At 43.3% G+C, this 60,948-nt stretch overlaps 1 protein-coding gene across 1 annotated transcript; it reads left to right on the top strand.

Moving 5' to 3' along the window:
• Window positions 1–784: 784 nt before the first annotated feature.
• On the top strand, window positions 785–43,244 carry RAB22A (RAB22A, member RAS oncogene family). Its single transcript, XM_073607576.1, has 7 exons — window positions 785–952; window positions 23,198–23,277; window positions 25,290–25,371; window positions 27,189–27,260; window positions 30,171–30,277; window positions 33,286–33,395; window positions 34,649–43,244. Exons 1-7 carry the CDS (start codon window positions 917–919, stop codon window positions 34,741–34,743), a joined length of 582 nt encoding a protein of 193 aa, XP_073463677.1. The 5' UTR covers window positions 785–916; the 3' UTR covers window positions 34,744–43,244.
• The last annotated feature ends 17,704 nt before the right edge of the window (window positions 43,245–60,948 follow it).

The raw sequence follows: 60,948 nt of genomic DNA, 5'->3' as shown, positions 1-60,948 counted from the left end.
AAAAGTATTGTAAAAAATAATAAAATTGTAAAAAATAATAATAATAAAAAATAATAATAAATTATTGTAAAAAAAAAAAGTATTGTAAAAAATAATAAAATTGTAAAATAATAATAATAATAATAATAATAATAAATCATTGTAAAAAAAAGTATTGTAAAAAATAATAAAATTGTAAAAAATAATAATAATTAAAAAAAATAATAATAATTAAAAAAAATAATAATAATAAATCACTGTAAAAAAGTATTGTAAAAAATAATAAAACTGTAAAAATAATAATAATAATAAAAACATAATAATGAATTATTGTAAAAAAAAGTATTGTAAAAAAATAATAAAATTGTAAAAAAATAAAATAAAATAATAATAATAATAATTATTGTAAAAAACGTATTGTAAAAAATAATAAAATTGTAAATATATATATGCACGCCTATGGGCCTATAGCTTTGAGAGAGCTATCCTGGCTGGATAGAAAGCTATGGCCATGCTGGGACTAGTAGTCCTCCCCACATACAGAAACAGCAGAAACAGAGCAACAGCTGGGCTGGGGCTGCTGAGGACAATATGGGCGTGTTGAGGGGGCGGAGGCTAGTCACAAGGAGGAATGTGGGGGGCGGGCCTTAGACAGTGGGAAGAGGGGGCGGGCACACAGTGGCAAAGACACTGTGGGGGGGGCGGGCCGGATGGGGACGCAGGCAATAGGGCGGGGTATGGAGGTGGGGTAAAGGGCGTGTCCGCCAAGAGAAGACGGCCGCAGTGAGTGGTAAGAAAGCGTGTCTGGAGGGAAAGGGGGAGGGAAAGGGGGAAGGGGCGGCATGGGGAGGCGTGTTCAGCTGCTGCAGGGCCCCGGGAAGGCCGAGGTGCTGAAGGCCGGAGATCCGTCGCTGGTCCCGGGCTGGTGTGATCTGACATGGCCCTGAGAGAGCTGAAAGTCTGCCTGCTGGGGGTGAGTGAGCGGAGATCCGAATATCGTGCACTGAGCCCATAGGGGGCTCCTACATGGGGTTATGTAATGTCTGTGACATCATAGCGCTCCTCTGTGTACAATAACACTGACACCTCTGGGTGTGTATATATATATATATATAGATCTATGTGTGTGTTATATCAGATCTGTGTCTGTATAGAACTATAGATCTTATATATATATATCTGTGTGTCTATCTATCTATCTATCTATCTATCTATCTATCTATCTATCTATCATCTATCTCTCTCTATCTATGTATAGAATGTGTGTGTCATAGTAGTAAGAATACAGTAATAATAGGTTGATTTCCAATGTAGATCAGTGATTGGCTGATCTCTCTGCTGTTGTCACCATGTTGCCCAGGAAAGGACTTTTATTTCCTATCACAATCTTCTCTGGAGGAAAGTATCACCATAGAGTCCTAGAATCCAGCTGGTAGGGGGTCCCCTGTCTGGGGATGGAATGTACCCCTCCCTGGGGGGGGCTCCTGACCTCTCCCAGGGTCACATCCCATCAGTAGAATCATACATCTAAAACGGGCCATACACTGTGCAATCTAATTGTACAATCTCCTTTTAGATCTCTTGCCAAAAAGCTAGCCACATACTATACAATCAGATGGTACAATTTTCTTTTAGACTTACCAAAATGATGAGGATAAACCGGAACAATCTCATTTAATTTGTGTCTAGTCAGGTAGGTCCTTGTACTACATTATACAAGAACTTACCTGATTGGATGTAAATGAAATGGATGGTTGAGTTCTGTGTGTATACATACATAGATAGATAGATATAGACACTCACCAGACACTTTATTAGGTTCCCCTTGCTTGTACCAGGTTGGACCTCTTTTTGCCTTCATTCTTGGTGGCATAGATTCAACAAGGTGTTGGAAACATTCCTCAGAGATTTTGGTCCATATTGACTTGATTACATCATGCAGTTGCTGCAGATTTGTTGGCTGCACATCCATGATGCGAATCTCCCGTTACCACCACATCCCAAAGGTCCTCTATTGGATTGAGATCTGGTGAGTGTGGAGACCATTGGAGTACAGTGACCTCATTGTCCAGTGGTGAGATGATCGGAGCTTTGTGACATGGTGCATTATCCTGCTGGAAGGAACCATCAGAAGATGTGTACACTGTAGTCATAAAGGGATGGACATGGTCAGCAACAATACTCAGGTAGACCATGGAGTTTAAACGATGGTCAATTGGTACTAAGGGGCTCAAAGTGTGCCAAGAAAATATCTCCCACACCATTACACCACCAGCCTGAACCATTGATACAAGGCAGGATGGATCCATGCTTTCATGTTATTTACACCAAATTCTGACCCCACCATCTGAATGTCACAGCTGAAATCGAGACTCGTCAGACCAGGCAACGTTTTTCCAATCTTCTATTGTCCGGTTTTGGTGATTCTGTGCCAATTGTAGTCTCAGTTTCCTATTCTTAGATGATAGGAGTGGCACCCGGTGTGGTCTTCTGCTGCTGTAGCCCTTCAAGGTTCCATGTGTTGTGCATTCAGAGATGGTATTCTCCATACCTTGGATGTAACGAGTGGTTATTGGAGTTACTGTTGTCTTTATATCATCTGCCCATTCTCCTCTCACACCAACAGGGCATTTTCCTCCACACAACTGCCGCTCACTGGATATTTTCTCTTTTTCAGACCATTCTTTGTAAACCGGAGAGATGGTTGTGTGTGAAAATCTCAGTAGATCAGCAGTTTTTGAAATCCTCAGACCAGCCCGTCTGGCACCAACAACCAAGCCACGTTCAGGCTCGGTTCCCACTTGTGCGATGCCAGACATTACGTGTGATTCGCACCGCATTACTGTGCAGATCACATGCGATGTCTGTGCGATGCGTTTTCAGCCATACAAACCGTATGGCCAAAATCGCATCACATTCCCACCAAAATGGTGCAGGACCCCCTTTTTTTTTTTTTTTTTGGTCTGCACTGGAATCGGATCACATGGGTGTTCACACCTACGCGATCCGATTCCTGCACCATTTCACAGTTCGCGCCGCGATCTACGAACCGATCTGAGGGTGTCGTTAACTTTACATCAACACCCGCAGCAGTTCGCAGACCTCAGTGTGAACCGCTGTGCGATGTGGGAACCCACACTGGATTCGCAGGGTTCCTGCATCGCACTAATGTGAACTGAGCCTCAAAGTCCCGTAAATCTCTTTTCTTCCCCATTCTGACGCTCGGTTTGAACTTCAGTAAGTCGTCTTCGCCACGTCTTCACCGCTGCCATGTGATTGGCTGATTAGCAATTTGTGTTACCAAGCAATTGAACTAATAAAGTGGCCGGGGAGTGTATATACAGTAAAACCTTGGAGTGAGAGAGTTTTGCAAGACAAACAAAATTGTTTTATCAATTTTGACTTGATATACAAGCGATGTCTTGATATAAGAGTAGCGTCATGTCACAACTGAGTATAAAAGAGAAGAGAGGCGCCTCTAAGTGTAGCAATATGGTTGCATTTAATGAAGGTACATTTATCAACTCACCTCAACCATGTGAGTGCTAAATTGTGTAAACATCCCTTGTAATAGAAAAAAAGCATGACAGGACCTCTTAAATATGAGATCTGGGGTCAAAAAAGACCTCAGATCTCGTATTTGCACTAAAATGCAATTTAAAAAAAAATGTTTTTTGAAAAAATGAGGTGAGCACCAACCCAAATTCATGGTACTCACCTTTTTTTTTGTATGCTGCCGATTTTCTCCCTCTTTTCGATAGGACATGTGGCGTTCCTACAAGTGACAGGATCTGCGCTCATACGTCCTCCAGGGTGCCATGGACAGGTCACCACCCTCATGCTCTAGGTACGTGAGGGTGAGAGGAAGGGGGTCAGGTCCGTTGATGGTTGGACATGCGTCCTACTGTCATGCCCTTCTTTTCCTTCCCCTTCTTTTTGCTTAGCCCTTCCAGGTCAGACCGCCAGTTCGTGGTACAGGACAACAGAGACATTGCCAGGCTGCAAAGTCAGCCTTCCTCGCCCAGGTCCAGACGTGACTCCCCGTCTAGTACCCACCAACAGAGGAGATGTTCCCATTCCTTCTCCAGACAACCACTTTCACCGCCATGACAGTGTGATCACAGAGCTCGCTGGGGATGTGGGACAGGAGTCCTGGAGGGAAAATCCCTATGCGACATATGCTATTCCCAGGCGGTTGGGGAAAAAGAGACTGAAAACCAAAACTTGGAGTCTTTAGTCAAGCGTGTGGTGCAGCAATCCCTAAAGGAGTGGGGTATGACCAACACGCGGAGCCAACACACCACTCCATGGCTGACGAGGCCCAAGAGGATCCAGGCCTATCCCAGCCTTATGATGCATCCCCCGGATCTTCAGACAGCGAAGTAGAAGGGGACAAATTTGTTGGAGGCTTCGATTTCACCCTAGTCTCACCACTAATCAAAGCGGTCAAAGAGGCCCTCAAGTAGGAAGATTGATCAGCTCCTCCAGCTAAACAAAGGAAATTCCTTAAGCACCTGAACAAAGAGAGCTCCAATTTCTGGCTCCTTTCAGAGTTGAAGGATGTCATTGATGAGGAATGGAGCAGAGTAGACAAGAAAACTTCTTTGTCAAACAAAACTTCCAGATTATACCCCTTCAAGGCAGAGGAAGTGAAGCATCTGGAAAACGCTCCCCTGATAGACGCAGCATTGATGCGATTAGGAAAACATGCCACTCTTCCCTTAGAGGACCCAATGGTGGGAGATAGCCTGCTTATGCCCAGAAGAGATGTCTGCACAATATTGGCTGGCATGGTCTGGAACCCTCAGGAAATTCCTCCATGGCAGCAGTTTATGTTTATTTGCTTTGTCTGTCAGTCTGCTTTTTTTTTTCCTCTCTTTTTTTTCCCCCTCTGGGATGCTCGTGGCTCCTGGAACGCTTTAGCGTTTCAGGATGCCGTCCCTCTCTTCCGGGTAGGGGCCGTGACGAGCTTCTGTGCATGCGCAAATCCTCGGATGAAACCGAGGCTTGGTTTGCACAGGCGCAGCTCGTGGGGGACCCGGCGGCCACGCAGGCGCCTTATGGCAGATTGCTGCGGTCGCAGGCGCGAGCGGGCAATGGCGGTGACGTCACAACGTTGCAGGATTTAAACCCTGTCAGCCTCTGTCACCTCGCCTTTAAGGACGGGCTTGAAAGGAGGATAGATCAAGACCTCAAAAGGATATAGGGGATAGCCGGTATGGCTTGTAAACATGCTTTGGCCCTCGCGGCCACGTCCAAGGCGATGGAAGCTTGGATAGAAAATGTGGACTCCGTGCTCAAGGGTGTTTCAGAAAAGCTGGCCAGGGGCTCGGCAGTCCAGGAATTGAAGCTGGCAGTGGCTTTCCTGGGGGAAGCTTCTATCGACCTGATCCGCCTGTTGGCCCGGACTATGCTATCCTCAGTCACGGCTAAGCGGGCCTTATGGTTACACCTTTGGCTCGCTGATCCAGCATCTAAGCAAGCCTGGTGTAGGATCCCCTTTGATTGGCCCTCTTTGTTTGGTAACAGGCTGGATAGTGCCATAGCCTGGGCCACGGGTGGGAAGTTGGGCATCCTACCCCAGGGTAGGCATCTGTTCGGGCAGAAGAGGCCTCAGCGGAGAAGACGCATTCAAGGGAAGCACGCTCCAATAGGCCCGGCCGGGATTTCAGAAGAAATTGGAGCAGAGGCCAGTCCTCCTTCCAAAAACCCGCTAAAAGCCAGGTGTTCAGAGGACACGAGCCAGGTAAGTCATTTTGAGATTGGGCGCACCCAGGCGGGTCGGGAGGGGGCATGTCTGCTTCTCTTCCGGCATGTCTGAGTGGCCTTAATCTCGGACTACTGGACCATCAAGACGGTCTCTACAGGCTGCAGGTGGTCCTTCACAAGTACCCCTGCCCCCAGATTTATATTTACCCTGCTTCCACGGTCAGAAGACAAGAAGAAGGTGTTACTGTCCTACGTGGATTCGCTGATAGCAAAGGGAGCCGTGGTGCCTGTCCCAAAGGACGAAGAGTTCCAAAGGATATATTCCCCTCTCTTCCTAGTGCTGAAGAAAAAAGGTTCATGGTGCCCCATGATGGATCTAACCTATTTAAACAAATTTATAAAATACGAAAGATTCAAAATGGAGACCCTGTCCACCATTCACCAAGCCGTGCAGCCAGAAGATTGTCTAGTCTCAATTGACCTAAAGGATGCCTATTTCCATGTGCCTGCTGCCATAACAACGGTATTCCACTGCAAAGAGCCTCCGTATAATGATGGCGCGCTAAGTGGTTAAATCAAGTCGATTTAAATTACGATTTAAATCATGATTTAAATCACTAGTGAAAAAGCAGCGGCTAAAAAAAGCATAGATGTGAATGTGTCCCATAGGAACCCACGTTAAATGGACTGTAGTGCGTTTCCTCAAAAAGCACCAAAAAACGCATAGGTGTGAACCAGGCCTTAAAGGAGATTGTACAATTGGATTGTAACATGAATTTCGAATTCATGTTTGACCACTGTGGTTGAACAGAAGTAGTCTACCGATCGACTTCTGTACAACCGCCCTTTGGGATTTTAGTCGCTCGATCTGCACTGCAGTCTATGGATTGCCTTGGAGTTCGGTGTATTCTGATGGAATTCACATGGTGGAGAAGCTGTCAGAATACAAAGACACAGCGGGGAGGATTCCCCATTCACATCAAGTGTGTGGATGAGGAAATCAGGTCAGGTTTTTTTTTTGGGCAACCCCCTGGTTGAGCAAACAAATGGACACCTCTATGGGCAGCTTTACTCTGTATATATAGGTTACCGGGCAACCACTGACACCATCCCTGAGTATTGTATAACAACGTCATTGTGTACGGAACTCATTGTGTTACCTGGTAATGGGGAGACAATAGAGAGGAATGTAGAGGAGTTCATTGCTTTCATGTGATCCTCTAGATTTAAAGCAGTGCTCTCCAAACTGCGGCCCCATGCTTGCTTTTATCCGGCCCTTGGGGCACTATTTTCATTCAATAATACCAACAATGGGGCATAATTCCCCCCCCACTGACACCAACAATGGGGCATAATTCCCCCCCACTGACACCAATGATGGGGCACAATTCCTCCCACTGACACCAATGATGGGACACTATTCCTCCCACTGACACCAACTATGGGCCACAATTTCTCCCACTGATACCAATGATGGGGCACTATTCCTCAGAGAAAAAAAAAACAACAAAAAAAACACAATAAGTGTAGCGCTAATAAAAATGAGAAAACGTCCAGTATGGAAAACGTTAAAACCACAGTTCCAAGTATAAATGTTGTGGAGGAATCATCAATATATACATGGATGAAAAAATCTTCAGAAAAACACTTCAAACAAAGATGTATATCATCTGAGATGAAAACAGACACACCACCACCATCTATGAAGAGGCTTACCGGATGGAGTGGACCCAAAGGGGCGTACGCCGGATTGGGTCGGATAGGCTTAGGTGGTGAGTGGCTGGGGATGGCCCGGGAAGGCGATGGTGGTGGATGGACCCACGCGTTGCTGTGTCACTCAAGGCGATGCGGGAACCCAGAGAAATGTGTGGACCAGACCGCACATTTTTGTCTCACTTGGTCCCAGTTTCTAGGAGGTGCTGGTGACATCACAGTGCCTCAATTCTGCCTTTTAGAATAACTGGAAACTCAGGTTAGGGGCACCTTCCAGGACAGCTACTTGAGAGATGATAGCTGTCCTGGAAGGTGCCCCTAACCTGAGTTTCTATGTTCTATGTTACAGCCGTGTTTAGGGTGTAGCATGACACATGGGTGCATTCCTCAAACTGCCCCCTAACCCAGGAGGTACCTGAATCATGGGGTTCCCCTGCCTGGAGCACCCTGTGGGTTTTTGAATTTTGTGTGACTCTACATTGGTGCCATTCATTCAAGGAAATGGGAATGGGAAGACTACGAGTCCCAAGTGCCACTGTCACAGAAGGACCTGTAGGTCAAAGAGCCCTTTCACACTGGGTGTCAGCCGCGTTAGCGGTAAAGTGCCGCTAGTAGCTGGACAGGTTCTGTAGAGAGGGGAGGGGCAAGAGGAGCTGGACCAGCACAGACAGTAATTAGACACTCCTAGAAGAGGAGAGGGCTGTGCAAGGAGCAAGGGGGCTGTGCTAGGGACTTCACTGTCCCTGGAGTGGTCAAGGGTGGCTCCATAGGTCCCCGCTAGGGAAAGGAGTCACCTGGATACCATAGCCAGTAGCTGGGGAGCATCTGATTCGGACAGAAAAGAAAACGTTACAACTTCCGGGATCAGAATATCTTCATTTAACAGCATTTGAAAGGGTTACAAAAAGTTTTCCTTTAATATCACTCTCATGCCCCGTACACACGGTCGGATTTTCCGACGGAAAATGTTCTGTAGGAGCTCGCTGTCGGAAATTCCGACCGTGTGTAGGCTCCATCACACATTTTCCATCGGAATTTCCGTCACACAAAATTTGAAATCTGGATCTCGAATTTTCCGACAACAAAATCCGTTGTCGTAAATTCCGATCGTGTGTACACAATTCCGATGCACAAAGTTCCACGCATGCTCGGAATCAAGCAGAAGAGCCGCACTGGCTATTGAACTTCCTTTTTCTCGGATCATCGTACGTGTTGTACATCACCGCATTCTTGGCGATCGGAATTTCCGACAAGATTTGTGTGACCGTGTGTGTGCAAGACAAGTTTGAGCCAACATCCGTCTGAAAAAATTCATGGATTTTGTTGTCGAAAAATCCGTCCGTGGTACGGGGCATTGGTAATACCCTTTTAGGCTCCATTCACACTTCGCAATTTGGTTTCCAAATCACGTGGCAATCGGTGTGAAACGCGCAACACGCTTTTTGGTTCCATTCATTCTAAATGGCTCCCCAAACCTGTTGCGAATTTGCTACGATTGTCACATGACTGAATTGCGCTTGCCATTGCGGCAAACTGCGACTTTGAAAAATCGCATGAAGCTTGTCGCCCAGTAAAGAAGCAGGAGCTTTTTTGGGGCAACAAACGTGCATAGGGAAGCCCATTGAAGTGAATGAGCTGCCCTATGTGGGACACTTGGAATCACGTGAAAATCGCCTAGACAAATTGCAAGCGGGAATGTGAGTTTCCGATACGCGAAGCATGAACGGGGCCCTATTGGCTAACATAATGGAAGGTGATTCTTGGCTAACTTAAAGTGTTATTAAACCCACAACAGTAAAATCAGTCTGTAGATGCAGTAAAGCAGGGGTAGGCAACCTCAGCCCTCCAGCTGTGGTGAAACTACAAATCTCATCATGCCTCTGCCTCTAGGAGTCATGCCTGTGATTGTCAGGGTCTTCCAAAGGCTCATGGGACTTGTAGTTTCAAAACAGCTGGATGGCCGAGGTTGCCTACCCCTGCAGTAAAGCATGGTTGTCATACTCACTGTGGAACCTAAGGGGTTAATCCTCGCAAGGATGTTTGATCCTGTCTTCTCTGATCCTCCTCTTGTTCCACTGTCCCCAATCCATCTGCTGTCCCCCCCCCCCCCCCAAAAAAAAAAAAAAAAAAACTCCCCAGCAATACACACCTCACTGAGCATGTGCAGCTTGTCCCCTAGTCTCTGTTCTATACAGAGGCTAGGGGACAAGCTGCACATGCTCAGTGTGGTGCGTATTGCTAGGGAGTTTATTTTTTGGGAGACTGCATGTGATCAACACAGGGCCAATCAGTGCTGCCCAGACAGAGGGTCAGGGGTCCTGCAGCCTCATATGACAGTCAGAGGAGAATGAAAACTCCTCCTACAAGCTTTAACCAGACACAGATAGAAGTTACAAGACTGCTATATACTGCTGATGAGAAAAGGTATTTAGCAGTTTATATTTACTAAAATAATTGCATTTCCATGTTCTGTGTACTGTGGGGGACCAGATATAGTGAATGCAGGGTCCTGGGTTTAGTAACACTTTAAGCTTTTGTGATACCTTAGGTCTCTTTAATAAATTGTTAGTCCATAATGGGCATCGCTTAAACCTTGAACTTTATACATTAAAGAGGAACTGCAGTCTGCTCACATAATTTGTAATAAAAACATCTTTGCCATTCTGAAGCTTCCCTCCAACCACTTTGCATATTATTTTATATATACTGTGATTCTGTACTTGTCAAATATGCTGCAGAAATCTCCCTCCACTGAGTCTGGCTGCAGCCATTTTAACTGTGGGCAGCTGAAGCTGCTGCCTGTTCACTTCCTGGATTTACACAGACACACAGAGGCACACCTTCTGCTCTTATTGGCCCTCTTGTGACTCATCCCCCCTCCTTTCCTGGCAATCTCTCTTGAGAGAGAGAGCTGTCACGTGGGGAAAGCGCTGATGTAACATTTTTTCCCTAGGTTTCCTTTTGTTCCTGTAGGGTGTATGTGGAGTGAATAGAGGGGATGTATAGGTGACTGTGTGCGTTCTCCAAGGATGCAGTAGAATTCCATACAGAGCGGAGTTATAAACCAGGGCTATATAAAGCGGAAGCTTAGTCCCCAACCTAAGCTACCTTAAAGGACAAGGGCGATTGGACTATTGCGGTACAAGTGAACTCAATATAAATATGAACAATTGTATAGAGAATTATATAAAAAGTTTATAAATACATATTTAGTACAAAGCAAATAACCAAGGACAGATTAAAAGCATGGTAACAATCCATGAGTATCACCAAGATTATGGTCCCCAATAGGGGAAGATTACAATGGGATAGCTGATCGTATATGTGAGTAGCGCCCGCATATGAAAACGATGTTCAAACCACACATGTGAGGTATCGCCGCAATCGTGAGAGCGAGAGCAATAATTCTAGCCCTAGACCTCCTCTGTAACTCGACCTGTAACCTGTAGACATTTTTAAACATCGCCTATGGAGATTTTAAAGGGTGAAAGTTTGTGGCCATTCCACCAGCGGCCGCAATTTTAAAGCGTGAAATGTTGGATCAATTTTCTCAGCGTAACATTATCTTTCACAATATATAAAAAAATGGGCTAACTTTACTGTTGTCTTATTTTTTTAATTAAAAAAAGTGTATTTAAAAAAAAAAAAAAGTGTACTTGTAAGACCGCTGTGCAAATAGGGCGTGACAGTATTGCAACGACCGCCATTTTATTCTCTAGGGTGTTAGAAAAAAAAAAAAAAAAAAAATATATATATATATATATATATATATATATATATATATATATATATATATATATATATATAATGTTTGGGGGTTCTAAGTAATTTTCTAGCAAAAAAAAAAAATAATTTTAACTTGTAAACGAGTGTAAAAAAGAGGCTCGGGCCTTAAGTGGTTAATGCATCCAATGCATTAAGGTGAACAATATTCTATGCTGCAGCTCCGCCCAGACCCCCCCCCCCCTTTATTACCTGATCTGGTCTAGCTCTCGCTGCTGTCTCCCTCCTCATTGGGCAGATTGATAGCAGCAGGAGCCATTGGCTCCCGCTGCTGTCAATCAAAAGCTGTGAGACGGGAGTGGGGGAGACAGGACTGAGCCACCCGCTCTGTGTCAATAGACGCAGACAGAGCGGCTCGGGAGTGGGCCCCCATGGAAAGTGGCTTTCTGTGGGGGCATGCGCCGAAGAGGAGGGGCCTGGAGCGCCGGCGATGGACCACAGAAGAAGATCAACAATGCTTTTGCACAAAGCAGGTAAGTATAGACATGTTTGTTATTTTAATTTAAAAAAAAAATGAAGGTTTATTAATACTTTAACCCTTCCATTTCTTCCCTTTTTTTCTTTTTTTTTTTTTTAACAAAAAGTTCTGTGTAAGACTTAAATAAGAGTGTTGGCTTTACCAGCATTTTTCAACCTTTTCTTTAAAAATTTTTTTATTTAGTGGTATGTGACAATGAAGAGATAACCTCACAGAATATGTGGTCCAAACAATGTAGCATACAAATGATCAGCATCTAATTGCATCTTACTAAAGATAGGATCACTCAGGGTAATTGGCAGGGAGTAAAACTGTAGGTGTGCAGGGTACCCAGGTACCTAGGAGCTGTAGTACTAGGGATCTGCGTAGGCGGGTTGTATAATCACTCGCACTTCAATTTTTTTCAACCTTTTCATCACAGGAACTCTTGAAACAACTTTCCGGTCTCAGAGAACCCCTGCTAAAAATTACTATATCTACAAAATTAGTGTGATGGTCAGTGGGAAGAATGTTCCTTACACATGTGGACAATGGGAAGAATTACCCCCTTACAGATATCTAAAAAGATCAATGGTGTCAGTGGTAACATATCTGAGAGGCAGAAATTGCTCAAGGAACACCTGGCAACCACTGGAGGAACCCAAGGGTTCCTTGGAACCCTGGTTGGGAAACACTGGGCTTTAAATTGGAAGTAAACCATAGAAAACAAGTGATAGGTAGGCCTATTATAACAAAAGAGTTAATGAATGTCACTTCTGTCAATACTTTTCTGTTCCTGGCAGTGTTTGTGTACACTAAGCCATGCATGCGCAGCTCAGTATATAGTCTCAGTGTGATCCTGGATGATGGAACTCCTGTGCACATGCTCAGTGCTAGCATTCAACCACAGTGGAGGAAAGGGAGAGTTACAACTGGCTGGTAGTGGGTGCACCAGTCTGTACGGTAATACAGACTGGCACATCCCCAGCCATCCAGGGTATTATCATGGCGAGTTGCTGTGAGTTGGATAAAACCTTGTAGCTGATAAGATGTGGCCTGTGGGACGTAGTTTGGAGACCCCTGCCCCAGAGAAATTCTTGAAATAATTTCCAGGTCTCAGGGAGCCTGTGCAAAAATGAATTCATTGGTGCTCAGTGGGGAAAAATGGCCTCTAAATTGGTGGCTAGAGGAAGGATGTCACATGGTGGTCAGAATTCTACCCTTACAAACAGCTAAAAAGATGATTGGGTTCATACAGTTAGCTCTGCCAAATGGCAATGGTCCTGGAACCATTCAGGCACCATCAGATGGGTGCTGTCAGAAACCATGAATCAGACTGAGACAGAAGTAAAGTTGAATCACACTTGTTTAATAATAATAATTAAAAGGTAAACATAGTCAAAACATAGCCAGATTTCAGGAACCGGATAGTCAGACAAGCCAAAACATCAGGGAGCTAGAGATGAGCGTAGTAGAATAGCAAGCAGGATCTGGAGCCAGAAGGAATGTCAGCCAAGCAAGTCTTTAACAGGAACACAGGAGAGCGTCTCTAGAGATGTGACCATGGCGAAGGCAGAGATCATCTGGACTGGATGGCTTAAGTAGGCAGGACTGATGAGCAGGATATCATCAACAGGTGAGTCGCTGTGGAGAGAAAGGAACTGGCAATTAGCCGACAGCTGAGTGGCCTGCTTTGAGAAGGAAGGGCTGAGCCCAGCCCTGACAGGTGCTGAATTAGCCACAGCTCAAGGAACCCCTAACAACCTCTGGAAGGACCCTGGTTGAGAATGGTTGATCTAGATCAGTGGTGTCCAAACTGCAGCCTGATGGCCAGATGTGAACCTTTGCTTGCCTTTATCTGGCCCTTGGGGGAATTGTCCTCCCAGTGATACGGGACACTATTCTGCTAACTGACACCAACAATGGGGCACTATTCCTCCTAATGATCCCAACACTATTCCTCCCCCTAATACCAAATGTGGTGATGTTTAGTCCCACTGATGCCAGGAAAATTTCAACTCCGGCTGGCCACAGTCTGGCCCCCCTAAGGTCTGAAGGACAATAACTGGCCCTTTAGAACGTGTGGAGACCCCTGGTCTAGTTGCTTATAGAATAGAACGTCTATAATGGTAAAGAGAGAGAAAAAAATCCTGCAAGGTTTTCTGGCTACCATGAACTCTTCTCCGGTGGATGGTCTTATTACTTGTTGCCTGGAGTTTCTCTTTACTACTTTGTGCCTAGGCAGCACTTGTTAAAATTAACTATTATGCATTCTAAATATATCTGTGGGTGTTCCCGTGAATCAGATGGCAGGAGCATGTGAATGTATTGCCTTGTGACCTTCTCTTCTATGTAACATTACGAAAGCTAATGTGTGTAGGCAGGAGTGCAATACAAACAGATGTACATTTTATTAAGTGCAGAGCAAATATCCTCTGTTATCACATTCCTAGAGAGCGTTCGGGTGGAAATGTGTAGAACTGAGATATTCCTTATCTACAGCAGCTTGGAGCGTTAATGCGGAACTCCGGTCTTTAGGGTTTCCATGAGGTTGGTGGAACCTCTGTTGGGTATTAATGGCTTTCTGGGTTCCCGTTTGGAAGATCGGGTGGAAATGTGTAGAACTGAGATATTCCTTATCTACAGCAGCTTGGATCGTTAATGCGGAACTCTGGTCTTTAGGGTTTCCATGAGGTTGGTGGAACCTCTGTTGGGTATTAATGGCCTTCTGGGTTCCCGTTTGGAAGATTGGCTTCCTGGATCAGTGAATACGGTTTCTGGGATGGGGATCGAGGAGGGAGTCTTCCCAACAAGGATGCAGACAGCAATAAAACCTTGTCCTAAATAAAGGAAACCTGTTTGGTTTGCCTTCTGCTTCAAATGAAAGAGGACCCGTTCTTTGTCTCTAACTACGCTGCTTACATTTACTTTCTGTTTACTCTGCTGCTCCATTTGGCTGTTCTGTTGATTTGTGCCCTCTGTAATAAAAAGAGCCTGAGTAAATAATAGATTAGGAAGTGTGTATAGAAGAAAGAGGAGAGAAAAAAAAAAGAGAGATATAAGGAAAAGGAAAGTATGGGGAAGGTAGAGGTGAAGGAGGGGGCTTTCCCTCGGTAGTATGGAAGGTATAGCATTATAGACCAAGATCCCACAGCTGTATAAAAGAGTGTAGCGCTATTATATCAAGTGAACAAATAAGTGTATTATTACATGCACAAGATATAAGAAAAAAAGACGTCTTTTCTCATGAGGCACAAAGTATAGTCTCTGGTAGTCTTCAAGTATCCCTTATGTGCAGTAATTATTCATAGTCCAAAATTTTGAATAAAAACGGTCCCGTTCACCACGTGATTAACCAATATGGAAAAGTTAATGTGATGGACCCTCCACACAGAAGAAATGCAGGCTTACCATAGGGGTTGGACTCATAAGAACATACGCTCAATGAGTCAGATGGGCTTGTATTACCAACCGGTAATGAAGGAGGACCTTTCAAGTGAATGGCAATAGAACTCCAAAGGCATCCAAAACTTTGGGGGAACCTCTTCCAATGGGTGGTTGCCCGTCTCAGGAAAATGGCCCATATAAAATAAAAAGGGGCCACATAGCATAATTCCGTATATAAAACAAATTTATTGAATAAAAGTAAAACACTTACATTTTTGTAGGAAAAAAGCGCTTAATGTAAAATTATGGCAGGCAGTGGAGTCTCCCGACACATTTCGTCTCACTAGACTTCGTCTGGGGTGCTCATCCACTGCTGCCATGCTCCCTAATAAAGATACTGTGACCCCCCTGATGAGAATTCAGCTTGTACTGATCACCATCGTGCACTTCTGGGTTCAGCCAAAATGGCGGACCCGCGTGCGTTCCAAGCCTCGCTATTGTATGTTAATTATGCGTTCCAGCACCCTAGGTTTTATTTAGTAGATATCCCTATATGTACTGTTTTGTTATATCGTGTGTACTGTTTATTTAGAACACCCCCTCGTTCAGAAAGATATAAAGAAAGGAACTATCTATCTCTGATTACGGCAAGTTCCGGGATAAGAAAACCTGTTTGGTTTGCGTTCTGCTTCAAATGAAAGAGAACCCGCTCTTTGTCTCTAACCACGCTGCTTACATTTACTTTCTGTTTATTCTGCTGCTCCATTTGGCTGTTCTGTTGATTTGTGCCCTCTGTTGAAAAGTGCCTGCTTAAATAATAGATTAGGAAGTGTGTATAGAAGAAAGAGAAAAAAAAAAAAGTATGAGGAAAAAGAAAGTATGGGGAAGGTAGAGGTGAAGGAGGGGGCTTTCCCTCGGTAGTATGGAAGGTATAGTATTATAGACCAAGATCCCACAGCTAGTAGAGCCTTTTCACTGGGCTTTTTTTAACTTGGCGCCGGTGTTCTGTCGATATGTGCCAGCTGTCGGAAAGTGCATGCGCAGAATGGAAGCGCATTCCAGCTGATTTGCCGATCAGCTGGAGTGACGTCACCATAGCGCATGCGCACACCGTAGGAGGTTTTTTTTCAACGGTGGGCACATGTTGACAGAACACCGGTGCCAAGTTAAAAAAATCCCAGTGAAAAGGCTCTACTAGCTGTGGGATCTTTGTCTATAATACCATACCTTCCATACTTCCAAGGGAAAGCCCCCTCCTTCACCTCTACCTTCCCCATACTTTCTTTTTCCTCATACCTCTCTTTTTTTGTTTTCTCTCCTCTTTCTTCTATACACACTTCCTAATCTATTATTTACCCAACGCATACTTGCACATTATGTAAAACCTACCTCAGAACGAAGCCCTCCAGCGAGAGAGCTGACACCTTCCCCCAGTCTTTAGGAAAGAAAAAGATCCTGGACGGCCGCACACCATAGAAGGCATCTTTATTGATATGAAGAAATAAAATCCAAATGCAGTCAACTCATGTACTGGGAGGAACAGGAAAGATAGCTAACATGTTTCACGCCCCATCACGGGGCTTATTCATAGCTATGAATAAGCCCCATGATGGGGCGTGAAACATGTTAGCTATCCTTCCTGTTCCTCCCTGTATATGAGGTGACTGCATTTGGGTTTTATTTCTTCATATCAATAAAGATGCCTTCTATGGTTTGCGGCCGTCCAGGATCTTTTTCTTTCCTCAAGCTTGTGCAGAGCCAGCACCTGTGAGTTCCATTAGGACGGGTGTCTTGATACGGATTAGAGAGATTGGAGCGGCAATCTTTTGCTTATGATCTTCCCCCCAGTCTTTCTTCTGGGTTTCGTGGCCTCCGGCTACATAAGTGGCGGGGGGGTGCGATGATGTCACTCCTGCTTGAGAGTCTGACAGCTGCTGCAGCTGGGCAGTACCTCTGTTTTAGGTCAGTATACGCCCCGGGACAAATTCCCCTGAGTGCAGACTACTTGCATTCTGGGCATTCGTCCCAGGGTGCATACTGCCCTAAACATGTACTTCCCAGCCCTGTCCAGCTGTAGCAGCTGTCAGACTCTCATAGAGCTTGACAGGCTGCTGGCCTTGAGGCTGAATGGTGCTCCTGTGCCTCCTCGCTGCAGCTAAACAACGGAGCCTCGTGCATCAGGGCTAAACACCCAGTGTGTACAGGGTCTTCAAATTCACTCTAACTGTGAATCAATAGGACACAGGTATTATCAATTATTATTATTGTTCTCCATAAGGAAAGTTCAAAACACGTCTTATGGCCCGTACACGCGATCCGAAAATCGGACGACAGATTGTCCGACTTTTTTCGCTTAATAGTCGCAAGTAGTAATTGAATAGGTTACTAAGGTTGAGAAAATTCTCCTACGACAGAAAAAAAAAGCCGGAAGTGATGTCATGTGTTGAAATGTATTTGTATTATATTTTCGGACGACAACTGTACTGACTAAACGAAAATCGTACGATCTGGTATCGTACGAAGGAAAATATTCGTGCTTGTCCGATCGAATAATATCGGATGAATTGTTGCGATCGGCTCTCGAAAGCTCTGTACTAAGGATCCAATTATCGTACGATCGCGTCGTGTTTTTTGTCCGGATCGCGTGTACGGGCCAAAGTATTATTTTACCGAGTAGTTGATGCTTGGAACAGGCTTCCAGGAGAATCGATGGACTACTGAGGCCTCATGCACATTGGATGTTTTTGGACGTTTTTACAGCTGCTGTACATTTTTTTTTCTACAGTCAATAAACTCCCCATCATGTTATCCTATGTGTCCATGCACACATAGGCTGTTATCAACTGTTTTTGGCTGGGGCGTTTTTTGGCTGTAAAAAAAAAATCCCCAAAAACTAGTGGGTTCTGAGAGGAGTTTTTCAGGTGAAAAAAGCTCTAGCGCCGATAAACGCTCAAAAACGCTCCTCACCAGCGTTTTTTAACGTTTTTGATCCCATTGAAAAAAAAAAAAAAAACGCTAAAAAACACTATTGCAAAGGCTCTGAAAGATGTTAAAAAACTCACTGCAAAGCTACTGGCGTTTTTATAATGTTATTATAACGTGCAGTGTGCATGAGGTCTTTTTCTGCTGTCACTTTTCTATGTTTCTGTTTCTATCTTCAATAATAATGTCCCTGAACTCCCCACCTAGATCACATGGTCTCTGACCACCAATCATTACACCACTGAAGATCACATGGTCTCTGACCACCAATCATTACACCACTGAAGATCACATGGTCTCTGACCACCAATCATTACACCACTGAAGATCACATGGTCTCTGACCACCAACATTACTCCACTGAAGATCACATGGTCTCTTGACCACCAATCATTACTCCACTGAAGATCACATGGTCTCTGACCACCAACATTACTCCACTGAAGATCACATGGTCTCTTGACCACCAATCATTACTCCACTGAAGATCACATGGTCTCTGACCACCAATCATTACTCCACTGAAGATCACATGGTCTCTGACCACCAATCATTACTCCACTGAAGATCACATGGTCTCTTGACCACCAATCATTACTCCACTGAAGATCACATGGTCTCTGACCACCAACATTACTCCACTGAAGATCACATGGTCTCTGACCACCAATCATTACTCCACTGAAGATCACGTGGTCTCTTGATCACCAATCATTACTCCACTGAAGATCACATGGTCTCTGACTACCAATCATTACTCCACTGAAGATCACATGGTCTCTGACCACCAATCATTACTCCACTGAAGATCACGTGGTCTCTTGACTACCAATCATTACTCCACTGAAGATCACATGGTCTCTTGACCACCAATCATTACTCCACTGAAGATCACATGGTCTCTGACCACCAACATTACTCCACTGAAGATCACATGGTCTCTGACCACCAATCATTACTCCACTGAAGATCACGTGGTCTCTTGATCACCAATCATTACTCCACTGAAGATCACATGGTCTCTGACTACCAATCATTACTCCACTGAAGATCACATGGTCTCTGACCACCAATCATTACTCCACTGAAGATCACGTGGTCTCTTGACTACCAATCATTACTCCACTGAGTCTACAGTTTCCAATCAGCAGTGTGACAAGCCAATCAAAGGGTCTGCCTACCAGGTGCATTGTAGGTGTTTTGTGTTATTAGAGACTGCAGAGAGTCTGACCCTTTTTTATTCAATCAGACGCTGACCGGTAGACCAAAGCTGACATACATGAGTAGATTTTCAAATGTACATTTGTATGTAAATTCTCAGTACATTCAGTGACTTGACAAACGTTGCTCGAAAGTGATAATGAGGTTACCAGAATCGGTGGACTTTATTGGAGCAAAAACACAAGTATATAATAAATTACAAACCTACTTTTATGATACATTATTAAAACACTGAAGTCAGTGAAACGGTCTAAAAGGCACCCTCAATACAGCAAGATATCTATTCATTCCAATTTCTGAGCCTTCCAGCTTTAAATATCATATCCTTCAAGTAATAACTCAGCTCAACATGTTTCGTGGGGAGCCGCATCTTCAGGAGCTTCTTTGGGCGCTGAGTCACTTAAAATAGAAGTATGGGAATTTTTTTTTTTATTGTATTTACTTAGGTGGATGCTGCATCTGTCCCCCTGCTGGCTCTAAGGCTGAGAACTGAGTGCTCAAACACCACCGATCGCTCAGTTCTCAAAGCTCTGTGAGAAGACAGCAGGTGACTGTCAGCTCTGCCCCCCCCCTCGTGGCTTGGTGAGAGGCTGAGCCGGGTCCTGGTCCAGGCATGTGAGCAGATTCCATATGGTGGTGATCTTTCCCCAGCCTGGACCGGCTCTGTGACGTTAGCTGACAGCAGGCTTCAGCCCGCTGTCTGCTGAAAATGGGTCACAGGAGTGCAAAACAATCTGCACTCCTGTGATCCACAGGAGAAGTACTGCCAAACGAGCTTTGGCTGTACCTCTTTAAAATGATGAAAAATCAGATGCATCTGTGGCTAGAATAACGATGGCATGGTATATACAGGCTATTATTTACCAATTAACCTTGTGGGACCCCAGATGAAGTCTAATGAGACAAAACGCGTCGGGAGGACTCCACTGCCACCATTTTATCCAATCGCTTGTAACCATTTTTCAAATGTAGTTGTTTTACCTTCAATAAATTTTAATACTATCCAAAGACATGCTGGTAGGTTAATTGGATCCTGTCTAAATTGCCCCTAGTAGGTATGAATGTGAGTTAGGGACCTTAGTGCTGCGTAAATTGATGGCGCTTTATAAGTACCTTATAATAAAATAATACTATAAACGGAATTACGCTATGTGGCAATCTCTTTCTATTTCTCATTGGTCATTTTCTTCTGACGTGTAATCACCTATATGGAGACGGGTTTCCCATGAGGGTCTAGGATACTCCGGGTTCCAATTACGGAGGATCTCCAAGGTTCCATCCTCGTTGTCGGCTGACAACACAAGCCTGTTTGACTCACAGAACGTATGTTCTTCTGAGTTCAAACCATCCAGTAAGCCTGCATCTACCTCGGTGGTGGCTTTATCACATTGGTGTCTCTAGTTTCCATCCACCATATTGGCTATCTATGTGGGGATTGTGATCATTCAATCTATTCGTTTTATTATGGACTGCAATTACTCACTGCACACTGTGGATTTCTGAGATTTTTATGGACTTATTAATTTACTTTGCACCAATTTTTATTTTTTGTCTCTAGTCACATATATGTTATATATTGGTTTATGTATTATGGTTTGTCAATTGGATTTATTTTGATTCAATTTTCTATGTTTATGGCAGGGCTGTGTCAATTAACCCTAGCACTTTAGCGCTACACTTATACACCTTTATTATTTACCAATAAAAGGATGTCACCAACTTAATTATCATATCATAGTAGTCCAGATGTGACCTAGAAGCAGTATTAAATGGTCCAACTGAATTGTACAATACATGTCCATATCATAATGAAATAATCACTCCATGTCATAATTAGCTGTACAGGGCCTTCTAAGGTCCTTCACTTAGCTTCTCAAATGGCTTCCTACTTGAAGACTATAATGCCCCGTACACACGGTCGGACTTTGTTCGGACATTCGACAACAAAATCCTAGGATTTTTTCCGACGGATGTTGGCTCAAACTTGTCTTGCATACACACGGTCACACAAAGTTGTCGGAAAATCCGATCGTTCTAAACGCGGTGACGTAAAACACGTACGTCGGGACTATAAATGGGGCAGTGGCCAATAGCTTTCATCTCTTTATTTATTCTGAGCATGCGTGGCACTTTGTCCGTCGGATTTGTGTACACACGATCGGAATTTACGACAACGGATTTTATTGGCGGAAAATTTTATAGCCTGCTCTCAAACTTTGTGTGTCGGAAAATCCGATGGAAAATGTGTGATGGAGCCCACACACGGTCGGAATTTCCGACAACAAGGTCCTATCACACATTTTCCGTCGGAAAATCCGACCGTGTGTACGGGGCATTACACTGTAGGTGTCCTTGTATTTCAAAATAGCAGCTCAAGCTGGTAAAGAAAAGCCAACCTCAGCAACTTCCTCAGTGTCCTGAGAATGCCATCATCGAAAGCTCAAAAAGTACCGGTACTTCAAAATGTAATTTGCTGATAACATTCAATTTTGGAATGATTGGACTTTCCCAAACGAAAACCACATTCATTGTTAGAAATTCATTTGCTAGACCAACAATTTTCCTTCCTGCTGCACTTTAAAATAATTTATAATAATTTGACCACACTAAATCTAAGTAACGTTCTTAAAATCAAAGCGAAGCTCCACCAAAAAGGGGAAGTTCTGCTTTAAGGCCTCCTCCTTCCTCTCCTGTTTGTGGAATCGAGCTTTTAGGGAAGGGGGGGGGGTTGCGGGTACACGATTTTGACAGGTAACCCCTCCCACTTCCACTCCACCTGCCTAGGCGATCAGAAATGAAAAGTTCTCCTCCTCACCCTCCTGAAGTCTTTTGGGACACATGACAGGTCCCAGGAGACACCGCCGGATCGTGGGACAGGTGAGTGGCTGTTTATTAAAAGTCAGCAGCTACAGTTTTCACTTAAAGCAGAGATGCACCCAGAAATGAAACTTCCGCTGATCCGATTCCTCCGGTGTCACATTTGACACCTTTCAGGGGGGAGCAGATACCTGAGTGTCTAATCCAGGTATTTGCTCCCACTTCCGGCGAAAGAGCGCCATGGAATCCGTGGCAAACTACGCCATGTCTAGCACCTCCTCCATCTCCCCCGCTGTCTTCTGGGAGACACACAGGTCCCAGAAGACAGCGGGATCTGCGACTTGCCCATGTGCAGTAGGAAACAGGCTGTGAAGCCACAAGGCTTCACTTCCTGATGCCCTTACTAAAGATGCCGGCGCCTGCACCCGGAGCTGAGGGAGTCGTCAGGTTTGGGTGAGGACATTGCGGGCGCCCTGGACAGGTAAGCGTCCTTATTTTAAAAGTCAGCAGCTATTTATTTTTTTTGCAGGCGGAACTCGCTTTCACACTGAGCCATGGGCAGCGTTAGCGGTAAAGCCCTGCTAGTTTTAGCAGCTCTCTAGCTCTGTTTTAGCGGCGCTATTTGGCTGCTGACAGGCCGAAGAAAGGGTTAAATGTGCTCGTGTAGCACCGCTGCCAAGGCGCTTTGCAAGGAACTTTGGCAGCGTTGCCCATTCATTTCAATGGGCAGGAGTGGTATATTTTTTTTAACGTCCTACCAGTGCAGTGCCCCAGTGTGAAAGCACTCTGGATTTCACATTGGGATGGAGGGGAGGCGTTTTTCAGGCACTATTTTTAGGCCTTTAGCGCCTGAAAACCGCCTCCAGTTTGAAAGGGGTCTTAGAGACTAGAACTCCTCTCTAAAAACTGGCCAGCTTTAGTGTAATAAGAGGATCAGCAAAGCGCAGTCATTGTGCAGCATTACTAGGCAGGAAGCCTGCAAATGGCAATTAGGGAAATATAAATTATCCCAGCTCGTTAATTCATTGAAATTGGGTTATATTTTTGTGCAGCTGCAATGTTCCCATCCCTTGTGTGTAAAATGCTATGGCTAGAGCTCTTACACTAAACTGCCTGTCACCATTCTGACTCTGGTTTGTTTTTCTGCAGGACACAGGTGTCGGAAAATCCAGTATCGTCTGGAGGTTTGTAGAAGACAGCTTTGATCCGAATATCAATCCCACAATTGGGTGAGTGTCTTTTGGTTCTGATATCCTTGTTCCAGCTAACATTTTAAATAGAGGGGTGTATGGTTAAAACCCCTTTCTTTTTACTTTCTGTAATCTGTTGGAGAGATTTCCCTTCACTTCCTGTCTTAGAGACACAATGGAAAGCGACAGAAAATCTCTTTAAAATGTGGGGAAAACCTCCTTTCTGCAGTTGTCACAAAACAAGATTTACCCTCACCTCCTGTTTTGGTAATTTGTAAAAATTAGAATTGCTCATCAGTATCTGCCCGGGTGAGAATAGTCACCAGGAAATAAAGGTGAATCTCCCCAGTGGGCACAAATACAGAAATAAAAGCCTGGTAGAGGGTCTAACCCTTCCCCCCTTAATCTAGTCCATTGGTGCTCAACCTGTGGCCCTCCAGCTGTTGCGGAACTACAAGTCCCATCATGACTATGCCTTTCGGAGTCATGCTTGTAACTGTCAGCCTTGCAATGCCTCATGGGACTTGTAGTTCCCACAGCAGCTGGAGGACCACAGGTTGAGCACCCATGGACTAGTCTGTCATTCAGACTTTAGGGGGGCCCAAACTGGTTACTGGGAGTAAAGAAAGGTTCTGACTTAAGTGGCAAAAAACACTGCCCCATCTTTGCTGTCTTTGGGAGGAATTGTGCCCAATTGTTGGTGTCATTGGGAGGAAATGTGACCCGTCATTGGTGTCATTGGGAGGAAATGTGCCCTGTCATTGGTATCATTGGGCCCAATTGTTGGTGACATTGGGAGGAAATGTGCCCCGTCATTGGGCCCAATTGTTGGTGACATTGGGAGAAAATGTGCCCCATCATTGGTGTCATTGGGCCCAATTGTTGGTGTCATTGGGAGGAAATGTGCCCGTCATTGGTGTCATTGGGCCCAATTGTTGGTGTCATTGTCAGGAAATGTGCCCCATCATTGGTGTCATTGAGCCCAATTGTTGGTGTCATTGGGTGGAAATGTGCCCCGTCATTGGGCCCAATTGTTGGTGTCATTGGGAGGAAATGTGCCTCGTCATTGATATCATTGGGCCCAATTGTTGGTGTCATTGGGAGGAAATGTGCCCCATCATTGGTGTCATTGGGCCCAATTGTTGGTGTCATTGGGAGGAAATGTGGCCGTCATTGGGCTCAATTATTGGTGACATTGGGAGGAAATGTGCCCCGTCATTGGGCCCAATTGTTGGTGACATTGGGAGGAAATGTGCCCCGTCATTGGGCCCAATTGTTGGTGTCATTGGGAGGAAATGTGGCCGTCATTGGGCTCAATTATTGGTGACATTGGGAGGAAATGTGCCCCGTCATTGGGCTCAATTGTTGGTGACATTGGGAGGAAATGTGCCCCGTCATTGGGCCCAATTGTTGGTGTCATTGGGAGGAAATGTGCCCCATCATTGGTGTCATTGGGCCCAATTGTTGGTGACATTGGGAGGAAATGTGCCCCATCATTGGTGTCATTGGGCCCAATTGTTGGTGTAATTGGGAGGAAATGTGCCCCATCATTGGTATCATTGGGCCCAATTGTTGGTGTCATTGGGAGGAAATGTGGCCCATCATTGGTGTCATTGGGCCCAATTGTTGGTGTCATTGGGAGGAAATGTGCCCCGTCATTGGTGACATTGGGAGGAATTGTGTCCCAGCGTTGGTGTCATTGGGAGGAATTATGCCCTTTCATTGGGGTCAGTGGGCAGGGATTATGCCCCATTGTTGGTTTCAGTGTATAAAATAATGCCCCAAGGGCCAGATAAAAGCAAGCAAAGACCCGCATCTGGCCCCAGGACCGCAGTTTGGAAACCACTGATCTATTGGAATGAAAAGTGATTATCTCCACCTGTTGCCTGTGAGTGACCTGACCTCCTGGACCCCACATTTGGAAATTGACAGCTGGTGAGGTCAGGCATTTGACAGGCTAGAAGATGTCAGGTGACCTCTGACCTTCTGATGGTCTCGCCAATGGCAGCTGTCATAATTCCATCCTGACAGACTCCTATGTTTTGTTTCAGGGCTTCTTTTATGACGAAGACTGTACAGCATCAGAACGAACTCCATAAGTTTCTTATATGGGATACAGCTGGACAAGAGCGGGTAAGCTCAGATTAAGACTCTAACTTTGACATCACCGCTCTGTTTGCTTTGTTCTGCTTCAGGCTTTGGGAAACTTTGCTACAAAAGCAGTTAATGCTACACAAGTCCAAGTCACCCGTGTCAGTTAACAACAGTTGCAGCACTGTGCAGTCATTCGCAGCTCAGCAATTGTCTAGCTAGTCACTATTCAGCAGGCTTTTCCCAGTGCCTATGGAAGACACTGCAGCCCCATGCAATGGGATCCTCTCTTTATGAGCCACAGAGGGCAGTGATTGACACCTGAACATACTGACATTTTTTTGTAGGCTCAGGAAAAAAAAAACTAAAGGATACTGGCAAATATAGGGATTTAGTAAACATAGTAACTAGCTATACAAGGTGAATGCCAGAATGATAACTACAGGCAGACTGTTAAAGAAGAATGCAAAGCTTTCTCTGGATTTTGCCGATGCCAAGTGGCTGACCAGCTGTGTTCCGAGTGCAGTAGACCAGCCGCTCAGCACAGACCTAGAAGCAAGTGAAGATCACGGGTAGTGATGTCTGTATCAGTGATTTCCAGCTTCCAGAGTATCAGCCAGATATAGTATATACATAGTTATGGTCCAAACTGGGCCAACGTAGCTATGTATAAGATATCCATACCTGAAATTCATTTTTAAAGAGTAACTCCTACTTTCGTGGAAAAAAAATTGCAAGTAAAAAAAAATATATTATATAAAAGTGCGACTCAAGTCATATTGTAAAAATTGCAAATAAAAAAATATATATATATTATATAAAAGTGCGACTCAAGTCATATTGTAAAAATTGCAAATAAAAAAAATATATATTATGTAAAATTGCAACTCAAGTCATATTGTAAAAATTACAAATAAAAGAAATATATATATTATATAAAATTGCGACTCAAGTCATATTGTAATAATTGCAAATAAAAAAAAATATATGGTATATACAATTGCGACTCAAGTCATATTGTAATTGAATGTTATTAAAAAGTACCTTTCCTTTTCAATCTGCAGCGCTTTAATTTTCTGTGAAATGCAATACAATATGGCTACCTGGAGATGTTCTGTAACTGTGTGTACAGAACGCCACCTGAAAATGTCATTTCCTGCTTGTGTGATTGGCTCACTGATTTTCTTAGATGTCTGCACTAAATCAGATTTTTGCCACCCGCGCAGCAAAAATGTCATTTTTGTTGAGATACTCCCAAAGGGAATCACTTCTAGAGGGATGGGAGGCCCTACCACATTTCTCATTAGAGCCCTGCAGGTTCAGCAGCTTATTGATATTCTTAAAACCACTCCTATACAGATTCACTATGCATATGGACACAGACTAACCGCTATTTCTTCAGAATAACTAAAGGTAGGAATCTGCAAGAAAGTATGTTTAAAATCCCTGCAATGTACATAGATCACCCAGAGGGGAATTTTTTTTTTCAACAAAAGTGGAGTTACTCTTTACTTAAATTCAAGACTTTTTATGACTACACTTTACATTTAAAAACCTTTAAAATAGCAAAGTACAGTAATGATAATGTCAACCCCTCTGGATACCCTTCATTTATTTCATGTTTGGCAGCTTCCCATAGACAGGTCCTCTTAGCTCTGTTCAGAAGAGACCAAAAGTTGACTGGCTTCAATTTTGTACCCAGTTTGATTGGGCTGTCCTATCGCAAGTTTTATCATTTATTTACCGTCTGGTTTTTTGCACTGTATTGGTTTGTATATAGAGTTGGACTCCAGGAAAGGTAAGTTCTGTGAACTTTTTTACTCATGGTGTTTATAGTGGCCTGTCTTATTTCCTTCTAGTTCCGTGCCTTGGCTCCAATGTATTACAGAGGATCGACGGCGGCCATCATAGCATATGACATTACAAAGGAGGTGAGCAAAACCTGGTCCTGGCAGGGTTTAGGCTTCCATCCCTTCAAGAGAACCTGTCACTTTCATTCTTGCCTTTCTCGTCTGTGACCCTAAATATGTACTGGTTTCTTGTAGAAATAGAATCATCCACAGGAGTTGGGTTATGGGTAGGGTTGCCACCTCATCCCTTTAAACCCGAACACATATTTACACAGGTTCTGTGGCTAATTAAGGTGGTAATTAAACATACTTGGTGCCTTATCTGCAATCAATTAGCCTCAGAACCTGTGTAATTCATATGTGTCTGGGTTTAAAGGGATGAGGTGGCAACTCTAGTTATGGGAGCCCATTAGGCTTGGCTAAGGAAGGTAAAGATGGCCATGGATGTATGATGGTGGCCAGATCAGGCCACCATCATACCAACCTCACCACCAACCTCATGTCTTTGAGCACCAGGGGCCATCCTAGATGACTGCTGTTAGACGTAATGGGGGTCACATATGTTTGAAAATCTTGTCTGAATGCAATTATTCTCTCCTGTAGTAAGCCAGCGGTAGAGGGGCCTGGATGCACTCATTCCTCCCTGCTCCTCTAGCACGCTTAGGAGATCCAAGCATTCATGTTCATATGGAAAACTGTGAAAGGAACGATCTTAAAGTGAACTTTCCTTTCATCTCCCCATTATACTATTCAGCTAGGGAAAAGAGGAAGCCAATGATTCTTGAATCGTACACAGGGCTAAAGACTCTCCCCACTCTCATGTGACAGCGCTGGGTTCCTGAGAAGGCAGTCAACAAGCTCCTACGCCGTCACATGGAGAGGAGGGGGGTGAGTCACATGTCCCAAAACTTGGAAATGTTTTTGTTTAGCTCCCAGTGAATTAATATAGCAGCTAACGAGCAAAGGAAAAGGTGAGCAAAGTAAGAAAGAGGGGCAATAAGTGAACCTGTTGCTTTGCCCTGCCTAAGCAAAGCAAAGGTTCACTTGAAGACCATTGGATCACGTCTGTATATCCTGTCCTGTGAGTTAAAGGGTAACTCCACTTTCGTGGGGGGAAAAAAAATTGCACATAAAGAAAAAATAATATAGCGCATATAATTGCGACACTAATCATATTGCAATTGAATGTTCTTAAAAATGACCTTTCCTTTTCAATCTGCAGTCAATGTAATTTTCTGAGAATAGATTGCAATATGGCTACCTGGAGTTGTTCTGTACACAGAGTGTGTACTGACCACACCCCAGAAACATAATTTCCTGCTTGTGTGATTGGCTCACCAATTTTCCCAGAAGTCTGCCTAAGATACAAATCAGATTTCAGGCATCCCTTGCAACAAATATGTCATTTTTTGAGAGATACCGTATATACTCGAGTAAAGGCTTATTTTTTCCAGCACATTTTTTTGGCTTAACCCCCCCCCCCCTTGGGTTATACTCGAGTGAATGTCCCACTTAAAGTGGTGTTCCGGCCGAAATTATACTTTTTAAATAAAAATACCCCTATAATACACAAGCTTAATGTATTCTAGTAAAGTTAGTCTGTAAACTGAAGTCTGTTTTGTTAGTTTACAGCAGTAGTTTGTTATTTTATAAACTTACAGCAGGCCGTGGCCATCTTAAGTGTGGGCATCTGAATCCAGACTGTATTTCTTCCTGGATCTCATCCTTGCAGATCTCGCACATGCTCAGTGCAGCCCAAGCAGTGTAATAGGTTTCAGGTCAGGATTCCATAGCAACGGCAGTGTCAGAGGAAGTTGCTACCCCTTCCCAGAAGGTATTGCAAACAGGAAATGATGCGATGAGCCACGGCCAGGGAGGAGGAAGTGAAAAATGAATAAAGCAGATATACAGTAGGTGCTGAGAAAAAAAAATGTAAAAATATCCAATTTGTTTACAGTGCACAGTTTAGTGAGGGATGCTGAAGAGTTGTGGAACTCCACTTTAAGAAAAAAAATTCCCGAAAATGGAGCCGAAAAAGGGGCAGGGCCGTCCCTCTGAGTGCCGCACATGTATCCGCCCGGCACCCCTGTCAGTTTCCCCTCCCTCCCTGCTGTGTGTCAGAGATCTGAATCGCCGTGCAGCCGCTGTAACGACGTCCCGCCTCCTAGACCGCCTCTTGTGACAGAAGGTACACTGATCCAATGCTAGGAATCATTGTGCCGTGTGTCATAGGAGGCACAGATCCAGCTCCGACACACGGTGTGACATCTCATTACCAGGCACTGGTAGGCTGTACATGATGGGCACTGGCAGGCTGCATGTTATGGGCACTGATAGGCTGTACATGATGGGCACTGGCAGGCAGCATTTCATTGGCACTGATAAGCTGTACATGATGGGCACTGGCAGGCTACATTTCCCACCCTTGGCTTATACGCGAGTCAACCCGTTTTCCCAGTTTTTTGTAGCAAAATTAGATGCTTTGGCTTATATTCGGGTTGGCCTATACTCGAGTATATACGGTACTTTCAATAGGAGCACGTCTAAAGGAATGCAGGCCCTGCAGATTTCCTCATTAGTGCCCTTCAGATCCACACCTGACAGTTAATTATGAAATCACTCCCATTACACTCACTCAGAACAGAGGCACAGAAAAAAACACACTTGGATTTCTTCAGAATAACAAAAGGTAGGAATCTCCAACAAAGTTTGCTATAATCCTTGCAATGTACAGAGATCATCCAGAGGGGAATGTTTTTTCTCATCAAAAGTGGAGTTACGCTTTAAGAGATTTCCTTTGACCGATCTGACTGAAATTGGGCTGCTGTGGGTCACTGCACTTTATATGGTACCTTTTTGTATATTAAATAAGCTGGTTGTGGTGTCAGTTTGGTTGCCGTTCTGTAGGCCCAGCACATGACTTTGTATTAACAGACCTGACTTCATATAGATAAGTTTCTAATATACTGCTGATCACCAAATCTCCTACAGGAAACGTTTTCAACGTTGAAGAACTGGGTGAAGGAGCTTCGTCAGCATGGGCCCCCCAACATCGTGGTGGCAATAGCTGGAAACAAATGTGACCTGAATGATGTCCGGTATGTCTGGTTACCTTAGTACACATATTGTCTGTCGTTCTTTCTCTAGCCCTGTATACAAGCCGTGTCATATCTATGTTGGATTGTCTATCAGCTCTACATGTAGAAAACACTGGGAAGGTGATACGTTTGTAAATGGTGTAGCCTGGAAGTGTTCCAACACAACCTAGAGAGAATCTGTACAACAAATCCGATTCTCCTTTCCATATCTAACCTGCGCTGATAGTGTGATAAGAAGAGGTGTGTTGTTTGCAATGGGTTAGAAACACTGCTGTGTATTCATACTGGTAAATTAAATAAGGGAAGATGCAGTAGGCCATATCAGCCAAACAGAAATCCTCTTTAAAGTGGGCCTCTACTTCTAAAATTGACTTTTTCTCATCAGCCCTCCACCCTTAAGAGATAGAGTCCAGGCTCTTAACTAACTAAGCCCAAAGTGTCTCCTGCCCCTCCCCCCTCAACTCTTTTACTAACTACCCTATAGAAGAAAGATGCATCATATACTTACTTATTCTCAGGGTGCTCCGGACCGAACGCTGACGACTGCAATTCCTCCGCAATTACATCATCCATAGGCTTACTATGGGGCATCCGTTGTTGGCTGTCCCTTCTCTCCCCTGAAGTTGGCACTGGGACCAGAGCGCCCTGAGAAGAGGTAAGTATAGGCATCTTCCTTCCACAGGGTAGTTAGAATAGAAGTTAGAAGGGAGGGTGGAAGCAATTTTATGCTTAGTTAGAGCCTGGAATTCCATCCAGTGGTGTTCTCACACGAGCCGATTCTTGAATCAGTTCTCGGGTGCTGGTGTCGCCATCTTGGCTAAGGGAAACCAGCAGTGAAGCCTCGCGGCTTCACACGGGCTTCCTACTGGGCATGCATGAATTGCACTGCGCTCTGTGAATGGGCTGGCTGCATTGGGAGGGGGGGGGGGGGGGGGGCGAACTTCTGGCTCACTGAGCAGCGGCAAACTGAGCCAAAAGTGGGAGCAGGCACCTGCCAAAACCATGTACCCGCTGCCCTACGAAAGGTGCCAAATGTGGCAGTGGAGGGGGGTGGGAGCAGACAAGTGGAGCTTCCCTTTTGGAAGGAACTCCGCTTTAAGTTAAAGTGGAGTTCCACCCAAACAAAAATGTGCTTAAAAAAAATTTAAAAAAAAACATTTGGAGAAAAAAATTTTTTTAATCAACTCTAAATGCCTGTTGCTAGGGGTTACCTCGTAGTCTGCCTCCTTAGGTGCCTGGGCTCCTGACGTCACCTCCCTCGGCGCAGGAAGGGAGATCGCCTCTCCACCCTCCCTCTTGTCAATCATCTGGGACACGTGACCGGTCCCAGATGATTGCGGGGCCAGTGACGGCACGCGGCGCGCCCACAGTTAAAATGCCAGCGCCGCCGAACGGAGGGGAGGGGAGGGGAGTGGGACTTCGATCCCCCACATCGCTGGACCCTGGGACAGGTAAGTGGCCGATTAAAAGTCAGCAGCTGCAGTATTTGTGGCTGCTGACTTTTAATTTTTTTTTTTTTTTTAAACGGGAACCCCGCTTTAAGCAGTGTAAATACCTTATTTTGGTGTAGCGTCTTTATTCCTGCCTAGGCAAGGATGCCAAAAAGATCAGCCTTCACTTCCTTTTGAGATGTCACATCACACATTCTGCAGTGTTTCACTTGGGGATGAGTATTGCGGGACCCGGAAAGACCTGCAATATTTTGCGCACGCACAGACACACTACAGGTCTGCCAGGTCCCAAATACATGGAAGACCTGCAAGATCCCTCGCGCAAGCACAGGCATACCACAGGCCTCACCCAGTCCCATATATCTGGCAGGGACCTGCTTCATGTCCGCACATGTGCGAACAGGAATTTTAAGATGGCGGCATGCTAGGAGAGGGGTTCATGGAGAACTTCCGCAGCAAGCAAGACAACACTGGGATCCATGGACTAGTCAATATGTATTTTTTTATTCTCCACCAGGGACAGCTGTTATCTGGCTAAAAATGTATTTTAGCAAGGTAGAGTGAATTTCATTTTGGCTGCACCCTCTGTTGCATATTTACGGATATGCTATGAAGATCATATTAACTGATGGGAGCTGGTAAATCATGCAAATACAACCAGCTATCACCTTCACTTACCTACTATAAAGCTTCAAATATGCGTCACAGTGCCTGACACTCTGAAATGTTGTCTGTCCCCCTTCTCTTCTGTCTGCTGATCGAAATATGAATATTCCTAGTCCAGTGCAAAGGCAAGGGTCCAGGAATCTGCATATTTGAGCTAAGAAATAACGATGTCCCTGTATTTCTATATCTGTACACATGTATAGTATCTCATAAGTCTGTACACCCCTCACATTTTTGTAAATATTTTATTATATCTTTTCATGTGACAACACTGAAGAAATTACACTTTGCTACCATGTAAAGTAGTGAGTGTACAGCTTGTATAACAGTGTAAATTTGCTGTCCCCTCAAAATAACTCAACACACAGCCCTTAATGTCTAAACCGCTGGCAACAAAAGTGAGTACACCCCTAAGTGAAAATGTCCAAATTGGGCCCAAAGTGTCAAAATTTGGGGCGCCACCATTATTTTCCAGCACTGCCTTAACCCTCTTGGGCATGGAGTTCACCAGAGCTTCACAGGTTACCACTGGAGTCCTCTTCCATGCCTCCATGATGACATCACGGAGCTGGTGAATGTTAGAGACCTTGCGCTCCTCCACCTTGAGGATGCCCCACAGATGCTCAATAGGGTTTAGGTCTGGAGACATGCTTGGCCAGTCCATCACCTTTACCCTCAGCTTCTTTAGCAAGGCAGTGGTCATGGAGGTGTGTTTGGGGTCGTTCATGAAACAGTACGGTGTAATAAGGTGCTTGCCTGACATTCGACTCTAATACATATAAACAGTGCTGTGTAGAGTTCTTTAAGCTGCACATCCCCCTCTATAATAAATCTGATATTGTAAGAAACCTTCACCTTCCTAAACATAATTGATTCTCTTTTTCCTTTTAGGGAAGTGGTGGAAAAAGATGCTAAAGATTATGCTGATTCCATCAATGCTGTGTTTGTGGAGACAAGTGCCAAGAACGCCATAAACATTAATGAGCTATTCTTAGAAATTAGTAAGTATACAGGTATCTTTAACAAGCAAGTCAGCTCCATATCTTTGCCATCATAGATTGTCTGTCTGTAAAGAGACCACATGGGCAAAGTGACAGGGCCTCTTTAAAGCCCACCAAACCCATTTTGACTTCCCTTTTCAGCATAGGACCTCTTTAAAGCCCACCCAACCCATTTATCATTCCTCTTGTTAGCACTCCCGCCACTCCATCTAAGTTGCAGGCACAGAGTTGGTATCGTACTTCTCATGTGAACATGTGTTAAGCGTGACGATTGGCCACTAGGTCTGCACATTGCATCATGGGAGGAGGTCATATGCTCCTTCATAGCTGAAGGTATTGGAATTTCTCAGCAACTCTAGCAGAACAACAAAGCATTGGAGAATTTGGCTATAATCAGGTTGGGGGTGGGCACATTGGTGATTCTGTCTCTTTGCCCTAATAGGTGAGATGGTAGTCTCTTTAACACCTTCCCACTTTTCCTATAGCAGAATGATAGCCAGGTGGTGGTTTTAAGATCCTGACTGCACATCATATGACGTCCTTCACGTGCACCGCTTATGCGCACCCCCGGGAGCGCACATCGATCGGTGGTGAGCTGTGTCACTTGGACACAGCTCATCACTGATCAGAGTAGAGAGCCAATGATGCTGGCTCTTTACCATGTGATCAGCTGTGTCCAATCACAGCCAATCACATGTAAACGCTGTCAATGTCTTAGGAAAGGAAAGCCAATAATCAGCTTTCCAGTTACAGGGGACATTTACACTTATAATCAGGGCACTGATCATCAGTGCAGAATATTAATGCCCATCAGTACCGCCTTATTAGTGGAGCCTCATCACTGTCCATCAATGCAGCTTATTAGTGCCTCCTCATCAGTGCCCATCAATGCAGCCTATCAGTGCCCATCAGTGCAGCATATCAGTGCCCATCAGTGCAGCCTCATCAGCGCACATCAGTGAAGGAGAAAAATTACTTATATACAAAAAATGTTGTTTTGTTTTTTAAATTCGGTCTTATTTCTTTTGTTTTAGCAAATGATAAAAAACCCAGTTGCGATTAAATACCACCAAAAGAAAGTTCTATCTGTCTCAAAAAAATGATAAATTCCTCATATGGGTATAGTGTTGCATGACCGCTCAATTGTCATTCAAAGTGCAGCAGAACTGAAAGCTGAAAATTTGCCTGGACAGGAAGAGGGTGAAAGTGCACTGTATTAAAGCGGTTAAAATAGCTTTTTTCTTTTTCTTTAGGTAAAAGAGTCCCATCAGGCAATGCCAGTGCCACATCCGGAAAAGGATTTAAGCTTCGAAGGCAATCTTCAGAGGCGGAGCGCCGATGCTGCTGACCAGATAGATGTGTAGATGGGACTGTTTGAGAATGGTGCCTCCACCAGTCTAGTTACCACTATGCACACAGTGTGTACGCTTCCTCCACTGTAAGCTTTCCACAGAAAGGGAAAATGTATAGACACCGTCCGTCTATATAGTGTTGTTTTTTTTTGTTTTTGTTTTTTTTTTTATACTATAGCTTAGAAATTTTTGGTACTCATGTTGGAAGGATCTCTGTTCACCCTGCTTAACCCAGAGCTCCATCGTTCATCTTTCCATGCTTGTCCTCTAGGAGGACATGGAGGCCATTCAGATGGAAGACTGGGGCTCTCCTGTAGCCATTCCAATACTCACAGACAGGTTCAATCGTCAACATTAGATAAGATATTATTTAAGAGCAAGTGGGTCAAGGACTCATTTCTGTGGTTTTTAAATCATTAGCATCTTCTCGAGACAGAGGTGTTCAGAGGAAAGATTGACCGAGTTGTTTTAAGACACAACTCCCAGCACAACAAGATAGTTTTAGTTTATGTATAATGATAATACTAAAGACATTGAAGCTTAAAGAGCATTAATGGGTTTACTGAATTAGGGCAGACAGTTACAGATTTTACCCAATCACTACATATATATAAAATGCAGCATAATATCATTTTACAAGACCTACTTCCTTTTCCATAAAAAGATGTATTTCTTGCTGTAGGTTCTTAAGGAAGTTTGAATTTTCGAGCCTTCCTTAGCCGTCCTATACTACTTTGTGCATTTGATACATTGTAAATGATAATGGCATCAGAGTAGAGCACCCTCAGCATTCCTTTAGTGGTGTGTTGAGCATTTAAGTAACATATGGCTTTGGGAGCACTGTGGATGTCATATTATATTCCCCAGACTTCCATTCTCCCTGATATGCTTCAAGCCATGAGCTAGCTTATTAGCAGCTCTCCTAGAGCCAGAATCATGAAACGTGGGTATAGTAGTGGGCTCATCAGTGGTCATTCAGAATGGCAAAAATCTTGAGAATTTTCCTTCTCGCTGCAGTCTCATTTTTAACACTAGAACAGCATTTTCTTACAAAGCAGGAAACTACAAGAGACGTCAGAAATTTCACTAAAAGCCTGCCCACCAGTGGTAAGAAATTTCACTAAAAGCCTGCCCACTAGTGGTAAGAATCAAATCTCCTTCTTGATGCCAACCTTCTATAAAACTAATTGGCTAATCATTTTATTTTGTCATTGTGGCATGTTTTAATGCTGGCATCTAGAAACCCTTTTTTTTAAACACTTTTTCCCATCCAGTCTTTTTATCCTACCGAGTTGTTTCCTGAAAGAAACCCAGGTGGACCTCCTAAAGTCATCTCCATGACTTAAGTTTGAAAATTCTCCTCTGGTGTATTTTGTATGGTCTTTTTTTATTAACAGACAACTTACTAGAAGAAACTGAAAGAGCAGTTTCTGAAATGATACCTTAGGCGCGGTTCTCAAGAGACAACTAATGCCGCGTACACACGACCGGACTTTCAGGCAAGCTAGGTCCGACGGGATTAGTCCGTCGGACAATCCGATCCGACTTTTGACCGGACTTAGTCCGTTCGTGTGTGGCCAAGTCCATTCGTTCTGAAATTCCGTCTGACCTAGTTTGCCGGAAAGTCCGGTCGTGTGTACGTGGCATTAGGCGTGGTTCTCAAGAGACAACTTACACCTAGTTTTAGAGACATCTTAGCTGGAAGGAATAAGAAAACTGTCCCCTTTGGGCTTAAACTACAGCTAAAGCATATTTATTACTTCTATGTGAACATTTAAAGGATAAGTTCACCTTTGAGAACTTGTTACATCTGTTTTTAGGGTGGAACATGTAACATGTTCCTACTTCTGCAGCCTCTCGCCTATCCCCCCCCATTGTGATCGTGGGCCAGGGATCTTCTCCCCGCATCTGCTGTCACAGTTTGAAAAGAATGTGGCCGTATGGGGCTCTGCCCACACAGGTGCGTCATTCCTTTACAGAGATCTGTGAATCAATGAACTACAAGTACCAATGTTGTTTGCGGCGGATGGCTTTTAGTTCTCAATGAACTACCAGGGTGTTTTTTGCGAGCTCTAGGCAGTTCATTGATTCTGTCATTGTGTGACTGCCTGCCTGTACGAGGTATAAGCAGACAGATACACTGACAAACTCTGCTGATCATGGGTGAAATGCTTTACAGGCTCCTAAAAAAATGATAATAATAAATGCACATTTTTTTACCTGCAAAAAAATTTGCATTTATTTTTTTAGTTTTTTTAGAAAGGTGAACTTATCCATTAAGCCAACTGGTCCAAAATGCATTGTTGGAAGGGGCTTAACTGACTTATATTGCTGTGGAATTTGTAATGGGGGCTTCGACATGTACAGAACTACAATTTCCAGCAGAGTGGAATAGGTGACAGGTGCACTTTAGCTGGAATCATTGCAATTACCACTTTTTATTTTGTCTATGTGTTCCACCCAATTTGTTACCTCCTAAAGGGAAATACCAAGTGTAAAGCGATGTAATTTTTTTTTTATTGCACATATTTATGTTATATCAATGCGTTTCGTTGGCTTCGTTTATTCATGTCAAAGTTTCTGCCTAAAGGCACCCACGCGTGCTACGTTCTACACTTTGAGATCCGCATTGATTGATTTGGGGGAATCTAACCCACCGGAAGAGTTCCTTTTTTGATTGCTGACAAATGTTTTTTTTTTTTTTTTAATTAAACAAGAAATAAAGGGAAGTTCAGAAAGGTGGAATAGCCAGTGGGCGTGTATTTTTATGAACCCTTGTGATCACTGGGCTACTGTTATCTAAGACCCACCTAACACATTACAGCAGAGAACGGCCATATTACGCGAGGCTAAGTTTGCACATTTCCTATTTAAAAATTGATGCAATTTGCAGATTGTATTCATGTGCCCTTTTAGGCATTTCTTTTTAGTAAACTATATGCATTTTTCGTGTTACCAATCCACTTGCAAAGGCACACAGGTTGATTTTCGTTTTAAAAAAAAAAATTACTAATCTTTTTCATTGACCTCTGTGAAATACTTTAGCATTATATATCAAAGGGCCAATTGCGACACTTGCTCGTTTTGTGCACTTTTATCACGTACATTCAGAGTATTACAATGTGGTTACGTGGATTGGTACAGATTGTTGATTGATGGAGTGTCTAGTTAGTAAGCCGCCCATAAAGAATAGCCGGTCTGTTCTTCCTTTGGTGGCTATTAGTACTTTTAATCCCATGCACTTGTGATAAAAATGAATGTTTTGTTACAAATGTATAGTTTGTTCACACAAATTGCAAGCGTGTCTTGTTTCTGAGCAAGTTCTCTCTAGAAACAGGTACCCCTTGATCAACTTGAGAGAATTCCTTACTGGTCTGAGATTGGCTGCCTTAGATGTTGGAATATTAGCAGCAGGCTAGGGGAATGTTTAAGTGCTAAGTTCACCCAAAATATTTGGTTTTGAATCTATGCCAGGGGGTGGAAAAAGATTTTGGCTCCTGGCATTTGTCAGAAACTCTAATGATGTGCTAAAGCTCCCACTTTGATCGGACACAAAGGGGTTGATTTACTTAAGGCAAATATACTGTGCAGTTGCTCCAGAGCTTAGTTAATGAGGTAATGCTTTACTTTGCAAAAAATACCCAATCACGTGCAAGGAAAACTAAACAAAACAGCGTTTTTGCTTGCACATGATTGGATGATGGAAGTCAGCAGAGCTTCTGCTCATTTACTAAGCTCTGGAGCAGTGGTGGCCCGTCCATACGGGGCGCAGGGGCGCCGCCCCCCTAATCCATGTGTAGGCCCCTAATCTTCATGAAGGATACCAGACACATTGGTTTGCCACAGCCCCCCCCCCCCCTTCCCCCAGTATATTGAGCACCAGCCGCCAGAGTGCAACTGCACTTTGCAAAGTTCACAGTCTAATTGTCTTTAGTAATACATCAACCTCAAAGCATCACATCTTCTGTTACATCTTCTGAACAATAATAAAAAATACAATGGGGATCCTTGGATGCTTGTAGAAGACAAAACATGTGGGCGGAGCTGGGAACTCAGGTGTCCTTTGCATCCTTGGGAGATATTAAGCAGCTGGTGGGTGACTCCTATGTCACGTCATCTACTCAGCACAGAAATACAATTTTTTAGAAGACTGACCCTTTATTACCCGATATTATCAAGTCTATGGCTAATGTTTAAGAGCTGAACAGTGCATAAAAAAACTGCTTGCTGGGTAAATCAATATTGTTTAGTATAACTTTATTAATGTTTAATTTGCTTTTATTTACCTAAGAGCTAGCAAAGTTGCCATAGCACCTGCAGAACAAATAGCCACTGCAGTGACTGGAGTCACTTCCCCACCTTTTGTCTCCGACGCTAAAAGCTGCAACTGAAAACCAGGCTGGACAAGTTTTACCCTCACATGAAGTTAGCTGACTCATTTGTGCCACTTGTGTACTGAAAATCCAACATTTTTAGCTTGTGGATCGAGAGAAATCATTAGTCAATTACTGAAAATAAGGAACCGTCGCTCGAGAGAATTATTAATGAGCTAGCAAACCTGGCATCTACTCAAATCTGTTTTTTGTGGACTGGCGTTTACAAGTCCGAAAAAAAAAGCTGATTGATGAACTGTTGAGATTAGTCAGAGAAAAGAGGTCTAAAAGGCACAGGAGGTTGATAAAAAAATTGCTTTTTTAAGGTGGCCAGGAACATTAGAGGCTGGCCGTTTAATTTAATTTTTTGTATATAAACATTTACTCATTGATCACCAGCTCATGTGTGGTCATACTGATGGATTGGAGAGGGGAAAGCCCAAACAACTTTATCACCAGGTAATCCTAGAGGAAAACTTTATAATTTGATTGCAGCTTTCTGGAGTGGTTGTCCTCAGCCAAGCTTTTTGAATACTGCTTCCAGACCCTACTGGACTGGACATGCGGGGATAGCCTGTAAATGACCATGGACCTTTCCAAACTCTGTTTTGATATAAGTTAGCCATGAATTGTGTTTTTTTTGTTCAGAGACATTGGCATTGCTTCATTGCTTGGTGTGTTTCTGAAGGCTGAACGAGTAGGCAGGTCGGCCGTGCATCGACCTCAACATGAGTTACTCAGGTCAATGAGGCCTTTATACTCTACTCCTACTGGCTTTTTGCAGTGGAGGATGAAATGCTGTGGGACTGTGTAATCTGCTGGGTGGAGTGTTGTATGTGTGCGCATGTTACACTCTTCTCCCATACAGCATCAAGGAACTAGGATCAAGGAACTAGGGATCTAGCAGAAGCAGTGATGCTCTGGTGGCTCAGTGGAATCGGCGATCTATGCCATCCCTCCCTTAAAATCTTTCTCATGTGCCTTGCAGGATCAAGATGGTAGGCATTCCAGTGGTCCCCATAGCTTCTTACTGGCCCAAGTGGATGTTGTATGCTGACCTGGTCAGACTCCTGGCAAATATCCCATTGGCTCTACCAGATTGTCAGGACCTTCTGTCCCAATGAATGAATTGCCATCTTGCTTCATTGTTGCCGGCTTTAATAGCATGGCTGTTGAAGCCCACCTTCTGAAGGACAGGGGCACTGAGTCTGTGATTACTATGATCCTAAAAGCAGGGAAGTCTACTTCTCATTGGATCTATTATTGGGACAGTACAGGCTTCTGAAATAGTGTCTGGCTCTCAGTATTATCAAGGATCGGGTTCCTGCCCTTTCTATCCTGTTTCATAGATTATTAGCCTCTCACTCGGATTAAGACCTTTGCAGAAAACATCTACTGTGTAGGTCCCTCTGTCCATTTCCCAGTGACTCCATGGAATCGAAATCTGTCTCTTTCTGCTCTTCAGAAACCACTGTTTTACCACACATTAGAGATCTTCCTCTCTCTACTCCCACCTATAAAGTTGTGTTTCTTGTAGCGATCACCTCTGCAAGGCAAGTGTCTGAACTGGTGGCCTTATCCTACAAGGACCCCTTTTTGGATCTGCATAGTAACAATGTAGTGTTGAGGCCCTGGACTTCCTTCATGCCTAGGGTAGTTTCTGCCCTTTACCTCAACCAAGGCATTGTTCTCCTGTCCCTCTGTCCAGCATCAGTTGACCAAAGGGAGATTTCCCTCCATTGCCTGGATGTGGTTTGAGCTGTTAGTCTCTCAACCACTACTTCCTTTAGGAAAACTGATTCTCTTTTTGTAATTCTTTTTTTTTATTGTATTCAGCAACCAAACTTTATGGAAAAAAAAAACCAATACACAACAATACAATACACAAACCGACAAGACCACATTCCAAGATAAACAAGTACAAAGAGTAAGATAGTACAGTGCCGTTGCACGGCTACATGTCCAAGCCATATGTACATAAAACATTAACAAAACAATAGCATTGAGTATACAGGAAACAAACCCATATTTGACACCCTTCACCCAGCATTATACCTTAAAAGCCTATCCATGGTCAGGTACATGGACGTTAGCCCAGGAATATCCAACCAGTTTTCCCATATCTTTTCAAATTTACCTGTGCACCCTCTATGTAAATAGATATGTTTCTCCAACCTTAAGGTGTCACCAGTGCGTTTTAACCATTCCCTTATGGTAGGCAGGGTCCTCAGATTTCCAGTGAACCAGTATCAACTTGTGTTGCTGAAAAAGGGCTCTTATAATCGCCTTTTTAGTAAATGCCCCCATATCAAGTCCCCTTTTTGTAATTATGTAATTATTGATGGACACTAAGAATGTACCAGCTTCTTGTTCAGCCACCTCTAGGTGGCTTGGGCAAACGTTTTTCAAGCCAATAGTCTCAAGGATCGGGATCCAGGCCTTCCTATGAAAGCACACTTGACTAGATCGGTGAGGCCTTCTTGGCATCAAGGAACTGTTTCCCAGATTTGTAGGTTGCCACCCAATCTTCTGTTCATAAATTCTACCAGGTGGACGTTACGTCATTATCTGATACCAGTTTAGGGTGCAAGGTTCTTCAGGTGGCTCCTTGAGCTGCAGGCAGTCCTCAGTTCTGTTTTCTTGGGCCCGTTAGCCTTTGTTTGCTTTGTTGCCTACTCCTTAAGGCCCGTACAAACAATACGAAAATCGGAAGTAAAATTTATTTCCGAAGAACGATCTGCTGATTTTTGGATCGTTAGTATGGTGCTTTCGACAGCCGATTACGACTTTTCATACGAAAGTTGGATGTGCAGACTATAAAATGTTAATCGTACGTGAACACAGGATCCGATTTTCATTTTAATCAGTACAATTTTCTTCCGAAACAAATCGGAAGACCATGCTCAGAAACGAAAGAATATACACAAAACTATTCAACACATTACGTCACTTCTGAAGTTGAATTCTGTCGTACGAGAATTTTCGTATGGTGAGCAACCTCTTCACTTTCAATATGAAACTAGCATGCAACAAAAAAACGACAAACGTTCGTCCGAAAAAATCTGATCGTGTGTACGAGGCTTTAATTGGGCTGTTTTTGGACATCCTGAAATTTAAATACTTCCTTTTTCTTTTAATGGCCGCAAAAGAAAATCCAATATTTGCACTCCCCACGCTTGAGGTGATTGAAGCCGCAATAATACACTTGTGCCAAAATCAACTGAGTACTGTCCGTGATACTTTTTTTTTTTTTTCATTTGCACGAACATCGAAATTTTCAGGTCATGTACACCCTGAAAGCCTGTCCTGAAAATTAGGATACTAGTGCAAATAAAAAAATCATGGACAGTACTTAATTGTTTTTGTACTCACTGTAAAATCTTTTTCTTGGAGAGACCATTGAGGGAAACGAGTCCCACCCCTCTGTGTTTATGATCAAGCTCTTGGTACTGCTGTACTACAAAATTGAGACGTTCTGGTAATATGATGGTTTATTTTGGGCTGATAATACAATTTTTTTTTGTTTGGCATTGTCCAAGCCTATTTAATTTATTAAAATATTTTTAGAAAAGTGTACCTTCCATTTGAGGAACATTGTCCCTTATGGTTTGAGTTGTGTGCTTAATCCCCAAATTCTACATGTGTAATCATTGTTTTTAATATAAAGCCATCTATCAACACTACAGCTGTTGAAGGTTCTTATTTAGGAGCTAAGGAATACATTTTATTTTATTTTTCTTTATAGCCTTGGTAAAGTATTGATAATATGAAGTATCTGCATTGTTACCTAGATGATGTTTTAATCGATTATCCCTTAATTCTATTTAATTGATATGTTATATTTGCCAATCTTCTGCTTGTCCAACAACGTATATTTTTGTTCATATTTTTAAACCACAGAGCTAGAGAAAAAAAAAATGTAATTTTTGTACTGCAGACTTGGGCTGGCCCCAAGGAAAATGTAATCCATTGGTAATGTGTTATTTGCCTATGTTATTTTTGTCTCTCTATTTGTGTGTATTAGCATTTACGTGGGAAGAAAAGATTAAGCTTTTTGACTGCGAACAATTTTTATTTTCTCTGTTCCTTGCTAAAAAAAAGTAAAATCATTTCTAATAAACGCATTTTGTGTGTTGCACTTTTATTGTGTGTACTAAAGAGTTCAGGTAGAGTTCAGGCTGATGTATAAATGCTGGGCACAGGCTACATAGAAAATTTGCAGTATTCGGCTGTTTTTAAAGCGGTTCTAAAGGCATAAGGTTTTTTTTTTTACCTTTATCAGGCGCCCCCTCCCCCGCCACCACCACCTTAACCGCTTCAGGACCGCCCACTGCACTTATACTGCGGCAGGGTGGCCCTGCAGCACTGGATCGCGTGCTGTGCTGTCATTCGCTCCAGTACATGCCAATCAGCAAGTCCACTGATTTATAGCTGGAAACCCGCTGAGCGAATGACAGAAGAGAGCCTTGTGTAAGTAAACAACACAGAGCTCTCTACAGGCAGCAGCGATGTCTTTTTTTTTTTTTTACCCCTTGCTAAGCAGGGAGTAAAAACATTGATAGGCACACAATTACCCTTTGCTTTACCAAATCTCATTTAGGAGCAATCAAGGGGTTATGCCGTATCTGCTTACCTTTCCTGAGATATGAGGACAATAAGGCCCCTTTCACACTGGGGTGGTTTGCAGGCGCTATTGCGCTAACAATAGCGCCTGCAAACCGACCTGAAAGTGCCGCTGCTTTGTCTCCAATGTGAAAGCCCCGGGGGCTTTCACACTGGAGCGGTGCGCTAGAAGGACGGGAAAAAAAGTCCTGCTAGCAGCATCTTTGGAGCGGAGTGTATACCGCTCCTCCACCGCTCTTGCCCATTGAAATCAATGGGACACCGCGGCAATACCGCAGGCAAAGCGCCTTTGCAGAGGCGCTTTGCGGTGGTTTTTAACCCTTTCTCGGCCGCTAGCGGGGGTAAAACCGCCCCACTAGCGGCCAAATACCGACGGTAAAGCGCCGCTAACAATAGCGGCGTTTTACCGCCGCCCCCGCCCCAGTGTGAAAGGGGCCTAAGGTACAACCATTATGAACACTACTAAGCAGGAAGAACTGCATGTATATGTTGTGAGCAAACATGTCTTCCCCATGTATGCACAGCGCCAAAATTTACATAGAAGAAGGTTTTCAAACCTAACACTGATCAATAAAGTCCATTAAAAGTAAAGTGTTATTTAAACAGTAAAATCAGTCTGTATATGCAGTAAAGCATGCTCGTTATACTCACTGTAGAGACTAAGGGGTTAATCCTCTACATTGTGCAAAAAGGCTGTTTGAGCCTGTCTTTTCTGACCCTCCCATTCTTTTACTGTCCCCTATCCATCTGCTGATAGAACAGAGCCTTTGGGGCACTCTACACATGCTCAGTTTTGGTGTGTATTGCTAAGAGTTTTTTTCTTTTCTTGGGAGGGTGCATGTGATCAGCACTGTTCAGACAGAGGGTCAGGGGTTCTGCAGCCTCATAGGACAGTCAGAGGCGACTGTCCTATGAAAACTCCTTCTATGAGCTTTAACCAGACACAGATAGAAGTCACAAGACTGCTATATACTGCTGATGAGAAAAGGTATTTAGCAGTTTATATTTACTAAAATAATTGTATTTCCATGTTCTGTGTACTGTGGGAGACCAGATATAGTGAATGCAGGGTCCTGGGTTTAGTAAGCTGCCCCCATTCACATGTACATAAAAAAAAGACGTTAATGTGAAACTAAACTTTGGATTACAAGTATGTATTCTTGGCACACAAAAAGTCCCTTCTATTGTTCTCAGCCTCCTCCAAATCTCCAAATTCAGTTTTGTACTGCGGTTATCCAACTTCCTGTCAGAGGGTGGCAATGTTTGTTCTCCATGGTTCCGCTCTATGGGGGAATGTAGATACCCTCTCTTACTCATTCCTGAGATAGACTATGGACTATGGGATTTGTAATGTAGAGCAGTACACAATGATAGCAACTATAGGCAGTGAGGGGGAAAAGGAGAGGTTTGTTAGATATATAGTCTGGGTGAAAAAAGACACAAGTCCATCTAGTTCAACCAATAAAAGGGAAAAAAATATCCTTAAAAATAATAAAAAAAAACAAAACTATATATATATATATACACATATACAATCCTATCCACAGTTGATCCAGAGGAAGGCGACAAAACCCCAGCAAAGCATGATCCAATTTGCTCCAGCAGGGAAAAAAAAAATCCTTCCGGATCCCCCGAGAGGCAATCGGATATTCAACTTTACCAATTAATGTTAGTATCAGTTATATTCTGTATATTTAGGAAAGAATCCAGGGCTTTTTTTAAAGCAATCTACTGAGCTGGACAGAACCACCTCTGGAGGGAGTCTATTCCACATTTTCACAGCTCTTACTGTGAAGAAACCTTTTCGTATTTGGCGATTAAATCTCTTTTCCTCTAGAGCAGGGATATGCAATTAGCGGACTTCCAGCTGTTGCAAAACTACAAGTCCCATCATGCCTCTGCCTCTGGGTGTCATGCTTGTGGCTGTCAGAGTCTTGCTATGCCTCATGGGACTTGTAGTTCTGCAACAGCTGGAGGTCCGCTAATTGCATATCCCTGCTTTAGACGTAAAGAGTGCCCCCTTGTCCTCTGTAATGACCGTAAAGTGAATAACTCAACACAAAGCTCACTATATAGACTACTTATACATGTTGATTATATCCCCCCTTAATCTCCTCTTCAAGAGAGAATAAATTCAGTTCCTCTAATCTTTCCCCATAGCGGAGCTCCTCCATGCCTCTTTATGAATTTGGTTGCCCTTCTTTTCACTTTCTCCAGTTCCCTGATATCCTTTTTTGTGAACTGGAGCCTAAAACTGAACTGCATATTCCAGATGAGGTCTTACTAATGATTTGTACAGGGGGGCAAAATGATATCTCTGGAGTCCATACCTCTCAGTACAAGAAAGGTTTTACTCGCTTTGGAAACCGCAGCTTGGCATTGCATGTTATTATTAACCACTTCAGCCCTGGAAGGATTTACCCCCTTCCTGACCAGAGCACTTTTTACAATTTGGCACTGCGTCGTTTTAACTGCTAATTGCGCGGTCATGCAATGCTGTACCCAAACGAAATTTGCTTCCTTTTCTTCCCACAAATAGAGCTTTCTTCCTCCTTATCACCCTGTAAAGCCCGGACCACTGTGCTGCAACTGCATTGCACATGGTTGCGGGTGGTGCGCTGCCCCATTTGTTTGGATGGCTCTCATTGGTTGGCACGTACGTGCTATTGCTTCAGTTGCACTGTGCCGTTCGCGGCGGCTCCCGCGCATGAGTGACACCATCACGGCTCCGGCCAATCACAGCGCCAGAGCCGTGATACCCGGAAGCAAGCCCCGGGCGACATGTCGGCGGCCTGAGGGGGAAACGAGGATGGCTGCGGGGGCTTCGTTCTCGGGTAAGTACTTCATAATGAGCTAGTATGCTATTCATACTAGCTCATTATGCCTTTATCTTGTAGGGTGGTTGAGAAGAGGTTTCATTTCAAACTGTGAACTCCCTTCCACAGTTCATACCTCCCAACTGTCCCTGATTTCGAAGGACTGTCCCTGATTTGGAGCAATGTCCCTCTGTCCCTCATTCCCCCTCATTTGACCCTCATTTTGGTCTGATCCATATAGTTGTATATAAAATGCACTTTTTATCTTTCAAAAAGTGTTTCCCAGTGCTAAACCTTCCATCCAATTTCTAAATTGCTGCATTTGTACATTTTAAAAGCCAATATAAAGGAATAGTAGTGGTAAAAAAAAAGCACTTGTGGATTTAATTAATATTTTTTTGTGTTAATTCTCCTTTTAAGGGGGTGTGGCAGAGGGGCGTGTCCTATGCCTACATATGTATGCTAGTAGATGTCCCTCATTCCCATCTCAAAATGTTGGGAGGTATGCATACCTAATACGTGATTCTGCACTCCCGGGTGTGTTGTGCGTGGGCAGCGCTGCCGGCCGCTCCTGCTGTGATGATTCTGTACACAGGCAGAACTGCGCTCTGTCAGTACAGAAGACATGGATCCTGTGTCTCTGCTAATCAGGGGCGCCAATCCATGCCTTCCCCTAGTACAAGCACCTCCCCCACAGTAGTAAAACTCTGGTCAGGCACACATTTAACCCTTTGATCCCCCACTGATGTTTAACCCCTTCTAAGCCAGGGTCATTAGTACAGTGACAGTGCATATTTTTTAGCACTGATCACTGTATTAGTCTCATTAGTCCCCAAAAAGTGTCAGTTAGATGTCCCAAATGTCCGCCGCAATATCGCAGTGCCGCTATAAGTCGCGGATTGCCGCCATTACTAGTAGAAATAAATTATTAAATAAAAATATCTCATAGTTTGTAGAAGCTATAACTTTTGCGCAAACCAATCAATAAACGCCATTTTGGGATTTTTTTTTTTTTACCAAAAATATGTAACAGAATACATATTGGCCTAAATTGATGAAGAAATTTTATTTTTTAAATAATTTTATTGGAAATGTTTTATAAACAAAAATAAAAAAATATCAATTTTTTTATCTTTTTTCATACTTTTTTTTTTTTTTTACCAAAAATATATAGCAGAATACATATTGGCCTAAAGTAATGAAGCAATTTGTTATTGTCAATTTTTTTTTTTTTTTTGGATATGGTTTATAGCAGAAAGTAAAAAAAATATTGTTTTGTATATTGTGTATTGTGACTTGTATATTATGTAAATGTAATTCTATATTGTGACCAAAATTGTCGTTATTTTATAGTCCAAAAAATAAAAACCACAGATGTGATCAAATACCACCAAAAGAAAGCTGTATTTGTGGGGAAAACAAAGACATCAATTTTATTTGGGTGCAGCATTGCACAACGACCAATTGTCAGTTAAAGTAACACAGTGCCGTATCGCAAAAAAAGGCCTGGTCATTAGGGGGGTTAAATCTTCCAGAGGTCAAGTGGTTAAGGGCCTCAAAAAATAAAATAGGCTGTTAGTACTGATCAATTTTCAAATATATAGAGTGTATACCATAGATTGCAGATGCTATAACTAAGAAACCAATATACTTTTTTTTATTTACCTAAGACATGTAGCAGAATACATTTTGGCCCAAATTAATTTGAAGAAATTAAATTGTTTTAATTATCAATTAATATGCGCTTATTGGGATTATTTAAATACCAAAAATATGTAGCATAATACATATTGACCTAAATTGATGAAGACATTCGATTTTTTAAATTATATTATTGGATATGTTTTCTAACTGAAAATAAAAAATATTCCTTTTTTTTAATTTTCAGTGTTTTTTCATTAATTTTTAATTTTTTTTACCAAAAAGATTGTAGACGCTATAACAAAGAAACCAAATAATATAAACTTTTTTTTTTTTTTTTTTTTTTTTTTAACCATAGACATGTACCAGAATACATTTTGGCCTAAAATTTATGTAGAAATTAGATTTTTTTTAAAATTATTTTATTGGATATGTTTTATAACTGAAAATAAAAAATATTGGTTTTTTTTTCATTGTTGGTCTTTTTTCATTTTTTTTTTTTAAACAAAAAAGATTGTAAGAAAACAATTAATATACACTTTTCTTTTTTTTTTTTAGCGAAGCCATGTAGCAGAATGCATTTTGGTCTAAATTTATGAAGAATTTTTTTTAACTATTTTATTAGATATGTTTTCTAACTGAAAATAAAAAATATTCCTTTTTTTTTTAATTTTCGGCGTTTTTTCGTTAATTTTTATTTATTTTTTTTACCAAAAAGATTTTAGACGCTATAACAAAGAAACCAAATAATATAAACTTTTTTTTTTTTTTTTTTTTTAAAGACATGTACCAGAATACATTTTGGCCTAAATTTATGTACAAATTAGATTTTTTAAATTATTTTATTGGATATGTTTTCTAACTGAAAATAAAAAATATAGTTTTTTTCATGTTTGGGCTTTATTTATTTGATTATTTATTTTAAACAAAAAGATTGTAAACGCTATAACTTAGAAAACAAATAATATATACTTTTTTTTTTAATCAAAGACATGTAGCAGAATACATTTTGGTCTAAATTTATGAAGATTTTTTTTTAACTATTTTATTAGATATGTTTTATAACTGAAAAAAATAAAAATTTATTTGGTCTTTTTTACATTTATTTGAATCATCTGTTTTTTTATTTATATAATACAAAATAAAAAATCCCAGTGGAGATCAAATACCACCAAAAGAAAGCTCTATTTGTGGGGAAAAAAAACTGTAAATGTCATTTGTATACAGTGTTTCATAATGATGCAATTGCCAATTGAAGTAGCACAGTGCTAAATAGCAAAAATGTTCTGGTCATGAAAGGGTTAAAACCTTCTGGAGCTGACATGGTAAAATAAAAGAAGAAAAAGGATCCTTACCCTGGTGTGTTATCTTTGTGAAATGTGTCAATATGAGGACGGCACATTTCATGGATGGGGTCGTGTTTCTTGTAATTTGCCACACATCTGAATTTGACATTTATCAATGGGAAGTAAAACAGGAATGAACTGGTTTATTCCAGAAATGGAAATCTCAACAGTCATCTCATCCTCCCCTCCCCTCCCCCACAGAATAGAGAAAATTTGAAATTTGACAGTTGAAATCCACAAATGTACTGGCTGAGGTCATGTGACCCCCCAGCAGCCTCACATCTCTGACATGAGAATATACAGCCTGACTTGTTTACAATTTAGGGGAGACTTAGGGGAGGAGTCATGTAACTAGCACTGTGATGTGATTGGGCAGTGCAGCTATAAATAGCATCTTGGCTTGTTTCCAACTTAGGGGAGTTGTCATGGTGACCAGCCCTGTGATGTGATTGGCCAGTTTGAATATCACTATGATGTCATCGGCAGTTGGTGAGCTATAAACTGATCAGTCACACCTGTGAGGAGCACAGAAGAGTCTGACTTCTCTTGGAGTGAAGATCTGTTTTTCTGAGCTCCTGAGATTTCTTCTTCTGTGACCTTTTCTGCGATTTTCTCTGCGTTTTTAACCAGTGAAATGAGAAAAGTGATGATGGAAAATATGTTTCCAAAAATAAGACCTGAGCCATTTAATGGCTTTATGAAAAATAGGGATGCAGTCCCCACAATATCATCTGTAGGGACTCCCCCAAGCTGTGACACTAAAAACACCATGAATGTTGCAGCTATTAGAAACATCATGAAAAATGCCGTACCGGCAAGAAAGCCCATGAAGAATGCTGTAGTGGAAGTCCCACCCATCGTGACTCCCCCAAACTGTGACAATAGAAAGAGCATGAAAAATGTTACAGCGATTAGAAACATCATGAAAAATGCCGCTCCAGCTAGAAAGCCTCTGAGAAATATAGCAGCAGATTTCCCACCTCTTGTCACACCCCCGAGCTGTGACACTAAAAAGAGCCTGGGAAATGTTGCAGCTATTAGAAAGATCATGAAAAATGCCGCACCAGCTAGAAAACCTATGAGAAATGCAGCGGCAGAAGTTCCACCTCTTGTCACACCCCCGAGCTGTGACACTAGAAAGAGCCTGGAACTTGTCACTGCAGGATCTCTACGCTGTGACAGCCAGTCAACCTTCATATTACACCGTCTGCTTGGAGAAGGCGGATACGGACAGGTAAGTTCTCATTTTCTCATCTATAACTAGATTAGTAGCTCCACCCACAAAACAAATCCCTCCCCAGTAACTAGCCACCCAAAACTGATTGAGCTACTGGTAGACTTAATGATGTCACTCTGCCTTATGGAGGGGAGGAGCCGGGAACACAAAATTAAGAAAGCTCTCTAGAGCTGCACGATTCTGGCCAAAATGAGAATCACCATTTTTTTTCTTAGAATAAAAAGATCACGATTCTCGCGATGTAAAATCTTTCACATTATACAAAAAAAATGGGCTAACTTTACTGGTTAGTTTTTTTTTTGTTTTTTTTTTTTTAATTCATTGCATTTAAAAGATCGCTGCGCAAATACAGTGTGACATAAAATATTGCAACAACCACCATTTTATTCTCCAGGGCAGTGATGGCAAACCTTGGCACCCCAGATGTTTTGGAACTACAATTCCCATGATGCTCATGCACTCTGCAGTGTAGTGGAGCATCATGGGAAATGTAGTTCCAAAACATCTGGAGTGCCAAGGTTCGCCTTCACTGCTCTAGGGTGTCTACTAAAAAAATATATATATAATGTTTGGGGGTTCTAAGTAATTTTCTAGCAAAAAAAAATGATTTTAACTTGAAACCAACAAATGTCAGAAAAAGGTTAAGGCTCGGTTCACACTGCTGCGCTGTGGATTTGATCCGTTTTTTGTCCTGTGTGAGGTGCGAATTTACCGCGATTTTATCGCGAATTTCAGGAGTTGGACATAGCTGCGATTGATATTCTAGCCAATGGAATCATAAAGTTAAAAAAAAAGGTGTTAACTTCCTGTCTACTTCCTGGTTTTTGTGGAGAGTAGTGTGGTGGAATTCGCACATATGTGAACCATCAATGCGATTCAAGAACGATTTACATTGATGTCTATGGAGACTAAATTCGCAACGCAGTAAACTCGCACAAGACCCATTTTTTTATCGCATCGCATTCGTAGAGGAATCGCAACGCATGTATGTGAACCACCGTCATTGAAAACAATGACTTTAGGGATGACATGCGAATTTAAAGTGCTTTTGACGCATCACATTCGTTATGAACTCGCATCAGTGTGAACCGGGCCTAATGCCGCGTACACACGGTCGAACTTTTCGTCTACAAAAGTCCGACAGCCTGTCCGACAGACTTCCGGCGGACTTCCGGCGGACTTTCGGCGGACTTGCAGCAGACTTTCTAACGAACGGACTTGCCTACACACGACCACACAAAAGTCCGACGGATTCGTACGTGATGACGTACACCGGACTAAAATAAGGAAGTTCATAGCCAGTAGCCAATAGCTGCCCTAGCATGGGTTTTTGTCCGTCGGACTAGCACACAGACGAGCGGATTTCGGGGTCCGTCGTAGTTACGACGTAAAGATTTGAAGCATGTTTCAAATCTAAAGTCCGTCGGATTTGAGGCTGAAAAAGTCTGCTGAAAGTCCGGAGAAGCCCACACACGATCGGATTACCAGCCAGCTTTAGTCCGTCGGCGTCCGTTGGACTTTTGTAGATGAAAAGTCCGACCGTGTGTACGCGGCATTAGTGTTTAAGTGGTTAAACTTTTTTCACTTACACACACACAGTCTATTCCATTGACAAATTGTTACAATGTTTATATTTAGTTCAACTGATAAAGAATGTTTTGATTCTTGGCAGACTGCCCAGTTTTTCTCTTCCTTTCTTTTGAAGGCTGTGGCTTCAGAAGAGCAGAGAGAATTCTTTGCATAGAAAGAATTGTGAAACACTTTAATAGAAAGAATTGTGAAACACTTTAATAGAAAGAATTGTGAAACACTTTAGTAAAGATCGCGATAACGATTCTTGACGATTAATTGTGCAGCTCTAAAGCTCTCCCTGTCATAGATATCAGAAGACAGTCCGTCATCGAGCCTCGCAGCCTTCATCAATAACTACTTCTGATTCCTCCTCAATGCTAGTTACATCCTTTCCCAATAATGAAGAACCGTTCTTTCCTATAATACAAATGATTTTTGTCTTTTCTCTCTTTCAGGTCTTTCTGGCAACTCATTCTGCAACCAAGAAGATCATGGCCATCAAGTCAGTTGTGAAGACTTCAGATCAACGTGGCGCCATTGAAACAGAGCAGAAGGTCATGCAGATGGTGGCAGGGTGTCCATTCCATATCCAGCTTTACACCACTTTTCAGACCCGCCATTCTGCCTGTTTCGCTATGGAGTACGTCTCTGGAGGGGATCTGTTTGATTTCACCGTAAACAATTTCCCTCTTAATATTTCCGTCATAAGGTAAGTCTCATCACCACAATGATAATAGAGTAGAAAGCAATCTTTATAAGATATGTCGTTTTACAATCCAGGCTTTTAGGAGTTTAGAATTACATTGGACTCCATTAGAATGTGTAGCTACATCAGTCCACCCAGATCTGATGTAGATACTTTAGAGTAATGTCACTCCATCCCCCATAAATTGGGGACAACGCACCTCTCCCAAGCTTAGATACTCTATATTATCATAGTAGGGTTGGGGTTCAAAGTAGACTGTTCATACACATGGCATTCCGCAATCCCAGTTTCCCCAAAGCGGGCAGTGATTGCACCATGTGGGGAAGGAGATGGAGACAGTCCAGAGTCACCTAGTAACGTTCTTTAAGAGTTTTCTGATGCCGGGAGGTGGAGCGGGGTTTCTGATCATGTGATCGCCATGATTGGCGGTCACAGTGGTCACATGATCAGAGAGCTCCTAATCACATGTAGCGATTGGGAGCTTTCCTTTAGCCACCGGTAACTGTGCCAGGAGTGCATTCTCAGGACAGCTCTGTTTACATTCTGGTACCCATATATGTGGCCTCTCAGCGTTAAGACCCACCCACCTAGAGGCCACATATATGCATACCACCAGCATGAAGGGGTGAACACTTCTGGACCAGTGATGTACCGGTACCTCATTAACCTGGTACTGTTTTTTAGAGGTGGCGGTCTAACTAACCGCTGGATTCGTTTTATATGCAGCGGGAGGGGACTTCCTCCACTCCCGGCACCTACCACAGCTTTCTCAGGCTCTCTCATCCTACCGGGAGACCCAGACGACCAGCCGGCACGTTTACTGGCTGGTCAGACAGCTGAACAAAGCTGTGATCGGCTTTAATCGGCTCTCCGCTATGGTAACCCGGATGTGATGACATTGTGACCTGACATTTTTAAGGAATCAAAATCATTGAAAAACACAGATCTCGGTGTTGTGAAGGGCAGAGAAGAGACTTGGGGTCTTATAGTACCGGTCTCATGCCTATTGCTATGACAAGCATGTTTACGGCCTGGATCCTACCAATGGGTTCTCCCAGGAGACTCCAGAATCTGGGATCTGATAAAACCAGAAATGGTGAGCAGGTGCCATACCCAGAACTCCAACCGTACTGTCACCTAAATAACCTCAAAGGTGGGACCGGTGATGGGATAGAGCCAGGTACTCCCTCCCCATGCCCATGGATAATGTTTCTACTTAAGTTTAATGACTGTAAAATGTAATTCCTTCATAATCTAATTTTTTTCTCTTTTATAGATTTATTGCGGCGGAAATATGCTGTGGATTGGAGTTCCTTCACAAGCGTGGCATTGTCCATAGAGACATCAAGTTAGGCAACATCCTAATGGACAAGAATGGTCATGTCCGTATTGCAGACTATGGATTGGCAGTAATGGATCTGTTCGGTAATAAGAAGGTGATGGGTGAAGCCGGAACAATTGGATACATGGCGCCAGAAGTAAGTCACGCTCTGTTTACCCATCACTAGGCCTCATCTATTCAGTAGATCACAATCCAATCACTATCCCTCTGATACTTGTAATATGAACATTTTAGACTGCATACAGAACACTGCAATGTAAATCACCTGATTGGTAATCATTAAGCTCTTTTATCTTTTTAATAATTTGTTAACCACTTGCTGACCGCCGCACAAACATATATGTCGACACAATGACATGGTCAGGCAAATGGGCGTACAGGTACGTCCCTTTAAATTTGCCACCGTGTGGTCGCGCGCGAGCTCTGTGATCGTGCCCGTGTGACCCGTGAACTCGATGTCCGCCAGTGTCCGGCGATCGTGTCACGGAGCTGAAGAACGGGGAGATGTCAGTGTAAACACAACATCTCCCCGTTCTTCCTAGTGACATGTCGCTGTTCGTCTGCTCCCTCTCATCGGGAGCAGCGATCAGTGACATGTCACTTGTAGCCACGCCCCCTAACAGTTAGAACACTATCCTAGGACACACTTAACTCCTTCCTAGCCCCTAGTGGTTAACCCCTTCACTGCCAGTCACATTTACACAGTAACCAGTGCATTTTTATAGCACTGATCGCTGTATAAATGTGAATGGTCCCAAAATAGCGCCAAAAGTGTCCGATGTGTCCGCCATAATGTCGCAAAATTATTAATAAAAATGCCATAAAACTATCCCCTATTTTGTAGATGCTATAACTTTTGCGCAAACCAATCAATAAACGCTTATTGCTTTTTTTTTACCAAAAATATGTAGAAGAATACATATTTGCCTAAACTGAGGAAAAAATTAGGTTTTTTATATATTTTTTGGGGATATTTAGCAAAAAGTAAAAATATTGCTTTTTTTTTTCAAAATTGTCGGTCTTTTTTTGTTTACAGCGCAAAAAATAAAAACCGCAGAGGTGATCAAATACCACCAAAAGAAAGCTCTATTTGTGGGGAAAAAAGGACATTAATTTTGTTTGGGAGCCACACCGCACAACAGTCAGTTAAAGCGACGCAGTGCCGAATCGCAAATAGTGCTCTGGTCTTTGGCCAGCCAAATGGTCCGGGGCTTAAGTGGTTAATATATGTCCATGGGGGGGGCAGCCATTGCGTATGCCGGCTCTGCCTCCTGGTTTAGCTGTTGGGCACAGTGGTTGTTCTTTGCCATTTCTCTTGCTTAAAGCAAGCCTAGCTACAATATCTATAATAATGGACATATGAAATAGGAAACATAAAAATTTAAAAAGGTACTACAAGGTTAATGTTGCGATGATTTCTACTGGAGAGCAGATATCACTACCTGCTCTCTGTTACACTCTGCAGAATTATGGCCCATTCATTAAATGCATGCCACTGTGTAGAGCCTGTGGTATCCTATGAAGTTCTATATACTTAGCATAACAAAGAGAACTCTGATTTGATTAGGGTGAGTCACATGACTAGGCTCTCGCTCAAGTTTTTTTTTTTTTTTTATGTTTACACCCATTCCCTGTAATAGCACTCAAAGTCCCAATTCCACCGCTGTGCTTCATAAATGTAATTTTTATTAAAGTAGTGCTATTGCCACAGTAAGGACATACTGGTGCTTTGTAAATGCCTCCCTTAGAATACATGTTCAATGAATACATATTATTATTTCCCCTATAAAAGGATGGTAAGTTTGTAGGAACTAAGTAACTGATTTCTCTTCTCTGATTGGCAGGTTATCAATGGCGACTTCTACCAGTTTAAACCCGACTGGTTTTCATTGGGGGTTCTCATATACGAGATGGCTACTGGCACCGTGCCATTTCCTGCCCCCAACATGCAGGCATATAGGAAGGTTGTGAATTACGAAGATCCTGTTTACCCCGCAGACATGGATCCACACCTGAAGATCTTCATAGACGGAGTAAGTACAAGACATTTTTAATTTTGAAGAGGCACAGGGAAGGTTTCTAGGCCTACTACTGCTGCTTTAGGAGTATAATGTAGGGGTGTTGCCAATTCTGGTTGTCAGCTGGATTGTTGGGTAGTTTGGCTTCTTCATCCCATGGTGAAAATCCAATGGGAATACTTCATCCTGGGGCTGAGGGCTCAGAAGATGATGCCACATGGGGTCAATCACTGATGTGCACATTGTATGAGGTTATCAAAGCAGAACTCCTCCCCATGTATTATTGCTTTGAATATAGTGGGGAGGATTAGATCACCTGCCGTCATTTTAGACTTGTCTGTGTCCCTGTTGTGGACATTTTGTTTCATATCCTGTCCTGGGGACACGGAAATCTCAGCAAGGAGGGACACAGAAAGCAACCACAACCAAACAGAGAGGTTCTAACCCTTTCCAACTCCATTCATCAAACTGCTTTTATCGCCTTGTGCTGATGAATTATGTTAATGAGAAGAAAAAAAGATCTTTAAAAATTTCCAATCTCCTCCCTTTTCTTGTGGCTGTAATTCTACTTTAAGTGTCACCGCCAATCTACAGAGCTCAGGCAGTTAGAAGCGATCTAATGGCGGCACATCATAATGTGTACTCATTTGTTGTACTGGAATATAATATGAATTCCATCCATCCATGTCAGTAGACATCCAGCACCTGTATTTGGCTATATGTGTGTCTTCACATGCTATGATCCTCCAATGGGTGAAAGGACCGCCCAGGAGGAGACGCAGTGTAATCAAAGTTTTTTTTTTTTTTCTTTTCTAAAAAGTGCAAAATTAACTCAAAATAACTTAATTTCTCTTTTATAGCTGCTATGCAAATGTCCGGACAAGAGGCTTGGAGACGGCAAAAAAATAAGACAGCATTCATTCATGAGGCTTATCGATTGGAAGTCGCTGGAACAAGGGAAAGGACAGCCCCCTTTCTCAGTATGCCCTGTAAGTACACAAATCTTTATAGGATGAGGATTCAAAAAGAAGATTGTTACACACTGTAAGGAGCATTGCTATGTCCTTACAGCTAATGTGGGGGGGTACAGACATATCCCAGCCTGTAGGAAAACCTCACAGACTAATCAGTCAATATTTCATTCTCTACGGGAGAAGTAAATAAGATTGAAACTTTCTATGCATCAGACGCAATGGGGATGATTTACTAAAACTGGAGAGTGAAAAATCTGATGCAGCTGTGTATGGTAGCCAATCAGCTTCTAACTTTAGAGTTTTTAAGCCAGCTGATTGGTTACCATGCAGAGCTGCACCAGGTTTTGCACTCTCCAGTTTTAGTAAATAAACCCCATTGGTGCACAGCTGGGAGTGATAGTTGAAGTGAGAAGGTGCAATGGTTGATAATACAATGTCTGGAGTGTCTAGGACATTTGGCTTCGACCATCATGATGTGGTGGAAGGCATGGGACCAGACATGTAGTTTGCTTCTAGATTGGTATCCTATCTGCTCCTCCACTGCATGGAAAGAGGAAGAAGGTTCTAGGTTGTATTAAAGAAGTTGTTCGATGTTAAAGCCCAACTCAAAAAATAAATAAATCGCGCAGTAGGCAACCACCACCCCCACCCCACCCTGCACTCTAATGCTTTATTGCTTGTAAACTCTAGGGGCATTGAAAGAGGGACCTAGCCCTAACCTCTCTGCATCATCAAGTACAATACAGGCCTATCAGTCCTACATTGTATGTGAGGGGGGTAAGAATGTGACCATGGCTGGGAAAGCTTTAGAGAGGGTCTGTGAGGGATCGGTTGCATAGATATAGGCTGTCCAAAGCAAGGAATAAATTATTACGCCTTATTCCTCTACCCCTAGGCAAAAAATCCCCCCCCCCACGCAAATACTGCAAGGGTAATTTATACTTGTTTCTGGAATTGGGCTTTAAGCAATATTCTGATATTTACTCAGGTCAGAGATCTATGAATACAGAATCTCATTCTTGTTTTTTCATTTTGCAGGGCTTGGACATAGACATGGAAACAACCTGTCGCCTTACTCCATCAGCGATAGATGTCAAGGCATTGGACATTCCAGGAAAGAAATTATTTTTGCCTGGATTCCTAAACATCGACATGTCGTGAGGACGCCTGTCAACATGTAGTGTGTGGTGTGTAGTGTGTTGTGTGTTGTGTGTTGTGTGTAGTGTTTAGTGTGTTGTCTTTAGTGTTTAGTTGACAGTGTGTGCCAGCAATGCCAGCAAGGTGCCAGCCAGCAAGCCACCCACATTAGGGTGCCAGCCAGCAAATCACCCACATCAGGGTGCCAGCCAGCAAGCCCACCCACAGCAGGGTGCCAGCCAAAAAGCCCACCCACATCAGTGTCCCAAACAGCAAGCCACCCACAGCAGGATGCCAACCAGCAAGCCCACCAACAGCAGGTTGCTGTCAGCCTATGTTACGCTATGGGGACGGAGCAGCCAGGCAGCCGGGGAACACAGGTCCTAATTTGTGTGCATTCAGGGACACTCACCCACTCCTGCATACCTGTCAACTTAGGGCTGTGTTTGTCCAGCTGCTGCGTCCCCTTAAAGGGGTGGATGGACATGATGATGAAGATTCCTCATATTTGGACAATAGTTCTTGATGTGACATAATACCCGGATTTGACCTATATATACCGATATATCCATGAGAAATTTGGAGAGGACAGTTCATCTGTAAAGACATTGATATCATCTTCAGAAGATCCAGATGAACAAAGATTCAAAATCAAACAAAAAAAACTGCACTGTACAGAGGAGCCACCCACAGCAGAGTGCCAGCCAGCAAGCCCACCTGCAGCAGGGTGCCAGCCAGCAAGCCAGCCACAGTAGAGTGCCAGCCATAAAACGCCCACCCACAGCAGGGTGCCACCCAGCAAGCCACCCAAAGCAGGATGCCAACCAGCAAGCCCACCAACAGCAGGCTGCTTTCAGCCTATGTTACTCTATGGGGACGGAGCAGCCGGGCAGCCGGGGAACACAGGTCCTAATTTGTGTGCATTCAGGGCCACTCACCCACTCCTGCACACCTGTCAAATTAGGGCTGTGTTTGTCCAGCTGCTGCGTCCCCTTAAAGGGGATTGATGGACCGTTCATCTGTAAAGATATTGATATCATCTTCAGAAGATCCAGATGAACAAAGATTCAAAATCAAACAAAAAAAAAACTGCACTGAACAGAGGAGCCACCCACAGCAGAGTGCCAGCCAGCAAGCCCACCTAAAGCAGGGTGCCAGCCAGCAAGCCAGCCACAGTAGAGTGCCAGCCATAAAACGCCCACCCACAGCAGGGTGCCAGCCAGCAAGCCACCCACATCAGGGTGCCAGCCAGCAAGCCACCCACATCAGGGTGCCAGCTAAAAAGCCCACCCACATCAGGATGCCAACCAGCAAGCCCCCCACATCAGGATGCCAACCAGCAAGCCCACCAACAGCAGGGTGCTGTCAGCCTATGTTACGCTATGGGGACGGAGCAGCCGGGCAGCCGGGGAACACAGGTCCTAATTTGTGTGCATTCTGGGCCACTCACCCACTCCTGCATACCTGTCAAATTAGGGCTGTGTTTGTCCAGCCGCTGCGTCCCCTTAAAGGGGTGGATGGACATGATGATGAAGATTCCTCATATTTGGACAATAGTTCTTGATGTGGCAAAATACATGGATTGGACCTATATACCGATATATTCATGAGAAATTTGGAGAGGACAGTTCATCTGTAAAGACATTGATATCATCTTCAGAAGATCCAGATGAACAAAGATTCAAAATCAAACAAAAAAAAAACTATACTGTATAGAGGAGCCACCCACAGCAGAGTGCCAGCCAGCAAGCCCACCTGCAGCAGGGTGCCAGCCAGAAAGCCAGCCACAGTAGAGTGCCAGCCATAAAACACCCACCCACAGCAGGGTGCCACCCAGCAAGCCACCCACAGCAGGGTGCCAGCCAGCAAGCCCACCCACAGCAGGGTGCCAGCCAGCAAGCCCACCCACAGCAGGGTGCCAGCCAGCAAGCCCACCCACAGCAGGGTGCCAGCCAGCAAGCCCACCCACAGCAGGGTGCCAGCCAGCAAGCCCACCCACAGCAGGGTGCCAGCCAAAAAGCCCACCCACAGCAGGGTGCTGTCAGCCTATGTTACGCTATGGGGACAGAGCAGCCGGGGGAACACAGGTCCTAATTTGTGTGCATTCAGGGCCACTCACCCACTCCTGCATACCTGTCACCTATTCTGGTAGGCTGTCACAAAGAGAGAAATAAAGGGGGATGGGTGGAGAAGGAAGGAAGGAAGGAAGGAAGGAAGGAAGGAAGGAAGGAAGGAAGGAAGGAAAGAGAAAAAAAGAGAAAGAAAGAAAGAAAGAGAAAGATGGAAGGAAAGAAAGAGAAAAAAAGATGGAAGGAAAGAAAGAAAGAGAAAAAAAGATGGAGGGAAAGAAAGAGTATGTATATTACTGTATAGAGAGGAGACTATTTGTTTAGCTAGCGCCAGACGGCAAGGATTT

The sequence above is a fragment of the Aquarana catesbeiana genome, linkage group LG12, assembly GCF_042186555.1.
Source record: "Aquarana catesbeiana isolate 2022-GZ linkage group LG12, ASM4218655v1, whole genome shotgun sequence".
Lineage (NCBI taxonomy): Eukaryota > Metazoa > Chordata > Amphibia > Anura > Ranidae > Aquarana > Aquarana catesbeiana.
This window is presented reverse-complemented; position numbering and strand designations above follow the sequence as displayed.

Coding starts and splice junctions, on each gene's coding strand:
- RAB22A (XM_073607576.1), top strand. CDS start 917: ATGGCCCTGAGAGAGCTGAAAGTCTGCCTGCTGGGG. Junction 30,278..33,285: donor TGTGACCTGAATGATGTCCG/GTATGTCTGGTT, acceptor TTTTCCTTTTAG/GGAAGTGGTGGAAAAAGATG. Junction 33,396..34,648: donor TGAGCTATTCTTAGAAATTA/GTAAGTATACAG, acceptor CTTTTTCTTTAG/GTAAAAGAGTCCCATCAGGC.